The sequence below is a fragment of the Nycticebus coucang genome, chromosome X (assembly GCF_027406575.1).
Source record: "Nycticebus coucang isolate mNycCou1 chromosome X, mNycCou1.pri, whole genome shotgun sequence".
Classification (NCBI taxonomy): domain Eukaryota; kingdom Metazoa; phylum Chordata; class Mammalia; order Primates; family Lorisidae; genus Nycticebus; species Nycticebus coucang.
The window spans coordinates 46148774-46220862 of NC_069804.1; the positions used below are offsets into that span (position 1 = coordinate 46148774).

Genomic DNA, 72089 nt, shown 5'->3' on the forward strand with positions numbered 1-72089 from the left:
ACAAAGGCTAAGATGATTTATTAATGATCAGGAGTTACCTTAAACTAGTGTTTTTCACCCTTTTTTATCTCATGACACACTTGAGCCTATAGTTAAACTTCTGCAGTACACTTAAATTGTGTTGTTCCAAAAAAAAATATATACTTACTGTACTTTGAACTTTTTGAAAATAGTTTAATTAATGATCTTTAAAAATTTTCATGGCACACCACTGTGCCACAGCATACTGGTTGAAAATCACTGCCTTAAACAGGAAAGTAACATGATAGATATATACTTACTGGAAGTATTACACTAGCAGCTTTGTGAAAAAAGTATTGAAAGAGTCAAGACTTGGAATGGGGACTGGTTAAAAGATGGTTGCAGTAGTCTATGGAGAGGTGACTGAAGGAGCTACAGAAATTTCACCCCAAAATATGAGTCCCTGGCATAAAGAATATTTTCAATTGAAGGCCACTCAAGATCAAGAAACATTGGAGGAGGACTTCCCTCTATTTGTATAAAATGAACTGGCCTGATTAGAGAATCAAAGGGACAACTGACTTCCCTTCTTTTTATTCCAAAATATTTCAGGAATGAGGATTGAGAATGTAGGTGCACCTGGCCCAAATCATTTGGGTCATAAACACCTATCTGTGGTGTTTAATCTACAAGTCAATCTATTTCTCTTCCATCCATTTTTTTCTCCCTAGCAACCTCCCTAACAACCATTTATGTACTATACTTCTCAATTTCCCCCTCCCCTCTAAAATGCCTATATAAAGCTATCTGAATTCCTTTGGAAAATTTGGTCATCACTCTGTGATTTCTCCCTGTGCACACAGTCAATAAATCCTTTCTGTTAGTAATCTGCCCTAATTGTGAGTTGATCTTTCAGAGAACTTTCAGGGAAAAGGGCAAATTTCCCCTCACCTGTTCAGACCTAAACTAGAAAATGATGGTGGAGGAGAGGCGAGATGGTCAGGAGACATTAAAGAAATAGACTTATCAGGTCTTAATAATTCTAGCCATAGATTATCTTCATGCAGAGTTATGCTTCTAAAAGACAATACCCAGAAGTGTGGCACAATCCATTTAACCCTGATCTTGTGGAGAGGATTTCATCATATTTGAACCCTCTACTACCACCATGTAGGAGCTAAGGGAAAGCTTTCCCTTTACCTTCTGAAGATTCATTGAAAATCAACTGACAAAGACAGTTTAATAAGAGAAAAGGCATAAAAATATATTCACGTGCACTGGAAAGAACCACAGGGTGATTACTCCCAATACTCCAAATGGGGTACAGAAGCTTATACACCACCTTGAGGTTATAGAAAGAATGGGGGCTTGGATCTTGGTAAAATGGGTTTTGGGAACAGAGAAGCTTGGCTAGCAAAGGTGGTCTTATTATGTAGTTGAAACCTCACAGGCAGCAGCTCTCAGAGAGAATAAATGGCAAATGTTTCTATTCTCAGTTAATCTTTCCTAGATTTGGACAAGGGAATGCTCTCGAAGAAAGCCTGGCTGCATCAATGCAGATTTTCTCTACAGATGTAAACCTTTACCAAAAAAGATAGCTTTACAGAGGGGCGGCGCCTGTGGCTCAGTGAGCAGGGCGCCGGCCCCATATACCAAGGGTGGCGGGTTCAAACCCGGCCCCGGCCAAACTGCAACAAAAAAATAGCCGGGCTTTGTGGAGGGCGCCTGTAGTCCCAGCTACTCGGGAGGCTGAGGCAGGAGAATCGCCTAAGCCCAGGAGTTGGAGGTTGCTGTGAGCTGTGTGACGCCACGGCACTCTACCAAGGGGGATAAAGTGAAACTCTGTCTCTACAAAAAAAAAAAAAAAGATAGCTTTACAGAGCTACTTCTGTTTGTAAGCCCTTTGAGATGAGTCATCTCAAAATAGGCCAAAGAAGTATATTTTGAGGTGAAATATTGTGGTTTCCTTTAACTACCACATTTTTTCCCTTCAATTCCACTGATTCCTCTAGAACTGACCACAGAGTCACTTTGATACTCTTGTTTTCAGAAATCACAATTGAACAGGACTTCTTATGAGCCAAGTCAACTTATATACAATCCCCAGTGTTGACTCTGGCCTTGCTTCCTTCTCCCAGGTACCAAACTCTGTCAGCAGCCCCACTGCACATTTGACTGATACCTGGCCTCCTGGGGAACCATGTTAATACAACAAATTTTCTAGCCAAGAACTATTTGAATTATATTCTTATTAATATACAAGGTCTGACAATTAAGTTTGCAAACTCATCCTAGAAAAAGTGTTACAACTGGGTTATAGCTTTCGTATGAACGTAAGTGTCTTAGCACAATAACTAAGAAAATGCCAGGAAGGCTATGTTAACCAGAGTGATGAAAATGTGCCAAATGGTCTATGAAACTAGTATACGGTGCCCCATGATTGCATTAATGTACACAGCTACGATTTAATGATTAAAAAAATAAATAAATAAAATTTTTTTAAAAAGCCAAAAATTAGTTTCATAGTGAGGGAGGGGGGAGGATGGGCAGAGGGAGGGTGATTGGTGGGATTACACCTGCAGTGCATCTTACAAGGGTACATGTGAAACTTAGTAAATGTAGAATATAACTGTGTTAACACAATAACTAAGAAAATGCCAGGAAGGCCATATTAACCAGTGTGATGAAAATGTGTCAAACTGTTTATAAAACTAATGTATGGTGCCCCATGATCTCATTAATGTACACAGCTATGATTTAAAATTAATTTTTAAAAAAGTGCTAAATACCTCATTGCTGAATATTGCTATGGTCACCCTTGGGAAGTTACACTAATACCAGCACCTAGTCCACCCTTCAAAGCAATTTTGCAACTCTTTTTTTGGAATGACTATCACAGTTATGATCTTTTGGCACACAAAAACATAGAACAACCATAATGAACACAACTTATCAAGACACTGCCACACATTGACACAAACACAGCTGTAAGACACTGATATACCAAAGTTATTAAACCTGCTGAGTTATTTGTACACTGCTGCCAACATTAGCACACAATCATACCTCCTTTGACAACAGCTTTGATGGCCATTCCAGAAAAAGCATTCGAAAATTGCTTAGAAGAGTGGAATAGGCATTGACGTTGGTGCATAGCTTCCCAAGGGGAGTACTTCAAAGGTGACCATGGTAATATTCAGCAATGAGGAATACGTACCACTTTTGCTAGGATGTGTTCATAACTTAATTGATCAACCTCATATCTTTGCTCATCTGTGTTTTGCTAGGGCTCGCCTTCTAGTTATCCTTGCCAGTATATCATGCCTCTGTCTCAATAAAGTCATGATGTTCTTTCTGAATCAGGAATTTTGGTTGCAGGTAAATTCTCACCTTTATCTGCTTCAGCAAATTCCACCTCTAGCAATTACCTACAATCAATGTATTTCTATTTAGCTCAAGGGTTATCTCAATAGCCACTATTTGGCCATTATAACATTTGTCTCTGGTACCCTACACATATCCCCTAAGCTCATCTTGATTTCAGTCAAAGTTATGATGGACAACTCTGTGCAAAGAACCACTTCTGCCTTTATCCCACTTCAAGCCACACCTCTTTTAGCTTTAACCCCAGAACCTTCTCCAATATATGAGAGGACTTCAAAAGGTTTGTGGGAAAATGGAAATAAAAGATAAAAATAAAATACATAAACTTTATTTTTCAATGTAAGCTCTGTGAAATTCAAGACATTTTTATAATGGATAATATCGCCCACTTGGTCCATCCCTAAAAAACTTACAGTCTTGAGAATGTAACCATGTCACCTCTCCCAAGCCACCAGGTGAGAGGAAAGGCGGTCTGGACCTTCCCTGTGTGTGGATTATTGGAGTGGACAGACAGCTGGAGATGCCCAGCGAACTGGCGGTTTGCTATATATGAGGGGTAATTCAAAAATCACGGACTCTGTTGTAGAGATTCATCCCTGCTCGGCCGTGCTGGCCAGCAGGCCCCTCCCCCACGGAGGTCAGCAGCTTGTAAATGCTGACAAAATCCAATTGACAAGTAATTAATCCTGAACTGAGGGAGGCATCCGAAAGGAGAGCCACTCAAAACCACAGGGAGCTGGGCAAACTGTTGGACAATTGAAGGGAAGGGATCCTGCCCGGAAAACAGACATTTTGAACTACCCAAAAGGGCGGGCACCTTTCCCCCAGGTGTTCGAGGGGGCTGGCGGTTCAGGCTGCGCAGCGAACTGGCGGATGCCCATCCAAAACTCTGAACCATAAAACTCAGAATAAATCCCCCAGCACTCCAACCATGGGGAGGTTTGAAGCCTAGGACCCGGCTTTGGCTTCTGAAGCCGCGGACCGGCTTTGGCTGCTGAAGCCCCGGGAACCAGCTACAGGAGATACCGCGCGAACTCAGCACCACTCCTCTTATGGCCGATTGCAGTCACCAGTTCGCGGGGGAACCTGGGAGCAGAGTGGAGGGATTTAGGAAGCGTGGACACCTGCACGGAGTGGGAGGGTCAGTCGCAAGTGCTGTCCAGAGGAGAACAGCTGAGGTTGCACAATTCTTAGGCGACAAACTTTTACAGAAACTCCAAAATGGCAATAGGCCAAGGAAGATGGTTACCATGGTAACGGTATAAACTGTAAACCAGGTATAAGTCTCGAAACCACTCACAGCGCCACCTGGTGTCCATAAAGTATATTGCAGTATGAATATATTCCTACGAAAGTTGATCCCTATAGCAGACATATAGACATTTATAGGTATATTTCTACCACAAGAATATTTTTGCAGTGGTGCCTTTTGTTTTGTTTTGTTTTGTTTTGTTTTTGTTTTTGTGGGGGGTTTTTTGTTTTTTTTGCTATTGTTTTCTTTTTGTCTGATATTTCCTCACCATTTTCTTAGAGGAGATTTCGATAATTTTTTATTATTACATTTTATATAGATATATCTTTTATTTCTATGTCTTCTAATTTTAATTTCTTCTTTCTTCTCACTTAACATTCCTTCTAACACCACTTTTTTCTCTCTTTTTTTTCCTTTCTTTCAATTATTTTACGATTATCACTATTTTTATTGCAGTTGTTCTAATAATACTGTTGTCGTGGCTATTGCTTGTATGTTTATGTGTTTCCGTCAGTCTCTATCTATGGGCCCATGTGCCTGGTAACCTTTGTATCTGTTTATTTGTTCATTTGGTCTCAATGAGCTTGATGTTATGACCTGCAACCCTGAGCTCCTAACACCCCCCTCCACTCTCAATCCATGATCTGGAGACCTGCCCCCTCAGGAGTCCAGATTCTTGGGTGAATTCTCAAGAGGTGTAGACAGGACCTGGAGTGCAGCTGGCCAGTGCTGACTCTGTAGCAAAGGAGTGAGAAGACAACGGTCGGCTGAGAGGGAATTATACTGTAGCGGTAGTGCCCCGAGGTGAAGAGCAATAGCCGTCTTCAGCAATAACAAGGCCCACCCCCACATATCCCATAGCCTCTCCTCCTGTCTTCCTGGGCAACCAGATGAGGCCGAGCATCTTCTCAGATGGCAACCACCATGGAACAGACCTGGGACTGAAACACAGGCCCCATGAGTAAAGGGTTTTCCTGAGACAGTACTGACATGGGTGGAACACAGGGACTAGAAAACACACCCGCAGAGCTGGGAAACTCCTAGGGTGGGGCTGATCCAGAGAACTACTCTACTGAGCCTAAGACGCACATGGCCCTTAGGGGATCACCAGCCTATAGACAAAGGAGGCCAAGAGGCTACAGCCAACAACTGATCGTGCTGCGAATACAAACCCGTAGGACTAAAGACAGGGCCTGAGACACAGGTTCTGGGAATTCAAATCACCCTCTCCTCTGCAGAGGAGTCTGGCAAGGTCAGAAACAAACTCCCCCAGGCCTGTTCCCTTCACCCAGTAACATAACCCAAGGGTGGGGCTGGAACTGAGTGAACACCTCCAGCCTCCATCAAGTGCCCGAGGTTGACAGGCCACACCACTCCATACTGGATAAAGACAGAGAATAGCGGCATAGTTGAGCAGACTAAGACTACACTGTGACTTAGGCAGGTGCAAACCCCTGGAGTATCTGCTTACTGCAGACAACTGACTGGGTCACAGCCCTGTGGGGCGAGCAGAGACTGGGTCTGACAGAGCTACAAGGTGGGTAAGGAGGCATCAATCTTCCCAGATTGATCTATTTACTGGTGGCTCTTCCTGACTCCATGCAGCACTGGAGCAAGCCATTTTAGAGCAGTCACCAGATCCCTGTGACCCAGTTTCCAGGGACCTCTTGAACTCTCCCACCCGAGGCAGCTGCTGACTGAGACAATTGACTTGGACCTTTTGAACTGAGTCACTCACCTAGGGACTATCCAGGTGGTGCCCTGGGTGTGTGGTTGTAGGAAGATTTGATTTTCCTTTTCCATTTGTTGCCTGTGGTGGGTGGGGTGACTAAATTGCTGGTATTTCTCCACAGCTGAGACTTCAACCCAGAGTAACTGTTTCACTAGGGTCACATAGAAACCAGCAGAAAACAAGTCAGAACCACTTAGCCCCTCTACACCAAACAGGGCCCCAGTTTCTCAGGCCACAGCACTGTACGGGTCCTCGACAAAACACCAGAGGAAAATCAAAGGGAGTGAAGCAATCATGGGGTGGAATCAGCGGAAAAACTCTGGTAACATGAATAACCAGAATAGATCAACCCCCCCAAGGAAAGATACGGCAGATGTAATTGAAGATCCCATTCACAAACAACTTGCTTAGATGTCAGAAATCGAATTCAGAATTTGGATGGCAAACAAGATGAACAATATGGAATTAGGAATTCGTGGAGAAATTCAAAAGCTGTCTCAAGAATTTAATGAATTTAAAGACAAAACCACGAAAGACTTAAACACACTGAAACAAGAATTTGCAGCCCTCAAAGATAAGAAAAATACAGTGGAATCCCTTAGCAACAGAATGGACCAAGCAGAAGAAAGGATCTCCGACATCGAAGATAAAGACTTTGAACGCTCCCAAACTCTCAAAGAGGAAGAGAAATGGAGAGCAAAAATGGATCACTCACTCAGAGAGCTCTGGGATAACTCGAAGAAGGCAAATATCCGTCTCATAGGAATTCCTGAAACAGATGAAGTGGCCTCACTGGGCGCAGAGGCCCTTCCGCATGAAATTATGAAAGAGAATTTTCCAGACATGCCTAGAGAACCTGAAATTCAGATAGCAGATACCTTCAGAGCCCCATCACGATTCAACCCCAATAAGACATCCCCCAGGCAGATCATAATGAACTTCACTAAAGTTAATATGAAGGAGAAAATTCTCAAAGCAGCCAGGTGAAAGAAATGTATTACCTTCAAAGGGAAGAACATTAGAATGACTTCAGATCTCTCTGCTGAAAATTTTTAAAGCCAGAAGAGGGTGGTCATCAACGTTTAATCTCCTCAAGCAAAATAACTTTCAACCCCGGATCTTGTACCCAACTAAACTGAGTTTCATTTATGACGGAGAAATTAAATACTTTAATGACATACATATGCTAAAGAAATTTGCCATAACTAAACCAGTTCTTCAGGATATTCTCAGACCTATCCTCGATAATAACCAACCCAATCCTCTACTACAAGAGTAAACTCACTCAGAAACTTCTGATAAAACTCTAACTTCCACAATGGCAAAAGGATTAAAAATGCCCACTGGACGTTCAAAAAACTCAATACCCCAAATTTCACCAAACTTATCAATGCTCTCCATTAATGTGAATGGCTTAAACTGCCCTCTAAAGAGACATAGGTTAGCTGACTGGATACAAAAAATCAGGCCAGACATTTGTTGCATACAAGAGTCACATCTTAACTTAAAAGACAAATACAGACTCAGGGTGAAAGGATGGTCATCCATATTTCAGGCACATGGTAACCAGAAAAAAGCAGGAGTTGCAATTTTATTTGCGGATACAATAGGCTTTAAACCACCAAAAGTAAGGAAGGACAAAAATGGTCACTTCATATTTGTTAAGGGTAAGACTCAATATGATGAGATTTCAATTATTAATATCTATGCACCTAACCAGAATGCACCTCAATTTATAAGAGAAACTCTAACAGACATGAGCAACTTGATTTCCTCCAACTCTATAATAGTCAGAGATTTTAACACTCCTTTGGCAGTGCTGGATCGATCCTCCAACAAAAAGTTGAGTAAAGAAATTCTAGATTTAAATCTAACCATCCAGAATTTAGATTTAGCAGACAGCTACAGAACATTTCATCCCAACAAAACTGAATACACATACTTCTCATCAGCCCATGGAACTTACTCCAGAATCGATCACATCTTACGTCACAAGTCTAACCTCAGCAAATTTAAAGGAATAGAAATCATTAGATGCATCTTCTCAGACCAATCATGGAATAAAATTTGAGATGAGTAACAATAGGAATCTGCATACACATACAAAAATGTGGAAGTTAAATAACCTTATGCTGAATGATAGCTGAGTAAGAGATCAGATCAAGAAGGAAATTGCCAAATTTCTGGAACAAAACGACAATGAGGACATGAACTATCAGAACCTCTGGGACACTGCAAAGGCAGTTCTAAGAGGGAAATTTATAGCACTGCAAGCCTTCCTCAGGAGAACAGAAAGAGAGGAAGTAAGCAGCTTAATGGGACATCTCAAGAGACTGGAAATGGAAGAACACTCCAACCACAAATCCAGTAGAAGAAAAGAAATAACCAAAATCAGAGCACAACTAAATGAAATTGAAAACAGAAGAATAATACAACAGATCAATAATTCAAAAAGCTGGTTTTTTGAAAAGGTCAACAAAATAGATAAACCTTTGGCCAACCTAATCAGGAAACAAAGACTTAAATCTCTAATCTCATCAATCAGAAATAACAAAGACGAAATAACAATAGACTCCTCAGAAATCAAAAAAAATCCTTAATGAATATTACAAGAAACTTTACTCTCAGAAATACGAAAATCTGAAGGAAATCGACCGTTACTTGGAAGCACGTCACCTTTCAAGACTTAATCAAAAACAAGTGGAAATGTTGAACAGGCCCATATCAAGTTCAGAAATATCATCAACCATACAAAATCTCCCAAAAAGAAAAGCCTGGGACCAGATGGTTTCACGTCAGAATGCTACCAAACCTTTAAAGAGGAATTAGTACCTATACTACTCAACCTGTTCCAAAAGGTAGAAAAAGAAGGAAGACTACCCAACACGTTCTATGAAGCAAACATCACCCTGATCTCCAAACCAGGAAAAGACCCAACAAGAAAAGAAAATTATAGACGAATATCACTAATGAATATAGATGCAAAAATATTCAACAAGATTCTAACAAACAGAATCCAGCAACATATCAAACAAATCATACATCATGACCAAGTCGTTTTTATCCCAGGGTCTCAAGGCTGGTTCAATATACGTAAATCTATAAATGTAATACAGCACATAAACAAATTAAAAAACAAAGACCATATGATTCTCTCAATCGATGCAGAAAAAGATTTTGATAATATCCAGCATCCCTTCATGATCAGAACACTTAAGAAAATTGGTATAAAAGGGACATTTCTTAAACTGATAGAGGCCATCTATAGCAAACCCACAGCCAATATCATATTGAATGGAGTTAAATTGGAATCATTTCCACTTAGATCTGGAACCAGACAAGGCTGCCCATTGTCTCCATTGCTCTTTAACATTGTAATGGAAGTTTTAGCCACCGCAATTAGGGAAGAAAAGGCGATCAAGGGTATCCACATAGGGTCAGAAGAGATCAAACTTTCGCTCTTCGCAGATGATATGATTGTATATCTGGAAAATACTAGGGACTCTACTACAAAACTCTTAGAAGTGATTAAGGAATACAACAGTGTCTCAGGTTACAAAATCAACATTCATAAATCGGTAGCCTTTATATATACCAACAGTAGTCAAGTTGAAAAAACAATTAAGGACTCTATCCCATTCACAGTAGTGCCAAAGAAGATGAAATACTTGGGAGTTTATCTAACAAAGGACGTGAAAGATCTATATAAAGAGAACTATGAAACTCTAAGAAAAGAGATAGCTGAGAATGTTAACAAATGGAAAAATATACCATGCTCATGGTTGGGAGGAATCAACATTGTTAAAATGTCCATACTACCCAAAGCAATATATAATTTCAACGCAATCCCCATTAAGGTTCCACTGTCATACTTTAAAGATCTTGAAAAAACAATCCTTCGTTTTATATGGAATCAGAAAAAACCTCGAATAGCCAAGACATTACTCAAAAATAAAAACAAAGCAGGAGGAATCACGCTACCAGACCTCGGACTATACTACAAATCGATAGTGATCAAAACAGCATGGTACTGGCACAAAAACAGAGAAGTAGATGTCTGGAACAGACTAGAGAACCAAGAGATGAATCCAGCTACTTACCGTTATTTAATCTTTGACAAGCCAATTAAAAACATTCAGTGGGGAAAAGATTCCCTATTTAACAAATGGTGCTGGGTGAACTGGCTGGCAACCTGGAGAAGACTGAAACTGGACCCACACCTCTCACCATTAACCAAGATAGACTCTCACTGGATTAAAGATTTAAACCTAAGACATGAAACTATAAAAATACTAGAAGAGAGTGTAGGGAAAACCCTTGAGGAAATTGGGTTGGGCGAGTTTTTTATGAGAAGGACCCCCCAGGCAATTGAAGCTGCTTCAAAAATACACTATTGGGACTTGATCAAACTAAAAAGCTTCTGCACAGCCAAGAACACAGTAAGTAAAGCAAGCAAACAGCCCTCAGAATGGGAGAAGATATTTGCAGGTTATGTCTCTGACAAAGGTTTAATAACCAGAATCCACAGAGAACTCAAACGCATTAGCAAGAAAAGAACAAGGGATCCCATTGCAGGCTGGGCAAGGGACTTGAAGAGAAACTTCTCTGAAGAAGACAGGCGTACGGCCTTCAGACATATGAAAAAATGCTCATCATCTTTAATCATCAGAGAAATGCAAATCAAAACTACTTTGAGATATCATCTAACTCCAGTGAGACTAGCCTATATCACAAAATCTCAAGACCAGAGATGTTGGCGTGGATGTGGAGAAAAGGGAACACTTTTGCCCTGCTGGTGGGAATGCAAATTAATACATTCCTTTTGGAAAGAGATATGGAGAACACTTAGAGATCTAAAAATAGATCTGACATTCAATCCTGTAATCCCCCTACTGAGCATATATACCCAGAAGACCAAAAATCACACCATAACAAAGATATTTGTATCAGAATATTTATTGCAGCCCTATTCATAATTGCTAAGTCATGGAAAAAGCCCAAGTGCCCATCGATCCACGAATGGATCAATAAATTGTGGTATATTTACACCATGGAATATTATGCAGCCTTAAAGAAAGATGGAGACTTTACCTCTTTCATGTTTACATGGATGGAGCTGGAACATATTCTTCTTAGTAAAGTGTCTCAAGAATGGAAGAAAAAGTACCCAATGTACTCACCCTTATTATGAAACTAATGTAGGACCTTCACATGATAGCTATAACCCAGTTATAACCTAAGAATAGGAAGAAAGAGGAAAGGGAGGAGAGGGAGGGGGGAGGGAGGGGGAAGGAGGGGGATTAATGGGATTACACCTGAGGTGCATCTTACAAGGGTATATGTGAATCCTAGTAATTGTGGAATGTAAAGCTCTTAGCAAAATAACTAAGAAAATGCTACAAAAGCTATGTTAACTAATGTGATGAAAATGTGTCAAACGATCTATGAACCAAGTGTATGGTGCCCCACGATCATACTAATGTACACAGCTATGGTTTAATAAAAATAAAAAAAAAAGAATGCAACCATGTCAATGCTGTCCTTTTTACATTATTAACTGAAGAAAAATGGTTTCCTGTTTAAAAAAAATTAAAAAAGGAAACAAAAAGAACTCAGAAGGAGCCTAATCAGACTGCAAGTTGATAACGATTTCCCATTGAAATCCTCACAAAATTGCTCTTGCTTGATAAGAGGAATGAGCAGGAGCATTGTTGTGGTAGCTAGCGAAGGACTCTTTGGTGAAGCTGTCCTTGTTTTTTTGTTTGTTTTGGCTAACTTTCTCAAAACACTGTAATAATAAGGAGATGTTACTGGGTTGTTGTTTGTTTTTTGTTTTTTGTTTTGGGGGTTTTGTTTTTGTTTTTGTTTTTTGGCCCTCCAGAAAGTCAGCAAGCCAGAATGTCTTGAACATCCCCCCAAAAAGTGTTGACATCGTATTTGTTCTTGACCAGTCTGCTTTTGCTTTCAGTGGACCATTTTTACCTCTTGGTAGCCATTGTTTTGATTGTGCTTTGTCTTCAGGATCATGCTGGTAAAGCCATGTTTCAGCTCCTGTTATAATTCCTGAAAGAAATGCTTTAGGATCTTCATCCCACTTGTTTACAGTTTCTATTGAAAGTTCTGTTCTTGTCTGCAGCTGATCCGGATGCAATGGTTTTGGCACTCAGTGAGTGGAAAATTTGTTCAACTGTAATTTTTCAGTCAGAATCATGTAAGCTGGACCAACTGGTATGTGTATGGTGTTGACTATAGTCTCTACTGTAAATTTTCCATCTTCTTCAGTTAGGGCATGAACAAGATTACAAATTGATGCTGATGATCTGCCACTATGGGCTTTATCTTCATCATCTCATCCCTTCTTACAATAAGCTATCCATTTGTAAACTGCTGATATCTTTGGAACATTGTCCCCATAAACTTTTTGTAAAGCGTCAATGATTTCACCATTCTTCTACCCAACTTCACCATAAATTTGATGTTTGTTCTTATTTCGATTTTAGCAGAATTCATATTTCTCTGACAGGAACTCTTTTCAAACTCTTGTCTTCTTAGTGTCTTAAACTAGATTCTGTTCAGAAATGTTATAACAAGTTATTATTAGTTTATTTTGATGAAGAAATTTTGAAATCCATGCACAGCTTGGGTTCCCCCAAGGTATAGTCTAAAATAGACATGTAGCATGTTTTACTCTCACTCCTAAATTACCTAATTTCCAAAAAATGCCAAATAATATATAACATTTAAGAGGAAGAAAAAAGGAGTTTAGAAATCTATGAGGTGGAAGGAATAAAGTTAGTATTAAAATAGAGACATGGTAATATTAGGAACAGCAAGGAATTATTATATGCCGACAAAAACATCTAAGGCCTAAGTTGCTGATATTCTTTTGAGTTAAAGGGCCAATCCTCAGACAGACTATGTATAAAACTTAGAGTTCTTAAGCAAAGTTATACGGGGTTTGGTGCAACATCAAGCTGCTCGGATTCATAGTTGCTAGCTTAAAATATGATGGTTTCTCCAGAGTAATGTAATATGATAATTCTGACATGAAGAAGTAATTTAAGATCCATTAGTCCAATGGTTAAAAAAAATTTAACTTCTTTAAGAGTTAAAAAATAACTTTTTGAGGCTGGGCACAGTGACTCATACCTGTAATCTTAGCACTCTGCGAGGCTGAGGTAGGTGGATTGCTTGAGCTCAAGAGTTCAAGACCAGCCTGAGCAGAAGTGAGACCATGTCTCTACTAAAAATAGAAAAATTAGCTGGGTGTTATGTTGAGCACCTGTAGTCCCAGCTACGCAGGAGGCTGAGGCAAGAGGATCACCTAAGCCCAAGAGTTTGAAGTTGCAATGAGCTATAATAATGCCACTGCATTCTATCCAGAGCAACAGAGTAAGACCTTGACTCAGAAAATATATATAAAGTAAGTAATTAAGAAAAGTGTTCTTAATGCAATCAGTGTAACCTGGTTTCTTGTACCTTCAATGAATCCCCAACAATAAAATAAATAAATCAATAAATAAAATAAAACCTCTTTAAAAAAAAGAAAAGTGTTCTTTTTATAAAAGACAAAATGACCATTTTGATCATATAATAGCTTTTAGTGCAACTGTGCCTCTCACCACTATGAATTCCATGGCTGCTTCGTCTCCAGCACGATGTAGTGGAAATCTTCAGTTTGGGATGGTGACTTTGAAGAAAGCAGCTCTGAATAAATCATCCTTTAGATAAACATCTCTATCGTCCCTCATTCAAACTGGTTTGGGTCAGGATTGCCCATAACAATATTTTCTGAATTGGAATTAAAGAACTGTAGTTGCTAGCCACTCCAGGGTTCACATACATACACCTTCCCAGAATCTAATTTTTGCCTTCAGGAGAAAGCCTGAGAGAATAACGCTGAAACAAAGAGAGAAGAAGAAAAGAAAGGGGAACAGAAGGGGTCCACTGGCATTTTAAGCCATGCTACAAATTATTCCTGAATCCATTAATACCTCCAGACCTCTTATAGATTGCTTACATAAGCCGATAAATTCTTCTTTTGCATTATCTAATTTGAGTTGCAAGTGAAAGAAACCCAACATATGAATACTGATTAATAAATCTTATTTAAATAATCCTGAAATAATCAGACATTTCTCTTCTTGAACCTCCAGATCCCAAACTGGTCTTAATCAAGCTAATTGAGCTTAATTTAAAGGTCAATTTTCACCAAAAAAGAAAAAGAGGATGCGTTAAAAAAATATATGGCAGGTGCTTTACAAAGAGAATTTGTAAAACTATCACTTAACCCTCATAGGTATTTTTTTTTTTTTTACCAATATTCTTATATCATATATTAGGAAACCAAGATTCAGAGAATTTAGGAAAGACCTGTCAAATGTTACCTAACTAATAGCATTAGACCATGCAGATAGTCCCAAAGCACTGGGCTGGAAAAGGGGAAGACCCAGGACTTCAGCTTCCCCCAGGTGTCATTTATCTCAAACTCTGACCCTTAAGACTCTGTGAGGTCGTATTTGCTACCTTGTTATTTTTGTATATACACATTCCAAACAGTAACCTTAAAATGAATACATCTTGTGCTCACAAGAAGAAAACATGTAGCAACCATGGCAATTCACCACTCAGTTCCCCCTCCAAGAAAATACTTGTCATTCCCCTGTAAGAAACACAGTGAGTGAGCTGACAGTTTCTAGGTTTTAAGCCAAGGCCATGCTTCCTGGGAAGCCCCAGCTGATGACTTAGTACAGTAGAGCTCCTAAAAGCCAGTGATTTCCTGTGCACTGTGGGACTCCTTTAATGGGCTATCTTTGCTCTGGGGCTCCCCGCTGGGTTGCCTGTGACTTTGTCATATTTGCATGGCAGTCTGAAGCTCTTGTGTCTAGTCCTGCCTCTTTTGCCTTTTCTAGGTGTCAGATCAGCATCATGGTTTGAAAGCTTTGCTGGGCCAATCTTGCTTCCTCCCTGCTTTCTCTCTCACCTACAATAAACCACTTGCACTTTTGATTCCATCTCAGCTTCTGTTTCCTGCAAGACCCAACTGGCACACTAAAGAGTGAGTGAAAAAGCAAGAGAAGCAAGATTCAAGGGAAAATAGTTTTTTGTAAGACACATTTTCCTACAGCTAAGGCAGCTGTGGTAGAGCTGTGTAATTCTAGTTCAGTAAAGCAGATTGTGCTGAATATGCCAAATGGCTTCTCTTAGCTGGAGTGAGTGCCTTCCTGAGACCTGTCAGACACTAGTATTTATGGGACCACTTCTATCTTAGTGACCCACTCTCTCTTTATGAGGATGATTGCTTTGCAGCCTTGCCATAGGTATTTACCATCAAGGCCATTATAGCCCACTGAGTCATCCAGGAGAGAAATCCAAGTTGATAATTAACATCCTGAGGAAGGTAATTGTGAAACACTTAAGCATGGGGCTATAACTTCTGGCTCAGTGTCAGTAAGGACAACTTGTAGGGTACATCATACGTAATGAGTCAGTAGCTACCTAAGATGATTATAAAAGCCCAAAGAATATTATTTTTATTGCCATGTGCAGAAGCTGCAGATTATATCCTTTCAATCTATTTTGTACTTTCTTTTCCAGCGAAATAATAACCATTCAGAAGTGGAAGAAACAAATGATTTTCCACATTATTAAGAAATGTTATATGGCCACATTATGTTTTTTTTATTTTTTTATTAAATCATAGCTGTGTACATTAATGCAATCATGGGGTTCTGTTTTTCTAAATAGAAAACTTGTAAGGTAGGACTTTTCTCCTTTCCCTCATGAGTTAATTTTCTGTTTTAATTATGAAAGTGATTCTCCTTCTTACTTTGGAGTTAGTAGAAAGTAGCAGACAAATACACATCACAATCCACAGACAGGGCATGCATTGATAAACTAAAGGGGCAGAGGTTGGGTTTGACCTTGAAAAAAAAAAGCTGCTGCTGTAACCTTCAAATAAAGGGGAAACATGTTCAGGGACAAGGAAACTATTCAACCAACAGTTTTAGTGTCTCCCTCAACTACTCTGCTAGTTTCAATCACTATAAATGGTATAAAAGTAATTGTCCATTACTCCCAGATGGATGTTATTGAATCTCTACTCATTTCTTTATTTTTTTCCCTTTTTTTTATTTTTATTAAATCATAGCTGTGTACATTAATATGATCATGGGGCACCATACACTTGGTTCATAGATCGTTTGACACATTTTCATCACACTAGTTAACATAGCTTTCATAGCATTTTCTTAGTTATTTTGCTGAGACCTTTACATTCCACAATTACTAGGATTCACATATACCCTTGTAAGATGCACCACAGGTGTAATCCCATTAATCCCCCTCCTTCCCCCTCCCTTCCCCCTCCCTCCCCTCCCTTTCCCCCTTCTCCCTATTCTTAGGTTGTAACTGGGTTATAGCTTTCATGTGAAGGTCCTACATTAGTTTCATAATAAGGGTGAGTACATTGGGTACTTTTTCTTCCATTCTTGAGACACTTTACTAAGAAGAATATGTTCCAGCTCCATCCATGTAAACATGAAAGAGGTAAAGTCTCCATCTATTTTTAGGCTGCATAATATTCCATGGTGTACATATACCACGATTTATTAAACTGTTCGTGGATCGATGGGCACTTGGGCTTTTTCCATGACTTAGCAATTATGAATTGGGCTGCAATAAACATTCTGGTACAAATATCTTTGTTATGGTGTGATTTTTGGTCTTCTGGATATATGCCCAGTAGAGGGATTACAGGATTGAATGTCAGATCTATTTTTAGATCTCTAAGTGTTCTCCATATCTCTTTCCAAAAGGAATGTATTAATTTGCATTCCCACCAGCAGTGCAAAAGTGTTCCCTTTTCTCCACATCCACGCCAACATCTCTGGTCTTGAGATTTTGTGATATAGGCTAGTCTGACTGGAGTTAGATGATATCTCAAAGTAGTTTTGATTTGCATTTTTCTGATGATTAAAGATGATGAGCATTTTTTTATATGTCTGAAGGCCGTACGCCTGTCTTCTTCACAGAAATTTCTCTTCAAGTCCCTTGCCCAGCCTGCGATGGGATCCCTTGTTCTTTTCTTGCCAATGCGTTTGAGTTCTCTGTGGATTCTGGTTATTAAACCTTTGTCGGAGACATAACCTGCAAATATCTCCTCCCATTCTGAGGGCTGTTTGCTTGCTTTACTTACTGTGTTCTTGGCTGTGCAGAGGCTTTTTGTTTGATCAAATCCCAATAGTGTATTTTTGAAGCAGCTTCAATTGCCCGGGGGGTCCTTCTCATAAAAAACTCGCCCAACCCAATTTCTTCAAGGGTTTTCCCTGCACTCTCTTCTAGTATTTTTATAGTTTCATGTCTTAGGTTTAAATCTTTAATCCAGTGAGAGTCTATCTTAGTTAATGATGAGAGGTGTGGGTCCAGTTTCAGTCTTCTACAGGTTGCCAGCCAGTTCACCCAGTACCATTTGTTAAATAGGGAATCTTTTCCCCACTGAATGTTTTTAATTGGCTTGTCAAAAATTAAATAACGGTAAGTAGCTGGATTCATCTCTTGGTTCTCTACTCTGTTCCAGACATCTACTTCTCTGTTTTTGTGCCAATACCATGCTGTTTTGATCACTATTGATTTGTAGTATAGTCGGAGGTCTGGTAGCGTGATTCCTCCTGCTTTGTTTTTATTTTTGAGTAATATCTTGGCTATTCGAGGTATTTTCTGATTCCATATAAAATGAAGTATTGTTTTTTCAAGATCTTTAAAGTATGACAGTGGAGCTTTAATAGGGATTGCGTTGAAATTATATATTGCTTTGGGTAGTATGGACATTTTAACAATGTTGATTCTTCCCAAGCATGAGCATGGTATATTTTTCCTTTTGTTAACATTCTCAGCTATCTCTTTTCTTAGAGTTTCATAGTTCAATTTATAGAGATATTTCACATCCTTTGTTAGATATACTCCCAAGTATTTCATCTTCTTTGGCACTACGGTGAATGGGATAGAGTCCTTAATTGTTTTTTCAACTCAACTATTTTTGGTATATATAAAGGCTACCACTTTATGAATGTTGATTTTGTAACCTGAGACACTGCTGTATTCCTTGATCACTTCCAAGAGTTTTGTAGTAGAGTCCCTAGTATTTTTCAGATATACAATCATATCATCTGCGAAGAGCGAAAGTTTGATCTCTTCTGACCCTATGTGCATACCCTTGATCACCTTTTCTTCCCTAATTGCAGTGGCTAAAACTTCCATTACAATGTTAAAGAGCAATGGAGACAATGGGCAGCCTTGTCTGTTTCCTGATCTCAGTGGAAATGATTCCAATTTAACTCCATTCAATATGATATTGGCTGTGGGTTTGCTATAGATGGCCTCTATCAGTTTAAGAAATGTCCCTTTTATACCAATTTTCTTAAGTGTTCTGATCATGAAGGGATGTTGGATGTTATCAAAAGCTTTTTCTGCATCAATTGAGAGAATCATCTGGTCTTTGTTTTTTAATTTGCTTATGTGCTGAATTACATTTATAGATTTACGTATATTGAACCAGCCTTGAGATCCTGGGATAAAACCGACTTGGTCATGATGTATGATTTGTTTGATATGTTGCTGGATTCTGTTTGTTAGAATCTTGTGGAAGGCGCTAGGCCCCAAATGCCGAGGGTGGCGGGTTCAAACCCAGCCCCGGCCAAACTGCATCCAAAAAATAGCCGGGCGTTGTGCCAGGTGCCTGTACTCCCAGCTGCTTGGGAGGCTGAGGCAGGAGAATCGCGTAAGCCCAAGAGTTAGAGGTTGCTGTGAGCCGTGTGATGCCATGGCACTCTACCCGAGGGTGGTACAGTGAGACTCTGTCTCTACAAAAGAAAAAAAAAAGAATCTTGTTGAATATTTTTGCATCTATATTCATTAGTGATATTGGTCTATAATTTTCTTTTCTTGTTGGGTCTTTTCCTGGTTTGGGGATCAGGGTGATGTTTGCTTCATAGAACGTATTGCGTAGTCTTACTTTTTTTTCTACCTTTTGGAACAGGTTGAGTAATATAGGTACTAATTCCTCTTTAAAGGTTTGGTAGAATTCTGACGTGAAACCATCTGGTCCCGAGCTTTTCTTTTTGGGGAGATTTTGTATGGTTGATGTTATTTCCGAACTTGATATGGGCCTGTTCAACATTTCCACTTGATTTTGGTTAAGTCTTGGAAGGTGACATGCTTACAAGTAACAGTCAATTTCCTTCAAATTTTCGTATTTCTGAGAGTAAAGTTTCTTGTAATATTCATTAAGGATTTTTTGCATTTCTGAAGAGTCCGTTGTTATTTTGTCTTTGTTCTTTCTGATTGATGAGATTAGAGATTTTACTCTTTTTTTCCTGATTAGGTTGGCCAAAGATTTATCTATTTTGTTGACCTTTTAAAAAAACCAGCTTTTTGATTTATTGATCTCTTGTATTATTCTTTTGTTTTCAATTTCATTTAGTTCTGCTCTGATTTTGGTTATTTCTTTTCTTCTACTGGATTTGGGGTTGGAGTATTCTTCCATTTCCAGTCTCTTGAGATGTCCCATTAAGCTGCTTACTTCCTCTCTTTCCGTTCTCCTGAGGAAGGCTTGCAGTGCTATAAATTTCCCTCTTAGAACTGCCTTTGCGGTGTCCCAGAGGTTCTGATAGTTTGTGTCTTCATTGTTGTTTATTCCAGAAATTTTGCAATTTCCTTCTTGATCTGATCTCTGACCCAGCTATCATTCAACATAAGGTTATTTAACTTCCATATTTTTGTATGTGTATGCAGATTCCTGTTGTTACTCATCTCAAGTTTTATTCCATGATGGTCTGAGAAGATGCATGGAATAATTTCTATTCCTTTAAATTTACTGAGGTAGACTTGTGACCTAAGATGTGACCGATTCTGGAGTAAGTTCCGTGGGCTGATGAGAAGTATGTGTATTCAGTTTTGTTGGGATGAAATGTTCTGTAGATGTCCGCTAAATCTAAATGCTGGATCGTTAGATTTAAATCTGGAATTTCTTTACTCAGCTTTTTGTTGGAGGATCGATCCATCACTGCCAAAGGAGTGTTAAAATCTCTGACTATTATAGAGTTGGAGGAAATCAAGTTGCTCATGTCTGTTAGAGTTTCTCTTATAAATTGAGGTGCATTCTGGTTGGATGCATAGATATTAATAATTGAAATCTCATCATATTGAGTATTACCCTTAACAAATATGAAGTGACCATTTTTGTCCTTCCTTACTTTTGGTGGTTTAAAGCCTATTGTATCCGCAAATAAAATTGCAACACCTGCTTTTTTCTGGTTACCATTTGCCTGAAATATAGACGACCATCTTTTCACCCTGATTCTGTATTTGTCTTTTAAGTTAAGATGTGACTCTTGTATGCAACAAATGTCTGGCCTGAGTTTTTGTATCCAGTCAGCTAACTTATGTCTCTTTAGAGGGCGGTTTAAGCCATTCACATTAATGGAGAGCATTGATAAGTTTGGTGAAATTTGGGGTATTGAGTTTTTTGAAAGTCCAGTGGGCATTTTTAATCCTTTTGCCATTGTGGAAGTTAGAGTTTGATCAGAAGTTTCTGAGTGAGTTTACTTTTGTAGTAGAGGATTGGGTTGGTTATTATGGAGGATAGGTATGAGAATATCCTGAAGAGCTGGTTGGGTTATGGCAAATTTCTTTAGCATAAGTATGTCATTAAAGTATTTAATTTCTCCTTCATAAATGAAACTCAGTTTAGCTGGGTACAAGATCCGGGGTTGAAAGTTATTTTGCTTGAGGAGATTAAACGTTGATGACCACCCTCTTCTGGCTTCAAAAGTTTCAGCAGAGAGATCTTCAGTCCTTCTAATGTTCTTCCCTTTGAAGGTAATAGATTTCTTTCGCCTGGCCGCTTTGAGAATTTTGTCCTTCATATTAACTTTAGTGAAGTTCATTATGATCTGCCTGGGGGATGTCTTATTGGGGTTGAATCCTGCTGGGGCTCTGAAGCTATCTGCTATCTGAATTTCAGGTTCTCTAGGCATGTCTGAAAAATTCTCTTTCATAATTTCATTCAGAGGGGCCTCTGCACCCAGTGAGGCCACTTCATCTGTTTCAGGAATTCCTATGAGATGGATATTTGCCTTCTTCGAGTTATCCCAGAGCTCTCTGAGTGAGTGATCCATTTTTGCTCTCCTTTTCTCTTCCTCTTTGAGAGTTTGGGAGCGTTCAAAGGCTTTATGTTCGATGTTGGAAATCATTTCTTCTGCTTGATCCATTCTGTTGCTAAGGGATTCTACTGTATTTTTCATATCTTTGAGGGCTGCAAATTCTTGTTTCAGTGTGTCTAAGTCTTTCGTGGTTTTGTCTTTAAATTCGTTAAATTCTTGAGACAGCTTTTGAATTTCTCCACGAATTTCTAATTCCATTTTGTTAATCTTGTTTGCCATCCAAATTCTGCATTCGATTTCTGACATCTCAGCCACTTGTTTGTGAATGGGATCTTCAACTACATCTGCCGTATCTTTCCTTGGGGGGGTTGATCTATTCTGGTTATTCATGTTACCAGAGTTTTTCCGCTGATTCCGCCCCATGATTGTTTTACTCCCTTTGATTTTCCTCTGGTGTTTTGTCAAGGACCCGTACAGTGCTGTGGCCTGAGAAACTGGGGCCCTGTTTGGTGTAGAGGGGCTAAGTGGTTCTGACTTGTTTTCTGCTGGTTTCTATGTGACCCTAGTGAAACAGTTACTCTGGGTTGAAGTCTCAGCTGTGGAGAAATACCAGCAATTTAGTCACCCCACCCACCACAGGCAACAAATGGAAAAGGAAAATCACACCTTCCTACAACCACACACCCAGGGCACCACCTGGATAGTCCCTAGGTGAGTGACTCAGTTCAAAAGGTCCAAGTCAATTGTCTCAGTCAGCAGCTGCCTTGGGTCGGAGAGTTCAAGAGGTCCCTGGGAACTAGATCACAGGTGTCTAGTGACTGCTGTAAAATGGCTTGCTCCAGTGCTGCATGGAGTCAGGAAGAGCCACCAGTAAATAGATCAATCTGGGAAGATTGATGCCTCCTTCCCCACCTTACAGCTCTGTCACACCCAGTTGCTGCTAGCCCCACAGGTCTGTGACCCAGTCATTTGTCTGCAGTAAGCAGATACTCCAGGGGTTTGCACCTGCCTAAGTCACAGGGTAGTCTGTGTCTGCTCGACTAGGCCGATATTCTCTGTCTTTATCCAGCAAGGGGTGGTGTGGCCTGTCAACCTCAGGCAGTTGATGGAGCTGGAGGTGTTCACTCAGTTCCAGCCCTACCCTTAGTTTATGTTACTGGGTGAAGGGAACAACCCTGTGGGAGTTTGTTTCTGACCTTACCAGATTCCTCTGCAGAGGAGAGGCTGATTTGTGTTCCCAGACCCTGTGCCTCAGGCCCTGTCTTTAGTCCTGTGGGTTTGTATTTGCAGGACAATCAGTTGTTCGCTGTAGCCTCTTGGCCTCCTTTGTCTATAGGCTGGTGATCCCCTAAGGGCCAGGTGAGTCTTAGGCTCAGTAGAGCAGTCCTCTGGATCAGCCCCATCCTGGAAATTTCCCAGCTCTGCGGGTGTGTTTTCTAGTCCCTGTGTTCCACCCATGTCGGTACCGTCTCAGGAAAACCCTTTACTCATGGGGCCTGTGTTTCAGTCCCAGGTCTGTTCCATGGTGGTTGCCATCTGAGAAGATGCTCGGCCTCATCTGGTTGCCCAGGAAGACAGGAGGAGAGGCTATGGGTTATCTGGGGGTGGGCCTTGTTATTGCTGAAGACGGCTGTTGCTCTGCACCTCAGGGCACCACTGCTCCAGTGTAATTCCCTCTCAGCCGACTGTTGTCTTCTCGCTCCTTTGCTACAGAGTCAGCACTGGCTAGCTGCAGTCCAGGTCCTGTCTACACCTCTCAAGAGTTCACCCAAGAATCTGGACTCTTGCGGGGGCAGGTCTCCAGATCACGGAGTGAGAGTGGAGGGGAGTGTTAAGAGCTCAGAGTTGCAGGTCTTAACACCAAGCTCATTGAGACCAAATGAACAAATAAACAGATACAAAGGTTACCAGGCACATGGGCCCATAGATACAGAGACAGACGGAGACACATAGACATACAGGCAACAGCCACGACAACAGCAATATAATAACAACTGCAGTAAAAATAGTGATAATTGTAAAATAATTGAAAGAAAGGAAAAAAGAGAGAGAAAAGTGGTCTTAGAAGGAATGTTAAATGAGAAGAAAGAAGAAATTAAAATTAGAAGACATAGAAATAAAAGATATATCTATATAAAAAGTAATAATAAAAAATTATTGAAATCTCCTCTAAGAAAATGGTGAGGAAAAAACAGACAAAAAAAAAACAAAACAAAACAAAAAAACCACAAAACCAAAAAAAAAAAAACAAAACAGAACAAAAAAAAGACACCAACTACAAAAATATTCTTGTGTGTAGAAATATACCTATAAATATCTATATGTCTGCTGTAGGGATCAACTTTCATAGGAATATATTCATACTGCGATATACTTTCTGGACACCAGGTGGCGCTGTGAGTGGTTCCAAGACTTATACCTGGTTTACAATTTATACCGTTACCATGGTAACCACCTTCCATGGCCGATCACCATTTTGGAGTTTCCGTAAAAGACTGTCGCCTAAAAATTGTGCAACCTCGGCTGTTCTTTTCCAGACAGCACTTGCGATGGACTTTCCCACTCAGTGCAGGTGTCCACGCTTCCTAAGTCCCTCCACTCTGTTCCCAGGTTCACCTGCAAACTGGCAACTGCAATCGGCCATAATGGGAGCGGTGCTGAGTTAGCACTTTCGTTGGCGGGCTCCCGGCTCTATCTCCTGTAGCTGGTTCCCGCGGTTTCAGCAGCCAAAGCCGGTCCACGGCTTCTGTAGCTTCGCGGCTCCAGAAGCCAAAGCCGGGTCCTAGGCTTCAAGCCGGTTCCCGTGGTTGGAGCGCTCGGGGGACTTATTCTGAGTTTTATGGATCAGAGTTTCCCATTTGAATGGGCGCCCGCCAGTTCTCTGCGCAGCCTGAACCACCAGCCCCCTCCAATGCCTGGGGGAAAGGTGCCCGCCCTTTTGGGTAGTTCAAAATGTCTGTTTCCCGGGCAGGATCCCTTCCCTTCAATTGTCCAACAGTTTGCCCAGCTCCCCGTGGTTTTGAGTGGCTCTCCTTTCGGAAGCCTCCCTCAGTTCAGGATTAATTATTTGTCAATTGGATTTTGTCAGCATTTACAAGCTGCTGACCTCCATAGGGGAGGGGCCTGCTGGCCAGCATGGCAGAGCAGGGAAGAATCTCTACAATAGAGTCTGTGATTTTAAATTACTCCTCATATATAGCAAACCGCCAGTTCACTGGGTGTCTCCAGCTGTCTGTCCACTCCAATAATCCACACACATGGAAGGTCCAGACCGCCTTTCCTCTCACCTGGTGGCTTGGGAGCGGTGAGCTACATGTCCGTCCTGTCCACCATCATGCTCCGTCTCCTACTCATTTCTTATAGTTTCCTCTCCTTATCTTCTATGCCATAGTACATGTACTCTACCCATTATGTACACAAAATAGATGATATTTACCACAGCAAAATGGTAACAGTTAAAGTTCTCTGGTAAGCAGACACCAAGGACAAGTTAGGAGTACAAGACATGGATTGGGCCGTAACATCTGCAAAAGATAAATGAGGAGAAAGCAGGATTCAGCATGAAAGACTTCACTCCACAATGCTAATCAGATTCCTGTGAAAGGAAAGGAGGAAGGAAGCAGAATCCAGAAGGCAGAGCCTCAGAATGCAATGCAGATGTGACAAGTCTGAACAACACAATGGAGAGCCTGAAAGATAAGGGTGCCCATTAGCAGAGTCACATATTGGGCAGAAAGAGCCATGATCTAGTATATCCCCATCATGCTCAGTCTCATTCATTGTATGAGGACTACCCAAGAAAAGCATGACCTTTACTCAAATATCACAGTGAGTCCCAAAGGTGCTATAACTGGAGACTGTCAGCTAGCTGTCCTTCTCACCTCGGAACTGATTGGCAAGTGCTTTATTGAAAGGAGTCTCAAGCAATACACTTCCATGGTCATCATGATAATATAACTGTGATACTAACAGCAAAGGCTTATTTCTCAGCAACATGACTTGTCCTTTGTGGGCTAACTGTGGTTTAATTCTATTTTATCCTCAAGTTCAAGATCCAAGCTAAGATAGCCACCACTGAATCATTGCCAGTAGCTGTGGTAGAGCAAGAGCGCTAGTAGATTTCACATTACTAGGAGCTCACAATTAATTGGCTAAAATGGGTCACATGGTCCCATCCAACCACAGACGGGCAAGAAGTTCAATCTTACCATATACTTGGAAAGTGAAAAGCTTGAAATAAGCAATACCAACAACAGTGAACAAATTGGTTAACTCCCCAAAGTCTCCTTTACATTCTACTCAATGAAAGAATTTGTGGGCATTCAATAAGGCCAAACATTTGTATTTGTTTTTTCCCTGATAACTTATAATTTCTCTCAGAACCCTTTCTATTTACAGCACCTGGAACTGCTTTAAAGATTATTAAATCTTTTTGTTCTGTAAGGAATAAATCCAGTGCTTCCTTTTGGTTGTTTGGAAGCAAAACAAATAGGAACTCACCAGTTGGGTCAGAAGCATTGGAGTTCCAGCTCTTTTGATAAATAGGGCAAAATCAACCAGCATCCCTGACCCCTCCCCACTTTCACTAATAGTAAAACTCTAAGTTTTCTGAGAAAGTAGTGAGAAATTTTGCTAAGAACCAACTGTGAGGGAAGAAGTTGAGGCCACTAATTATTTCCCGAGATTCAAAGTTATTGAAACCAAATTTGGTGGTAGGAGATGTTCCTGGCTAAGGTCAGGTATTAGATAAAATGGAGACACTTTGAAAAAGAAATCTTCCTGAAAATAGAAAGAGACTAGACCAGAATGCTGGCTTCTGCCCCAGGACTTACATTGCTAATGGGGAACGTTGCTAATGGCTCCAGGTTTGTGAAAAGGTCAAACTGAAGATTCTCCACCAAAGTTCCTGTTGCTTATAGGATTTAACCGCAGAGAAGTATCTGTGAGTGGCAATACTAATACTGACAAAGCCTTGTAAGGTAAAGAATTGTAATTCAGAGACCCAGGCAAATCTAGGATAACCTATAAGTATAGGTAACACAGAGATCCTAACACCAGATCAAATACAGCACCTCGACCAGGACAGGTCATTTAATAGAGACAGTATTGAATTATTATAAGACAAGTGCAACCCCTTGGAGTTCCAAATAAGTTCTCTATTGTTTTCCTCTTCAAGGTACAGCCAGGTGAACCTTTAAGGCTAGCTAAACCACTGTTCTCGTGCTTGTTACAAAGAGAGGAGCCAGGAAAGACTGTTATAATAATATAAATATAGGAAGACAAGAGTAGCTTGAGGCATTGTACTTTGGGACATTATTTTTCCCTGAATCTAATGTAATTCAGAAAATATTAATATAGAAGACTATGTTATAATATCCCCCAGTAAGAACCCCTGAAGGCAAATTACTCTAATTTGTTTTTAGATGACCTGCCCTGATTTATGGAGATCCCATTTGAATCTGGAATTGTACACATCACAATCATCAGTAATATTTCTCTCACTCTTTTCCCCACACCTGCTTAAGCAAGATCTTCAGGCTGGGGGCAGAGGGAGAGGAAAGGAGGGAAGCACTATTTTTGATAGTCTCTAGGGGACACTTTGCCTGAGCTCACAGGAATATTTTTCTTTGCCCCTCCAAGACATCAGCCATTTCTCTCTTCTCCTGCTGTGCTTCCCTGTAGCTGAGCTGTCAGCCCATTCATGCCCTTGATAGCCAATGTCCTTCAGTTTATAACAAGCTGTCATCATAAGTGAGGGCCTTGGCACTGCCACCCCTTGAGAGACCTTAACACGGCAACTCACTGGGTTATTCAGAGCCTTCACCCCACCTTAGCTATGCTACAGTTTCTCCTGCTGCAGGAATAATTACTCTCCCCTTATCTTGGCATTTTAAAAGTTACTCTGAAAATAAAGTTGTTCTGTTTTAGATTTGGAGTCCAGGCATTTCAATAAAATCATTTTGTCCAGTTTTCCTGCATTGTCTCACCACAGGACTTGGTCAAGGGTAACTGAACCAGAGGATTAGCTAAGAAGTAAGCAAGCTGTGTTAATAGATGCTCAAAATCAGGGCAGCACCTGTGGCTCAGTGGGCAGGGTGCCAGTCCCATATACCAAGTGTGGCAGGTTCGAACCTGGCCCTGGCCAAACTGCAAAAAAAAAAAAAAAAAGCTGGGCATTGTGGCAGGCACCTGTAGCCCCAGCTACTTGGGAGGCTGAGGCAAGAAAATCGCCTAAGCCCAGGAGTTAGAGGTTGCTGTGAGCTGTGAAGTCATGGCATTCTACTGAGGGTAATAAAGTAAGACTCTGTCTCTAAAAAACAAACAAAAAAAATGCTCAAAATCACCCCAACCTCAATCAACATGGGCATCATTACTAGGCAGGATAGTTGAGACAATCCAATTTGTTCTGAGAAATTTCCCAAGACAGTCTTGGTCTCTAATTGAAAAAGAAACTTAGTGACCCCTAGCTCCACCAAGCAGAGGCAAGAGGCTCACAGGAGATGGTCACTACACATACAGAGATTATATTGCCCCATGTTTAGTGAAACATGGTGGCTGGACAATGTGAGTGAGGAGCAAGCATCCCACTATTCAAGGGGGCAGGGATCAGATGTCTCCCTAGCATTTAGACTATATTGTTTCATATCTGTTATCTGAATAAGACAAAGTTAGTGTGTGACTACAAAAGGCAAGAGGTAGAGAGACAAGGCAATACCTTCTTTCCAGGTGATAGTATATTGTGAGCACAGGTACTAATGGGAAGGTAGCAACTATGCTGGAAAATATGCTGACACATGCAGCATTAGTAAACAGGTATTTTCTTGTTGGAGACTATAAAATTCAGAGAAAGTTTACAAAGAGGCAGAGTGAAAGAAAATCTGGGTTATTATTTTAGAAACTGATTTTGAAAGGAGGAAGATTTTTTTCTTTAAAAACAAAAAAGCTTGTTACTAGAAGATACAGCTGACCTCAGAAATAAGCAGATACATTTTCACCACCAGGAGACAGTTTTATAAAGGATTCTCCCTTGTTAGCTCAAGTTTATTCTTATCCCTAAACACAAACTGCCTAAGAGATTTGGACAAGGGCTGATTGCAGAATTGCATATGTTGAGAGTCAGAGTAGCATAATAGTAAGGAATACAGACTTTGGAACCAGTCTCCCTGTGTTGAAAGACCATGGCTATGTTATTTAGTTAGCTGTGTGCTAGTGAGCAATTGACTTAACCTCTCTAGGTCTCAGTTATCTGTATTTGATAGAAGAGGTAAGGATGTCTACCTCACACAACTGTGTTAGGAATTACATAGCCATATGTTGAAACTGTTTAGCACAGTTCTTGGTGCATACTCATTCAAAGATGTTCTAACATTTTGTTACCACTTAATTTTAAGATTGGCACAATAAAAATCAGAAATCTAATATTTCCTCAGATACTTAGAGCTTATCTGGGATTTGAGATTTTGTTTTAAAGAATAGCATTATTTACGTAAGCACATGTTAATTTTTATAATTGTCTACACAAATGTGTCAAAATCCCTAGTTACGTTACCACCATCTTGAATCTTATGGAAAACAAGTTCCCAGAAAAACAGTATTCTAACATTATAGTACAGTGCTGACATCTTGTGGCATTTTGTGGCAATAGTCCTGAATTTCTGTTCTCCCACATAACACTTACAGGTCAACACCCATCGCATGCCTGCATTGGTTGGCTATGTTTTGCAGCCCCTTTAAGTTCTAAAATATCAATCAGTGTTAGGCTTTTTATGGAAAAGAAACTCCAAATGACTAGTAAATATATGAAGAGATACTTAATTCCCCTAAAACCAAAGAAATGAAAACTAAAACAAAGAGATAACATTGTACTATTTTATACCTGACAGATTATCAAATAGTAAAAAGTCTGCTAACATCAGTTGGTGATGTGAACGTGGGAAAAATGAGGATTCCCAAACATTTCTGTCCAAATTTGAAGTGCTATATTTTGCTGCATCAGTAGAAATTTATCAATACTAGTAAAAGTAAAGATGAGGATAGCCTGAGGCTCAGCAATTCTAATTCTAAATTGCACACTATTTTAAATTGCACATGAAATTTATGGCCATCCTGTATTCACAGACTTCAGGAAATGTCTGTGGTCAAGGAGATAGATTATAAGTATATAAACAATACATGGAAGTATTATTTGCAATAGCAAAAACAATGGGAAATACCCTAAATGCTCAGTAATAGGAGGATGGCTAATTTACCATGCATGTGCTTAAAAGCATAAATCAGGGCAGCGCCTGTGGCTCAGTGGCCCATATACTGAGGGTGGTGGTTTCAAACCCGGCCCTGGCCAAACTACAACAAAAAAAAATAGCCAGGCGTTGTGGCAGGCACCTGTAGTCCCAGCTACTTGGGAGGCTGAGGCAAGAGAATCACCTAAGCTCAAGAGCTGGAGGTTGCTGTGAGCTGTGACACCACAGAACTCTACCAAAGGCGACAAAATGAGACTCTGTCTCTTAAAAAAAACAAACAAAGCATAAATCAGTAAAACTGAATGAACTAGACCTATATATATATATATTTTTTTTTTTGAGACAGTCTCATACAGTAGTTGCCCTGAGGTTGAGTACCGTGACATCATAGATGACAGCAACCTCAAACTCTTGGGCTCAAGAGATCCTCTTGCCTCAGCCTCATGAGTAACTGGGATTACAGGTGCCCACCACAACACCAGGCTAGTTTTTCTATTTTTAGTAAAGACAAGGTCTCACTTTGCTCAGGCTGGTCTTGAACTCATTAGCTCAGGTGATCCACTAGCTTTGGCCTCCCAGAGTGCTAGGATTACAAGTATGAGCCACCACACCCAGCCTACAACTACATATATTAACATGGATAAATCTTGAAAACAACTGAGTGAAAGACACAAACTTCAGAATGTTTCTTATTTATGTGAACACGTGAACACAAGAACACAAAAGAACAAGGTATTGTTTTTTAAAAACCAAGCATATAGTATGAAAATACACAATGGAAGGAAACCCACCAACTTTAAGATAGTGCTTACTTTTGGGGAGGGAGGAAAAACAATAGGACTGGGAAGGGGAATAAAGAGAGATTAGCTGTATCTACCATTTCATTTCTTAAAACTGCCTGTTCTCTTTGGCATTGTTATACAAATTGATGTTAACCGTATTCTTCAATAATTTTCTATATATTTATATACATGTAATGGGATATGTGTATATACAAGAAATTAAATTCTGACACATGCTACAGCATAAATGAACCTTGAGGACACTGTGCTAAGTGAAGCAAACTAGTCACAAAAAGGAGAAATATTGTGATTCCAGTCACACTTAGTACCTCAAATAGGAAAATTCAGAGACAGAAAGTAGACTAGAGGTTACAGGTGGCATGGGAGGGAGAGGGTAGGAAGATGGGGAATTATCATTCAATAGGTACAGTTTCTGTCTGGGATGATTAAAAGTTCTAGAGATGGATGGTGTGATGGTTGCACAAGAATGTGAATGTACTTAAAGTCATTGAATTGTATACTTAAAATGATTACAATGGTTTTATGTTATATATATCTTTTATCACACACAAAAAAAACTTTTTAAAAATTTATGAGCAGACCCCTGTATTTTGGGCAACCACTCAAGTATGATATGAGAAGTGTGATATATCCATATATGTGTTTGTAGTTATAATACAGAAGTCAATAGAAAGGGAAGCAGATGGCTGTAGTTGATATTTGTTTCACAAGAGGTGTAATAATGAGATAAAACCAAACTTTAGGATTTGGTAATTATAAACCAGAACAATTTTATTTCTTCTTGAAATACTATTTTTTTTTTCCTGCACTCTGACCAATAGAAGACCGGAGCCAGCTGGACCTGCTTATTTTTTTTTTCCTTTTTTTTTTATTGTTAAATCATAGCTGTGTACATTAGTGCAATCGCCTGTACCCATTCTAAGATGCACCATAGATGTGGCCCCCCCCATTACCCTCCCTCCACCAAAACCTCCCCCCTACCTTCTCCTTCCTTGGCCCTTTCCCCATAGTCTTGTGCTATAGTTGGGTTATAGTCTTCATGTGAAAGCTATAATTTAGCTTCATAGTAGGGCTGAGTACATTGGATACTTTTTCTTCCATTCCTGAGATACTTTGCTAAGAAGAATGTGTTCTAGCTCCATCCATGTAAACATGAAAGAGGTAAAGTCTTCATCTTTCTTTAAGGCTGCATAGTATTCCATGGTATACATGTACCACAGTTTGCTAGTCCATTCGTGGGTCGATGGGCACTTGGGCTTCTTCCATGACTTAGCAATTATGAATTGGTCTGCAATAAACATTCTGGTACAGATGTCTTTGTTATATTGTGACTTTTGGTCTTCTGGGTATAAACCTAGTAAAGGAATTATAGGATCGAATGGCAGGTCTATTTTTAGGTCTCTAAGTATTCTCCAAACATCCTTCCAGAAGGAACGTGTTAGTGGGCATTTCCACCAGCAGTGTAGAAGTGTGCCCTTTCCTCCACATCCACGCCAACATTTCTGGTTTTGGGATTTTGTTATGTGGGCTACTCTTACTGGGGTTAAGTGATATCTCAGAGCAGTTTTGATTTGCATTTCTCTGATGATTAAGGATGATGAGCTTTTTTTCATGTGTTTGTAGATTTTGCATCGGTCTTCTTTAGAGAAGTTTCTCTTCAAGTCCCTTGCCCACCCTGAAATGGGGTCACATGTTCTTTTCTTCCTAATAAATTTGAGTTCTCTGTGGATTCTGGTTATTAGACCTTTATTGGAGGTATAACCCGCAAATATTTGCTCCCATTCTGAGGGCTGTCTGCTTGCTTTACTCACTAGGTTCTTGGTTGTGCAGAAGCTTTTTAGTTTGATCAGGTCCCAGTAGTGTATTTTTGATACTGCTTCAATTGCCTGGGGAGTCCTCCTCATAAAATATTCACCCAGGCTGATTCCTTCAAGAGTTTTCCCTGCACTTTCTTCAAGTATTTTTATAGTTTCATGTCTTAAGTTTAAATCTTTTATCTAGTGAGAGTCTTTCTTAGTTAATGGTGAAAGATGTGGGTCCAGTTTCAATCTTCTACAGGTTGCCAACCAGTTTACCTAGCACCATTTGTTAAATAGGGAGTCTTTTCCCCACTGAATGTTTTTAATTGGCTTGTCAAAGATCAAATAATGGTAAGTAGCTGGATCCATCTCTTGGTTCTCTATTCTGTTCCAGACATCTACTTCTCTGCTTTTGTGCCAGTACCATGCTGTTTTGATCACCATGGATTTATAGTACAGTCTCAGGTCTGGTAGCATGATTCCTCCTGCTTTGTTTTTATTGCTCAGTAATGTTTTGGCTATTCGAGGTTTTTTCTGATTCCATATAAAACGAAGTATTATTTTTTCAAGATCTTTAAAGTATGACAATGTAGCTTTAGTAGGAATTGCATTAAAGTTATATATTGCTTTGGGCAGTATGGACATTTGAACAATGTTGATTCTTCCCAGCCATGAGCATGGTATGTTTTTCCATCTGTTAACATCTTTGGCTATTTCTTTTCTTAGAGTTTCATATTTCTCTTTGTAGAGATCTTTCACGTCCTTTGTTAGGTATACTCCCAAATATTTCATCTTCTTTGGCACAACTGTGAAAGGAATAGAGTCCTTGACTGTTTGTTCGGCTTGGTTATTGTTGGTATATATAAAGGCAACAGATTTATGGGTGTTGATTTTGTACCCTGAGACATTGCTATATTCCTTGATCACTTCTAAAAGTTTTGTAGTAGAATCACTAGTGTTTTCCAGATATACGATCATATCATCTGCGAAGAGTGAAAGTTTGATCTCTTCTGACCCTATGTGGATACCCTTGATCGCCTTTTCTTCCCTAATTGCAATGGCTAAAACTTCCATTACAATGTTAAAGAGCAATGGAGACAATGGGCAACCTTGCCTGGTTCCTGATCTAAGAGGAAATGATTTCAATTTAACTCCATTCAATACGATATTGGCTGTGGGTTTGCTGTAGATGGCCTCTATTAGTTGAAGAAATGTCCCTTCTATACCAATTTTCTTAAGTGTTCTGATCATGAAGGGATGCTGGATATTATCAAAAGCTTTTTCTGCATCAATTGAAAGAATCATATGGTCCTTATTTTTAAGTTTGTTTATGTGTTGAATTACATTTATAGATTTACGTGTATTGAACCAGCCTTGAGACCCTGGGATAAATCCTACTTGGTCATGGTGTATAATTTTTTTGATGTGTTGTTGGATTCTGTTTGTTAGGATCTTATTGAGTATTTTAGCATCTATATTCATTAGTGATATTGGTCTATAATTTTCTTTTCTTGTTGGGTCTTTCCCTGGTTTGGGGATCAAGGTGATGTTTGCTTCGTAGAATGTGTTGGGTAATATTCCTTCTTTTTCTATATTTTGGAAGAGATTTAGTAGTATAGGTACTAGTTCTTCTTTAACTGTTTGGTAGAATTCTGACATAAAGCCATCAGGTCCTGGGCTTTTCTTTTTAGGGAGATTTTGTGTAGTTGATGCTATTTCAGAACTTGATATAGGCCTGTTCAACATTTCCACTTCGTTCTGGCTAAGTCTTGGTAGGTGGCGTGCTTCCAGGTATTGATCGATTTCTTTCAGATTTTCATATTTGTGAGAGTAGAGTTTCTTGTAGTATTTGTTAAGGATTTTTTGAATTTCTGAGGGGTCTGTTGTTATTTCATCATTACCATTTCTGATTGATGAAGTTAGAGATTTTACTCTTTTTTTCCTGGTTAGGTTGGCCAAAGGTTTATCTATTTTATTGATCTTTTCAAAAAACCAGCTTTTGGATTTATTGATCTATTGTATAATTCTTTTTTTTCAATTTCATTTAATTCTGCTCTGATTTTGGTTATTTCTTTTCTTCTGCTGCGTTTGGGGTTGAAGTGTTCTTCTTTCTCCAGTTGCTTGAGATGTTCCATTAAGTTATTGACTTCCTCTCTTTCTGTTTTCTTGAGGAAGGCTTGCAGTGCTATAAATTTCCCTCTTAGGACTGCCTTTGCAGTATCCCAGAGGTTCTTGTAATTCATGTCTTGATTGTTGTTTTATTCCAAAAATATGGTGATTTCTTTCTTAATCTCGTCTATAACCCATGTATCCTCCAGCATAAGGTTGTTTAGCTTCCATGTTTTTGTATGGGTATGCAGGTTCCCGTTGTTATTTAGTTCAAATTTTATTCCATGATGGTCTGAGAAGATGCAAGGAATAATTTCTATTTTTTTAAATTCTCTGAGGTTAAATTTGTGGCCTAGGATGTGGTTGATTTTGGAGTATGTTCCGTGGGCTGATGAGAAGAATGTGTATTCAGGTTTTGGGGGATGAAATGTTCTGTAGATGTCTGTTAAGTCCAGATGTTCAATGGTTGAGTTTAAATCTAAAATTTCTTTGCTTAGCTTCTTTTTAGAGGATCTATCCAGGACTGCTAAAGGGGTTTTAAAATCTCCAAGTACTATGGAAGTGGAGGAAATCGAGTTGCTCATGTCTGTTAGAGTTTCTCTTATAAATTGAGGTGCGTTGTGGTTAGGTGCATAAATATTAATAATTGAGATCTCATCGAGTATTACCTTTAACAAATATGAAGTGTCCATCCTTATCCTTAATTAAACCAATTTTGGTTGGTTTAAAGCCTATTGCATCTGCAAACAGGATTGCAATGCCTGCTTTTTTCTGCTTTCCATTTGCCTGGAATATAGATGACCATCACTTCACCTTGAGTCTATATCTGTCTTTTAATGTAAGATGCGATTATTGGATGCAGCAGATATCTGGCTTGAGTTTTTGTATCCAGTCTGCCAACCTATGCCTCTTTAGAGGACAATTTAAACCATTCACATTAATTGAGAGTATTGATAAGTCTTTCAAGAGACCGGTGGACATTTTTAATTCTTTTGTGACTGTGGAAGTTGGAATTTGATTAAAAATTTTTGGGGTGGGTTTACTTTTGTGGTGGAGAATTACGCTGGTCTTTATGGAGGATAGGTCTAAGAATATCCTGGAGAGCTGGTTTAGTTGTGGCAAATTTCTTCAACATGTAATGTCATTGAAGTATTTAAATTCTCCGTCATAAATGAAGCTCAGTTTAGCTGGGTACAGGATCCTGGGTTGAAAGTTATTTTGTTTTAGGGGATTAAAAGTTGATGACCATCCTCTTCTAGCTTGAAAGGTTTCAGCAGAGAGATCTGCAGTTATTCTGATATTCTTCCCCTTGTAGGTAATGGTTTTCTTTCATCTGGCAGCTTTCAGAATTTTCTCCTTCATATTAACTTTAGTGAAATTGATTTATGATGTGTCTGGGGGATGTCTTATTTGGGTTGAGTCATGCTAGAGTTCTGAAACTGTCTGCTATCTGAATTTCAGAATCTCTTGGCATGTCTGGAAAGTTCTCCTTCATAATCTCATGGAGAAGAGACTCTGTGCCTTGTGAAGCCACTTTGTCACTTTCGGGGATCCCTATAAGACAAATATTGGTTTTCCTCAAATTATCCAAGAGCTCTCTGAGAGAGTGGTCTGTTTTTTCTCTCCATTTCTCTTCTTCTTTGAGGGTTTGGGAGCGTTTGAAAGCTTTGTCTTCAATGTCAGAAATCCTTTCTTCTGCTTGATCCATTCTGTTACTGAGGGATTCTACTGTGTTTCTCAGATCTTTGAGGGATGCAACTTCTTGTCTCAATGTGTCAAAATCTTTGGTCATTTGGTCTTTGAATCTGTTGAATTCTTGAGATAACTTTTGGAATTCTAATTCGATCTTATTTGCTATCCAGATCCTGAATTCAATTTCCGACATCTCAGCTATTTGTTTGTGCATGGGGTCTTGTGCTGTTTCTGCCCCATTGATCCTTGGGGGAGTTGATCTACTCTGATTATTCATATTGCCAGAGTTTTTCTGTTGATTTCGCCTCATGATTGTTTTTCACCATTGCCTCTGGCTGTCCTCAGAGTTGGGGAGGTGTCTCTCCAAGATTAGACCCCAGCGGGATCACTCTATTGTTGCTGGATCTTTGTAGGGAGTGACCCTGTGTAGTTCCTCTGGGGCTGCTCTAGCTAGGGAGTTCTGGTTGTGGAAGCAGCTCCGGTTTGTGACACACCCGGATCCAGCAACAGGGTTGGGGGTGCTGCACACAGTTCTGGGACTTTGACACAGAGAGCCCAAGGCTCCAGCAGTCCCTGGCCAGGAGAAGAGCTCTGCACAGAGGCAGGGAGGGCTCCAAAGGGCACGCAGCTACCAGAGTCCCTGTCCAGATGAACGGGCTAGTGTGGAAGCTTGGAGGACACAGGAGGGAGGACGCAGGGTTGCGTGGCTCCCGCAGTTCCTGGTCAGGGAATGTGGAGGCCCGAGGGGTGCAGGTCACCGGTACGGGGTCGCTGCACAGCTCTTATGGAGGTCTGGGTGGCGCCAAGCCGGGAGTTTGAGGTTGCTATGAGCTGTGACATCACAGCACTCTACCCAGGGCAATAGCCCGAGGCTCCAGTGTGCCAAAACCGTCTCACTCTGCCCCTAAGGATTAAGGCTGTAAGGCAGCTCAGTCCCTGCCTTTAGGTTGCTCAGTCAGTAGGTTACTTTGGCCCGCCCAATCCTTGCTCTGAGACCCTGAGGGCGGAGCTTCCCGGGGCAGTTCTTTCACAATGGCTTCCTGCGCCCAGCTCAGTGGCTCAGTCTGGGGCCCCAGACAATGCCCAAAGTTCTCCACACTCCTGCTCAAGCTCTCCCCAAGGCAGTTCAACTGAGTGCCAAGTCCAAGAACACCGAAACAGTTCACAAGTAAGGCCTTTGCGGTATGCAATCTCACTGTTGCTTGTACTTACAGTTGCCGGCGTGATTAGGTCGATCGAACACACGCAACCACTTGCCAGTTTTCCACTGTTTTTGTCCTCCTCTTGGGGTCCAGAAGTCCCTTGCTGGCTCCCTGTATCCTCAAAGGGATGGTTATAGGCAGATCCCACCGGCCAGAGATGCCTGGAGTCTTGTCTCCCCAGACTCGCTGTTCCCAGTTGTAGGGAAGCTGTTACTTGGCCGCCATCTTTAATCTCCCCCCGGACCTGCTTATTTTTGAGCAAAATCTGCTTTTCCATTCTCCCTGGACCCACCTGCCTAGGGAATGTGCAACTTCATTTTCCTGAGGAATCTGGGTTGTGTTGACAGGATTCCAGAAGGTGGCAGCAAAAGATCATCTAGTGGGAAATCATTGCCACATGCCCAGGAGAGCAGAGAGAGAAGGTGACATAAGTTGACTTTGATTGCTACCTCAATTCAGGACTGAGCCTAGTGTCACCATGCCTGGGGCCAAGAGAAACACACCAGGCACAAGGTAGTCAAAATTCAATAATTAAAAAAAGAGTATTTCCAAAGAGAGGGGAAGAAGGAAGATAGAGGCAAACATGGACAATTAAATTCACAGAACACTTCCTATGTTCTAGGCTTCATGGACCCAAAGCTGGGGAAAGCAATCTATTCCCTCAAGACATAGTCTAGGAGGAGAGATAAGACCTATGTGCTTATATGAAAAAAGGAAGACCAAATCTCAAGGTTTATGGAATAATGCCTGTGCTGGGTATTTTCCTTTGCCCTCTAGATCCATTTTCTACCCTTTTTCTCATTGTTACCTGTTTGAAGAGGATGCTTTATGTAGATTAAAAGCCAGAGGACAAAGGCACCTGTGAGTGTGGTAGGGAGATCAGAAGGATATAGACACATGCACTTAAGCTTTTATTCCCATGACACCCTTCTTTTGAGGTTGCCTTGGCCTGGTTCTCTCATAGAAGGCTCCCATTCTTTTCAAGGATCCCACTCCACAGGATTCTCTCTCCTTCTAGTTTCCAGTCAACACTCCTTCCCCTTCATCTCTTCTAGTTATAGTAGCAGCTGCCTCTAGTCTTGGGTTCCTACACTATCTCTTGCAGCCTTCTCCATCCCACCTATTATTTAACTAAACCCTTTGTAAAAAAAAAAAAAAATCTTCCTTAAGTGACCCTAATTTGTGTGTGCCATCTGTTCCTTGCCTGATACAAAACCTAACTAAATCATGTTCATTCTCTACAACTAAGCTCAAGTAGAGATGAAGAATAACAGGAGTTGTTTACTTGAAGGCTGTTCACATATTTTCATGGAGGACTATGAGTAATTCAGTACCACCAGAAAATGTTATAAGACAAGACATGGCAGTTCAATTGAAGCTGAAAGAGAGTTAATATGAGACAAAATTCTCTTGATCCAGCACTCAGCATTTTAAACTCTCGTCTGAGGGAAAAAGGCAGTTTTTGAAAGGCATTGATTAGAGTAGTAGAATTGTATTTATTTGTTTGTTTGTTTGTTTGTTTGCTTTGAGACAAAGTCTCATTCTGTTGCCTAGGCTAGAATGCCTTGATGTCATAGTTCACAGCAACCACAAACTCCTGGGCTCAAGTGATCCTCTTGCCTCAGCCTCCTGAGTATCACCTGGGACTATAGGTACCTACCACAATGCCTTGCTAGTTTTTCTATTTTTAGTAGAGATGAGGTCTTGCTCTTTCTCAGGCTGGTCTTGAACCCCTGAGCTCAAATGATCCACCCATCTCAGCCTCCCAGAGTGCTAGATTATAGGTATGAGTCACCATTAGAATTTTTTTTTCAATGAGTATTTGATCATTTTATTCACAAAATATAAGATAGACTTACATTCTTTTCTGGTGAAACTGTTCACTTCAAATAATTTTATAGGAAGAGCCTTGAGATGTATCAGTTATAAAACAAGTTATAAAGAAAACATTTTAAAATTTACAAATACAAATCAGTCCTTTATACAAGAATTCTGTACAAAGTTCACTGATCAATGTAAAAAGTAATCTGTTTCAACCCAATATAAGGCATGCCCAGCTTATGTCATTTTGCAGAATTGTTTTTGTTTTGTGGGAGACTTTTCTCTTCACCAATCCTGATTTTTCCATGATTCTCTAGAATGTTCAGCGTTATCTGCTAGATTTTTCCCAATGCCTCTCTGTACCATTCTGATATCTATCTTCATCACTTCTAGAGCCTGCATGCTTTCTGTTTCTCTTGATTTTGATCTATCTCTTCTTCTAAAATTTTCACTGTCCTTATTTCAATGTGTATGCTTTTCATTTTCAGAATAAGAATTTCTTCTCTGTCTTTTCTTTTTGTGATCACCACGTTGATTCTCCAAATCTCTGTGCATTTCTTGATCTCTGTCAGTCACAACTCCACTGTCATTATTTCGTTCAGGGGGAACACTTCCGTCCGACATGCACTTTGTTATGGGATCTCTCCCATTTAAATTGAATTTCCGTCTCTGTGTTTTTCTGCCCATCTGTCTCTCTCAGTTCTTGTTTCCCGGTGCCTGTGTTGTAGTCTTCTTTCTTCATGTTTTCTATTATTTGTTTGTTGGCTCCTGATCAATTTATCTACTTCTTTACTTCTGGTGTCCTTTTGTCTCTTCTTATATCTTTAGCTGAGGCAGAGCCGTGACTGCTGGTAGATGAAGAATCGTTCTCTTCACTGGAAGGCTCTGAGCTGCTATTGCTGCTGGTCAGAATCAGAGTCGGAGGAGTCAGACTCTAAAGAGGAGGACGCTGAAAGAGGAAGAGGATGGGGAGGTTTTATTTTTCTCAACATCTGGTTTGTGTGCACGATGACCTTTGGCTTATTTTTGAGATGCTCACGCAATTCATTTGTTAACCCCCCAAGACCTATCAAAGTAAAGAAGTTCATGGCAAAACCAGTGTTTCTTGGATTATCTCAGGGTAATAATCCTTCAAAGAATGGCTGTAGAGTTTCATCTTTTAATCTTGCATGAAGTTTAGGGAGACCCATGTATTCACCTAGTTCCTGAAAAAATATTTTTACAAAAATTCTACTGGAGGATGTGGTGTTTTCTTCACTCAGTTTTATACATTCAACAACACTCCGTGGAAGTGAATCAGTGTACAAAAGGTGAGCAAACATTTTAGCAACATTTCTCAATTGGTTTGTTTCCAAGCAATGGATGGTATCATATTGTTCTTTGAATATACTTTCAAAAGATTTCATGTACTCTTTTTTAGCATACAAAATCTCCAGCTAATAAGCCAAAAGAATTCTCATATGTCCTTTGCTGAGCACAGCAATCAAGTATCATGTTGCAGAGTTCTTTGGTTTGACTTTCAGGGAATTCCATGTTCAGCAATTTGTGAGCACATTCTTCAACATCTAGACCTAATAGCAAGATATATTGTACAATGAAATGAGACCAGACTAATTTCTCTTTTGTCATGAATGGTCACTTTTGGTCCTTCTTCATCTTCTTCTCCCTCTCCCTCCTCTTCCTCCTCTTCTTCCTCACTACTTCCAACATCTTGGTCTGTGTTTGAATCACTGTCTCCTTCATCAAGAATTTCCTTCTTGATAGTTTTGTACTTCTCTTCATTCTCCATAAAGCTAGGATCCATCTGGAACACATTAAGAACATCTTCGGGATTGTAGTCATCCTCCAAAGGGAGCATTTGGGTGAACTGATCATCTTCCTCCACTAAGTCAAGTCCTTCTAGGATAACGGGGTGGACCTTGAATCCATCATTCTGTAGAGCAAATGTCACTTCAATCATATATTGAACTCTTTTATCGATTTCAGACTCATGCAGAATGTTTCGAAGGTGTTCAAATATAGCATTGATTCCTCTTGGTGACACTTGTGTTAATTTCAGGCCACATTCCTTGAGAAAACCAATAGCTACTTCAACACTATTATCTGTTGGTCTTTCCAAGAGCAAAGTGAGCATCTCTAAGCATAACACCTTGTATGCCATATTTTGGTTAATAAGATGTGCCACAAATTTTGAAGCAGTCAGGCAAAGTTGCTTCTCATTTCTTCAATATCCTTTTCGAAAATTAAGAATTAACCTTCTGAGGATTAATTTGCCAATCTGTGGAAATTTTGAATTGATAATTGCCACTACTGCTGCATAAACATGGGTGAATATTGGAGATGCAGTCTGTGCTTGTAAAATAGATATGGACAGCATACCTCTTCCTCAAACTATATTTTCTTGAAGAAGCTCTTGAATAATAAAACTTAGATTGGAAATGTTGACTTTGTTGATAAGACCATTGATCAACTTCTTTAGGGCCTCCCAGCTCATCCTCTTGTATGCTGAGCTGCTTTTATCTGTAATCTGTTCTTGCATCATCCTGAGCTTTGCAAGGGGAATGTATGCTCCACCAATGCGAGTCAGGAGAGGATCCGGCTCATCTTTTCTCTTCTTTGCAGGAGGTTCATCCTGAGCAGAGGAACTCTGGATTACTAATGGTTCTGGGCTTCTTCTCCCAGGAGATGGAGATTTCTGCAACCTTTTCCGATCCGCATTTCTTTCTCTTTCTCTGTGTATTTCTCGGTCTCTATTTCGTGACTCCATGCTACCATGATGAGGATGTCCTCTTCTCAAATGGTCTGACCTGCTATAATCAAAGTAATCTCTATCCCATGGGGATCTTTCTTGTTCTACATATCTGTCTTCTGGAGAGGAGGTCCCCTGATATGAATTATGGTTTTCCCTTCTGTCATGACCAGAAGAATGTTTTATGTGTGCCACGGTACTTTTCATTTTCTGCTGCAGTTGGTAAATAAAGCAAATATTCCTTAAACTTGTCCACATACTCAAAGGCCTGATTCCTTGACGGTTGACTTCTGTCTGCAAATATCACCCGAAGCTTCACCGTGTCACTTGGCTTTGATGGTTCTTTTCCAAATTCTAGAGGATATCTGCATGTTGTGGAGCCTGTCTGCATTATAGCAATAAAATCCCTCCAGCTGATGATTGAGTCGTTTTCCCACCATTAGAATTTTAGATATAGCTTCCCCTCAACCTAGAGAATTTTTAACAGTGGTTACAGTAGAATGGTAGCAATATTGAAACCAGTTAGGAAAAATTTACCACAACCTAAAAAGATGAGAATTTGAACCAGGTTAATGGCATTTGGGATCCATTTGATAAATAGTTAGGATGTAAAAATAAATAAATAAATAAATAGAACCAGATACTCAAATGTTAGGGGTGTCAAAGAATAAAACCATCAGAGTTTAAAAAATTACAAACGTGAGTGCTATGGCTCAAATGTCCCCTCCAAAACTCATGTTGAAATTTAATTGTGATTGTGATGATGGTATTAAGAGGAGGGACTTTTAAGAGGCAACTTAGATCACAGGACTTTGCTTTCATGAATGGATTAATGTCAACATCACAGAAGTGGGTTAGCTATTCTCAGATTTCAGCCCCTTTTTTCTCTTATCTAGTGTACTCTTATCCTCTTCTTGCCATGTGATGCCTTTCACCATAGGATGATGCAGCAAGGTGGCCTTCACTAGATGTGGTCCCTTGATCTTGAACTTCCCGGCCTCCAGAATCATGAGAGAAATAAATTTTTATAGTTTATAAATTATAGGGTCTTAGGTATTCTGTTATAGCAACACAAGATAGACTAAGTTGTTGAGCCTATTAACTCCCTGGGCAAAGAAAAACATACCAGTGAAGAAATGTACCGATTTATTCACTGAGGGAAAAAGTATAGAGGTTTTTAAATGCCAGAAAGGGGACTTCATAGTGGTTATGCTAATTGAGGACTGAAAACTAGCACTCTAGATAACATAGAATGGATCCATAGGTTTGACTAGATCAGTTGGCTGAATGCATTAGTAAAGAAAACATCGTCAGTTAAGTCCAGTGAATGTTTGGCTTACCAAGGTCACTCAAAAAGAGCATTAAAAAAAAATCAGCTTCAGCTGATTATAGCTAGTTGTGTAATGGCATACAACAGTTATGATAGTTGCTAGGCAAGTGTTGCTATAAGGGGAACATTTTCCTTTGGTGGCAGGGGCAGTGGGAAGGGGAGGGGAGGTGATGAAAGAGTTGAAGATCTTCTCAAGTTACTTGCTTGCATGATGAGCTGGATAAGAATACCACTGATTATAATCCCAAATACAGAAAATTGTTATGGGAGGCAGGTAAAGAGAAAGTAAGTCAGACCTCTCATTTAGTAATTGGTCCTGGGTAGGGACCAAGAATTTGCATTTATAGGAAGCACCCAAGTGATACCTATGTTATCAGTTCATGGATCCCAGTTTAGTACCAAGGTCCTATGGGGCAGGTGGTTACCAATGCCTAACCAACTTCTGTATGAAAATCATGGGACCCTTCTGAAGAGTTAGGCAAAAGCTTTCACATGATCTAATGGAAGCCTCTGAGTAATAGCTTCCTTGTGAGTTATCTTCTGTGCACACATTTTGGAGTACCTGGCAAGTAAAAATAGTCATTTGAACTAGACGCTTATTCATCTGGAGGAAGAAAGTAAGATAGGGTATAATATATCGGCAACTCCCTATGTGTCTTGTCTGCCTGCATTGTTACACCTTTAAAACCATGTACACATGTGTGAACATAATAAGGCCATTATGTGCTTGGCCTCATTCTTTGACCTGCACTATAAACTGTCCTCAATCAGGGACTCTGCAGGTCTAAAGCAAACTTAGGGCAGAAAGTTACAATTTGCAGGTACCATTTGTGAATTCCCCTCCCCAGGCTCAACATCTAAATGTAAAGATACCTTTATTCCTCTCCATCAGTATGGTAGCTGAGAGTAAAAGAGGTATCCCCAAGCCCATTATCCAGTTACACTTATCTTCTTAATCAGTTTGCACAACCAACAACAATCTACCACGATCCAGCTTATTATGATCCAACTTATCAGATACAACTTCATTATGTGTGAAGTCACCTTTCCAAAATATAACCTTGTTTACTACTTTGATAGGAGCCTGGGAGACTTTTAAACTCACCTCCAGAGAAATGTGCTATCAGGATGGATATAATTTGATGCACTATGAAATGTGCCACAGGAGAAAGAACAGCACTTCTGAAATTCCACATTTATAAGGAAGGCTAGAGGGGACAGGGAATACCCAACCAGTCTATGTTAATTGAAAGTCCTTGAACTCACAGGCAGAAAATGACTTTTCTGGTAAGAGGAGCATCCCACTTCGAAATTTCAGGCAGGCAGGGAAAAGTTTCAGGCACTCAGAAAAGTTTACACACCCATTCTGGGCTTACTAGAAATACCAAAGCACTTGCTATTAAATCAGCTCATGGCTAGGGCTGTAGCAGGGCTGCCCAATAGACAAATGGGCTGATGTCTCCTCTGAAAATTAGGGTGCCAGCCCCATATGCCGAAGGTGGCGGGCTCAAACCCCGCCCCGGCCAAACAAAAACAAAAACAAAAAAATAGCCGGGCGTTGTGGCAGGCGCCTGTAGTCCCAGCTGCTCGGGAGGCTCAGGCAAGAGAATCGCGGAAGCCCAAGAGCTGAGGTTGCTGTGAGCCATGTGACGCCACGGCACTCTACCAAGGGCAGTAAAGTGAGACTCTGTCTCTACCAAAAAAAAAAAAAAAAAGCTTCATAGTGTAGTCCCAATCTTTGTGAAATAGTATCATTAATCCGTAAGTAGTTAAAGAGCATGAGCCTAAGGAAGGTAGTTTCTTAGACCAAAACATGGGGGAGGGGGAAATCAAATGAAAAAAATCAAATCAAAAGAAAAAAAGGGACACTCTGAGAGAAGCTAACACCTCTTGTGTCCTGCCTTTAGGAATCAGACATAAGTGAGCAGAGAATCTTAGCTCTGTTCATTCAAAACCAATTCAGCAGCAAATTATGGTTTATAAGTAGCATAAAAACACCTAAAGAAAATCAGAATCTAACAGAACATGGATCAACTCAGGAAAACACAAACTATTAAGAGTCCAAGCTAATCTTATATAAAAAGGAACAAGCACAAGTAGAAAGAATGGTACACCCAGCCTTGCCCCACCTTGGGAGAAGGCAGGCTAACTGGTTCTGTTTTAAAATGTAGGAGTGGCAAAGCACAGTGGCTCATACCTGTAATCCTAGCACTCTGGGAAGCCAAGGCAGTTGGATTGCCTGAGCTCAGGAGTTCCAGACCAGCCTGAGCAAGAGCGAGAAGCCATCTCTAAAAATAGTTGGGTTTTGTGGTGGAAGCCTGTAGTCTCAATTACTCAGGAGACTGAAGCAAGTGGATTGCTCAAGCTCAAGAGTTTGAGGTTGCTGTGAGCTATGACACTACGGCACTCTACCTAAGGTAACAAAGTGAGACTTTCTCTCCAAAAAAGTAAGAACATAAAAAATAAATAAAACACAGGAGTGAATATTTGATAGACTTGGAAATAAGCACTGGAGGTAAAGTCAAGTCACCTACCACCCCTCAAGCTTGTTAATTTATATTAGGTTTCCTCTTGTATTTTAAATTGAGATAATACGACAGTATCATGCATGTATATTTGAATTCTAAAACTGTTTTATGAAGTATTGCACATGATTAAAACTCAACATAGGCTGCAAGACTTATAGTAAAAATAGGTTTTCCTCTGTATTTCTAAACCTTAATATTTCATAAGTTTATTATAGAAGATGAGCATTTCCCTCCCCTCTAATATTAGTTTCTGGATAAACTAGTACTTTTTTTTTTTTTGAGACAGAGTCTCACTGTGTCACCCTGGGAAAAGTGCCATCATGTCATAGCTCACAGTAACCTCAAACTCTTGCACTTAAGCAATCCTCCTGCTTCAGCCTCCCAACTAGCTGGGACTACTGGCACCCACCATCATGCCTGGCTAGTTTCTTTTCTCTCTCTCTCTCTCTCTCTCTCTATTTTTAGTAGAGACAGGGTCTCACTCTTGGTCAGACTGGTTTTGAACTTCTGAGCTCAAGCAATCCACCTGCCTCAGCTTCCCAGAGTGATAGGATTATAGCTGTGAGCCACCACACCCACCCATAAACTAGTACTAAATATTTACCTTACTAAGATTACTATGAGTCTGTTAAGCCAAGTACATATGATTATGATTCCTTATTGGTACTCTTCTATCCTATTCCTGGAATTTGTTGTTTTTTTCATCATCAGTTAAATATTTGCTCAAGTTCAAAGGAAATAACTTTTTGAAATCCAATATTTTATGAGAAATACTTTTTTTTTTTTTTTGAGACACCAGCTCATGGGTAGAGTGCTGTGGAGTCACAGCTCACAGCAACCTCAAACTCTTGGGCTTAAGTGATTCTCTTGCCTCAGCCTCCCAAGTAGCTGGGACTACAGGCTCCTGCCACAATGCCCCGCTTTTTTTTTTTTTTTTTGCAGTTGTCATTGTTGTTTAGCTGGCCTGGGCCAGGTTCTAACCCACCAGCCTGGGTATATGTGACTGGCGCCTTAACCACTGTGCTATGGGCACTGAACCCAGATATACTATTTAGTTATTAGTCATTAGAGGGGGAAATTTTTTGAATTAAAACACTATTATATTGTTTCAGCTTTATCTTGAGACATATTCCTATACATTCTCAGTTCTTTCCAGAATTATCAAGTCCCCTGAAATTCTCTTTGATGTATCAATCACACTTCAAAGTCATTTCTTTTATGATTAATGTCCAACACTACACATTTTCAGGAGAAATTTATGGTGCATTAATCATCAACAAGGAGGAGGAACAGAAGGAAGAAAGAAAAAGCCTTCTGTTGCTGGCATTTGTCACTTTCAACACCTCTTTATTTTCTGAGACAATTCTTATATTTGCTTTTTCATCAAGACAAATATAGACTTTCTGATCAACAGTCCTAAGTGCCCCAGTAGAAATGCCAGTTTCCCTGGCTCTCCATATCTAAATATTTGCCATAACTGCTCATAACTGAGTATTGAGTCAGTGTCACTTCCTTGGGTATACCAGTATTTTCTGGATTTTTCCCTATTAACAGGCTCGAAATCCAAGCACCAAAATATTAAGGGAATCTCAAGTCTTTTTGTACATCTTTTTGTGCACATAACTCAAGTGCACCATCAAGTTTTGAACCACAATAGCAATTGCTAGATTCACTCTTTGCTTTAATTCCAGCACAGTCATTTCTCCGTTTGTGATCTTTCCACAGCTTTGTATCTTTGCTGTTTGAAAATATCTTCACAGCTTCTTCTTCTTGCCGTACTGTGGCATCAGTACTGCTCCTTTTACTTTTGAGATTGGTTTAAGTTTTATGGTTTACTTCTCCTTCCCTTCATTTTATAATCACTTAGGCTGATCTTCAAGCAGAAACATGCATAGTTTTTCAATGGAACAAAATAACCTTTTCATGTACACTAAAATGATAATCAACCTCAGGGGGCGGCGCCTGTGGCTCAGTGAGTAGGGCGCCGGCCCCATATGCCGAGGGTGGCGGGTTCAAACCCAGCCCCGGCCAAACTGCAACAAAAAAATAGCCGGGCGTTGTGGCGGGTGCCTGTAGTCCCAGCTCCTCGGGAGGCTGAGGCAAGAGAATTGCGTAGGCCCAAGAGTTAGAGGTTGCTGTGAGCTGTGACGCCACGGCACTCTACCCGAGGGTGGTACAGTGAGACTCTGTCTCTACAAAAAAAAAAAAAAAAGATAATCAACCTCAGGATATTTTGCATGTTCAAATGATTTGCCATACTTCTCTTAATTCTTTATTTTATTTTTTTTTTAATTTCAGGTTAATGTGAGGGTACACCCAGGTCAAAATAATTCAATTTATTAGGTAGAGTCCCTCTTGTAGTTATGACCTGCACTCAAAAGATGTGCCAAATACCCACACCATGCCCATTCAGTGGGAGCCTCTACCTGCTTCCGTTCTCCCCCTCCCTTGTTACCTCACCGCCCAACTTGAATTGAAATGAGTTTTTCTCCTATGTTGACATTCATTAAATTGTCTACTAGTTTCATATTAGTATTGAGTACATTGCGTAATTGTTTTTCCATTCTTGTGATACTTTACTAAGAAAACTATGTTTCAACCCCATCCAGGTTAATAAAAAAGATGAGAAGTCACCATCTTTTTATCGCTGAATTGCATTCCATGGTATGCATATACCACAATTTGTTAATCCATTCCTGAGTTGATGGGTATTTAAGTTGTTTCCATATTTTGGTGATTGTAAATTGAGCTGTGATAAATCTAGTGCAAGTTTCCTTATGATAACATGATTTTTTATCTTCTGTGTAGATGCCTAGTGGTGGGATTGTGGGGTCAAAAGGAGATAAAATTTGAGTTCTTTGAGGATGCTTCATACTTCCAATGAGGCTGTATTAATTTGTAGTCCCACCAACAGTGTAAAAGTGTTCCCCCTCTCTCCACATCTACCTCTGCAACTTTAGGACTTTGTGATGTGGCCTAATATTATTAAGGTTAGGTGATATTTTGGGGTGGTTTTGATTTGCATTTCTCTAATGATTAGAGATGATGAGCATTTCTTCATGTTTGGTAGCCATCCATCTGTCTTCCTTAGAGAAGATTCCCAATAATAGATGGGATTGTTAGCTCTTTTTTTGTTGATTGAGTTCTCTGCAGATCCTAGTTATCAAGACTTTGTCAGATGCATAATATGCAAATATTTTTTCTCATTCCGAAGGTTGTCTATTTTCTTTGATTGTCATGTCCTTAACTGTGCAGAAACTTTTCAGTTTAATTAAGTCCCATTTGTTTATTTTTGTTGTTCTTGCGATGGCCACAGAAGTCTTTTTCCCAAAATCTTTCCCTAGGCCAACATCTTCCAGAGTTTTTACAACACTTTCTTCTAGGATTTTTATCGTTTAATGCCTTTAGATTTAAATCTTTTATCCACCTTGAATCAATTTTTGTAAGTGGTGAAAGGTGCGAGTCTAGTTTCAGTCTTTTATGTGTGGTTGTCTCCCAGCACCATTTTTTGAATAGGGATTCTTTACCCCAGTGTACACTCTGATTTATCAGTGATCAAGTGGCTATGAGATGTTAGTTTCATCTCATGGTTTTCTATTTGGTTCCAAATGTCTACATCTCTATTTTTGTGCCAATACCATGCTGTTTTGATCCCTATGGACTTATAATATAGCCTAAAGTATAGGAGGTTGATGCCCCTGGATTTTTATTACTAAGAATTGCAGTGGCTATATGGGTTTTTATCTGGTCCCATGCAATATGAAGAACTCTTTTTTCCATATCTTGAAAGTATAATGTTGGTATTTTAATGGGTATTGCATTGAATCTGTAGATTGCTTTGGGAAGTATAGACATTTTAACAATGTTGATTCTTCTCAGCCAGGAGCATGGTATGCTCTTCCATTGGTTAATGTCTTCTATTTCTTGTCTTAGGGTTTTATAGTTCTCTTTGTAGATGTCTTTCACCTCTTTTTTTAGGTATATTCCTTTCTTCAAAGCTACTGTGAAGGGAATTGTGTTTGTGATTAGCTTCTAAACTTGGCTGATGTTGGCATAATACTGATTTGTATACGAATGTATATTCAGAGACGTTACTATACTTTTCTTTTTTTTGGAGACAGAGTCTCACTTTGTCACCCTAGGTAGAGTGCTGTGACATCATGGCTCACAGAAACCTCAAACTCTTGGGCTCAACCAATCCTCTTGCCTCAGCCTCCCAAGTAGCTGGAACTATAGGCACCTGCCACAATGCCTGGCTATTTTTAGAGATGGGTCTCACTCTAGCTCAGGCTGGTCTTGAACTTGTGAGCTCAGTCAATTCACCCACCTTGGCCTCCCAAAGTGCTAGGACTACAGACATGAGCCACTGCACCCAGCCTGTGACTGTATTTCTTGATCACTTACAGGAGTCTTATGGTTGAGTCTTTGGGGTTCTCTAAGTATAAGATCATATCATCAGGAAAGAGGCATAAAAATACACTTAAACAGAAGGAATAAGTTCTAGTATTTGATAGTATGGTAGGAATATTATAGTTAACAGTAACTTGTACATTTCAAAATAGCTAGAAGAGAAGAATTATAATGTCCCGATACAAAAGAGATATAAGGTCGAGAAAAGATGGCGGACTGAAGCCAGCTTTCAACAAAGGCTCCCATCCAGAAGGAGAGTTAAGGGACAGGAATTTAGTAAGTATCCTGGTGGACTTGAGCCTCACCAAGAGAGAAGGCTGAAGAACGCACATCAACACCGCTGAGGCAAGTTGTGATCACAAGGACGCAAACAAAAGGTACAAAATCCACCACCAAGCGGACGGGAGTCCCCCTCCCCCATGAGACCGGCTCTAGAGCCCCACAATTGAACAAGCGGGCAGAAATTAAAGGCCCTCCCACTACACTCCACGGGAGAGACCTTCTAAAAACTGGACCTACCTCCCCTACTGGGGTGCCGTGGCGTTCTCCTGCCGGACATAGGGCTGAATAAAACTTTGGGAATCCTTTGCCGGCAACCCTGAATCCCCGGTGCTCCCCTCCCGCCCACTGAGGTCTGGAGGCCTGTCCCCCAGGACTTCGGATCCTTGGGTGATTTCTCAAGGGGAGTGGACAGTCCCCGAGTTGCGACTGGTCAGCATTGACTCTGAGGCGCGCCGAGTGAGGAGAGGCACCGGGCTGAGGGGGAGTCACGCCTCGCGGCACTTCCCTGCGGTGCAGTACACCAACCCTCCCCGGGCATACGGGGCCCAAGACTGAATAAGACTCTGGCCTCCCTGCTGAGAGCTGAGAACCCCTACTCTCACTTGGGGTCTGAGGACCTATCCCCCAGCAGTTCGGCTCCTTGGGTGATTTCTCGAGGGGAGTGCACAGTGCCTGAGCTGCGTCCACGTGAGCGAGGAGAGGGCACTCTGCTGAGGGGAAATCAAGCCTTGGCGGCACTTCCCTGCGGTGCAGTGCAGGAGCCCTCCCCGGACCGTAGTATTGCGTGAAACTGAATGAAACTCTAGCTTCCCCCCCCCGACTCTCAATCGGGGTCTGGGGGCCCATCCCCCAAGAGTTCTGATTCTTGGGGGATCTCTTAAGGGGTGTGGACCCAGCACAAACTGCGGCCGCTCAGTGCTGACTCTGGGGCGCGGGACAGAGGAGAAAAGGGTCGCCTGAGTGCCCACACCAGAGCAGCAGTTCCCTGGAGGTAGATCAACAGCCGTTTTTTCTTTAACGGCAGAACGCTCACTTCTGGATATTCTGAGGCCACACCCCCTGTCTCCCTGGGCAACCAGAGGAGGCCACTGGTGACACGGCTCACAAACGCAGAAGCTTCCAGGGCGGGGCCGACCCAGAGAGGTGTTCAGACGCAATTCTCCAGCAGCAAAGACGTTTGAACTCAAAACAGCCCGTCTTCTGTAGGCGACGACAGGAACAGAGACAGAACCTCACAAAGTTGTCTGTTCTGTTCTGTTCTGTTAGCAGCATCCATCAGGGACGGGGCTAAGCCTGAGTGAACACCTCCTTCCCATCACCTGCATCAAACACTCAAAGATGTCAGGCCCCATCTCCTCCTGCTAGATAGCGGCAGTCTGCGGGGGCCTGGCAGACTTCCTTGCGATTCAGGAAGGTGCAAACCCCTGGAGTGTCTGTTCACTGCAGGCAACTGGGTTAGCCATCTGCAGAGATAACAGTGACTGGGTCCGATGGAGGGGCAAAGTGGGGAAGGAGACGTCAACCTTCCCAGACTGCTCTGTTTGCTGGGTGGCTCCTCCTGACTCCACGCTGCACTGGGGTGAGCTGTGTCAGAGGAGTCACCAGGCCCCTGTGATCCAGTTCCCAGAGACCTCTTGAACCCTTCCACCCGAGACAAGTGCCGATTGAGACAGTTGATTCGGACCTTTTGAACTGGGCTAATGGACTGAGGACTTTTCAGGCGGTGTCCTGGGTGTGCGATTGTAGGAAGGTTTGATTCTCCTTTTCCAACTGGGGCCAGAGGTGGGCAGGCGGGGTGACTTAATTGCTGATTTTTCCACACAGCTGAGACTTCAAGCCAGAGTAGAAGTTGCAATAGGATCGAACAGAAACCAGCTGAAAACAAGACAGAACCACTTTGCTCCACCACACCAGACAGGGCCCCAGTCTCTCAGGCCACAACACTGTACGGGCCCTCGATAAAACCCCAGGGGAAAAACCAAAGGGAGTAAACCATGGGGCGGAATCAGCGGAAAAACTCTGGTAACATGAATAACCAGAATAGATCAAGCCCCCCAAGAAAAGATACAGCAGATGTGATTGAAGATCCCATTCATAAACAACTGGCTGAGATGTCAGAAGTCGAATTCAGAATTTGGTTTGCAGACAAGATTAATAAAATGGAATTAGGAATTCGAGGAGAAATTCAAAAACTGTCTCAAGAATTTAACGAATTTAAAGACAAAACCACCAAAGACTTAGACACACTGAAACAAGAACTTACAGCCCTCAAAGATATGAAAAATACAGTAGAATCCCTCAGTAACAGAATGGAGCAAGCAGAAGAAAGGATTTCTGACATTGAAGATAAAGTCTTCGAACGCTCCCAATCTCTCAAAGAGGAAGAGAAATGGAGAGCAAAAACGGATCACTCACTCAGAGAGCTCTCAGATAATTCGAAAAAAAACAACATAAGGGTTATAGGAATTTCGGAGAATGATGAAGTGGCTGCCAAGGGCACAGAGGCCCTTCTACATGAAATTATGAAAGAAAATTTTCCAGACATGCCTAGAGAATCTGAAATTCAGATAGCAGACAGCTTCAGAACCCCAGCACGATTCAACCCCAATAAGCCATCTCACAGACATATCATAATTAGCTTCACTAAAGTTAACATGAAAGAGAAGATTCTCAAAGCAGCCTGGCGAAAGAAAACTATAATGTACAAAGGTAAGAATATTAGAATAACTGCAGATCTCTCTGCTGAAACTTTTCAAGCAAGAAGAGGCTGGTCATCAACTTTTAATCTCCTAAAGCAAAAAAACTTTCAACCCAGGATCTTGTATCCAGCTAAACTGAGTTTCATCTATGATGGAGAAATTAAATACTTCAATGACATTCATATGCTGAAAAAATTTGCCATAAGTAAACCAGCTCTTCAGGATATTCTCAGACCTATCCTCCACAATGACCAACCCAATCCTATACCACAAAAGTAAACTCACTCAGAAACTTCGGATCAAACTCCAACTTCCACACTGGTAAAAGGATTGAAAATGTCCACTGCACCGTTGAAAAACTCGATACCCAAAATTCCACCAGACTTATCAATACTCTCCATCAATGTGAATGGCTTAAACTGTCCTCTAAAGAGGCATAGGTTAGCTGACTGGATACAAAAACTCAAGCCAGATATTTGTTGCATACAAGAGTCACATCTCAACTTAAAAGACAAATACAGACTCAGGGTGAAAGGATGGTCATCCATATTTCAGGCAAATGGTAATCAGAAAAAAGCAGGTGTTGCAATTTTATTTGCAGATACAGTAGGCTTTAAACCATCAAAAGTAAGGAAGGACAAGAATGGTCACTTCATATTTGTTAAGGGTAATACTCAATATGACGAGATCTCAATTATTAATATCTATGCACCCAACCAGAATGCACCTCAATTTATAAGAGAAACTCTAACAGACATGAGTAACTTGATTTCCTCCAGCTCCATAATCGTTGGAGATTTCAACACTCCCTTGGCAGTGTTGGATCGATCCTCCAGAAAGAAGCTGAGCAAAGAAATCTTAGATTTAAACCTAACCATCCAATATTTAGATTTAGCAGACATCTACAGAACATTTCATCCCAACAAAACTGAATACACATACTTCTCATCAGCCCACAGAACTTACTCCAAAATTGATCACATTTTAGGTCACAAGTCTAACCTCAGTAGATTTAAAGGAATAGAAATTATTCCATGCATCTTCTCGGACCATCATGGAATAAAACTTGAATTGAGTAACAACAGGAATCTGCATACCAATACAAAACCATGGAAGTTAAATAACCTTATGCTGAATGATAGCTGGGTCAGAGATGAGATTAAGAAAGAAATCGCCAATTTTTAGGAACAAAATGACAATGAAGACACAAACTATCAGAACCTCTGGGACACTGCAAAGGCAGTTCTAAGAGGGAAATTTATAGCACTGCAAGCCTTCCTCAAGAGAACGGAAAGAGAGGAAGTTAACAACTTAATGGGACATCTCACGCAACTGGAAAAGGAAGAACATTCCAACCCCAAACCCAGTAGAAGAAAAGAAATAACCAAAATTAGAGCAGAATTAAATGAAATTGAAAACAAAAGAATAATACAACAGATCAATAAATCAAAAAGCTGGTTTTTTGAAAAGGTCAATAAAATAGGTAAACCTCTGGCCAACCTAATCAGGAAAAAAAGAGTAAAATCTCTAATATCATCAATCAGAAACAACAAAGACAAAATAACCACAGACTCATCAGAAATCCAAAAAATCCTTAATGAATATTACAAGAAACTTTATTCTCAGAAATATGAAAATCTGAAGGAAATAGACCGATACTTGGAAGCACACCACCTTCCAAGACTTAACTGGAATCAAGTGGAAATGTTGAACAGACCCATATCAAGTTCAGAAATAGCATCAACTATACAAAACCTCCCTAAAAAGAAAAGCCCGGGACCAGATGGTTTCACGTCAGAATTCTACCAAACCTTTAAAGAGGAATTAGTACCTATATTACTCAACCTGTTCCAAAATGTAGAAAAAGAAGGAAGACTACCCAACACGTTCTATGAAGCAAATATCACCCTGATCCCCAAACCAGGAAAAGACCCAACAAGAAAAGAAAATTATAGACCAATATCACTAATGAATATAGATGCAAAAATATTCAACAAGATCCTAACAAACAGAATCCAGCAACACATCAAACAAATTATACATCATGACCAAGTTGGTTTTATCCCAGGGTGTCAAGGCTGGTTCAATATACGTAAATCTATAAATGTAATTCAGCACATAAACAAATTAAAAAACAAAGACCACATGATTCTGTCAATTGATGCAGAAAAAGCTTTTGATAATATCCAGCATCCCTTCATGATCAGAACACTCAAGAAAATTGGTCTAGAAGGGACTTTTCTTAAACTGATAGAGGCTATCTACAGCAAACCCACAGCCAATATCATATTGAATGGAGTTAAATTGGAATCATTTCCACTCAGATCAGGAACCAGACAAGGCTGCCCATTGTCTCCATTGCTTTTCAACATTGTAATGGAAGTTTTAGCCACCGCAATTAGGGAAGAAAAGGCGATCAAGGGTATCCATATAGGGTCAGAAGAGATCAAACTCTCGCTCTTCGCAGATGATATGATTGTGTATCTGGAAAACACTAGGGACTCTACTACAAAACTCCCAGAAGTGATCAAGGAATACAGCAGCATCTCAGGTTACAAAATCAACATTCATAAATCGGTAGCCTTTATATACACCAACAACAGTCAAATTGAAAAAACAGTTAAGGACTCTATCCCATTCACAGTAGTGCCAAAGAAGATGAAATATTTGGGAATTTACCTAACAAAAGACGTGAAAGATCTCTATAAGGAGAACTATGAAACTCTAAGAAAAGAAATAGCTGAAAATGTTAACAAATGGAAAAACATACCATGCTCATGGCTAGGAAGAATCAACATTATTAAAATGTCCATACTACCCAAAGCAATATATAATTTCAACGCACTCCCTATTAAAGCTCCACTGTCATATTTTAAAGATCTTGAAAAAACATTACTTCGTTTTATATGGAATCAGAAAAAACCTCGAATAGCCAAGACATTACTCAGAAATAAAAACAAAACAGGAGGAATCACACTACCAGACCTCAGACTTTACTACAAATCGATAGTGATCAAAACAGCATGGTATTGGCACAAAAACAGAGAAGTAGATATCTGGAACAGAATAGAGAACCAAGAGATGAATCCAGCTACTTACCGCTATTTAATTTTTGACAAGCCAATTAAAAACATTCAGTGGGGAAAAGATTCCCTATTTAACAAATGGTGCTGGGTGAACTGGCTGGCAACCTGTAGAAGACTGAAATTGGACCCACACCTTTCACCATTAACTAAGATAGACTCTCATTGGATTAAAGATTGAAACTTAAGACATGAAACTATAAAAATACTAGAGGAGAATGCAGGGAAAACCCTTGAAGAAATTGGTCTGGGTGAGTATTTCATGAGGAGAACCCCCCGGGCAATTGAAGCAGCTTCAAAAATACACTACTGGGACTTGATCAAACTAAAAAGCTTCTGCACAGCTAAGAACACAGTAAGCAGAGCAAGCAGACAGCCCGCAGAATGGGAGAAGATATTTGCAGGGTATAACTCTGAGAAAGGTTTAATAACCAGAATCCACAGAGAACTCAAACGCATCAGCAAGAAAAAGCAAGGGATCCCATCGCAGGCTGGGCAAGGGATTTGAAGAGAAACTTCTCTGAAGAAGACAGGCGCACGGCCTTCAGACATATGAAAAAATGCTCATCATCTTTAATCATCAGAGAAATGCAAATCAAAACTACTTTGAGATATCATCTAACTCCAATGAGACTAGCCTATATCACAAAATCTCAAGACCAGAGATGTTGGCGTGGATGTGGAGAAAAGGGAACACTTCTGCACTGCTGGTGGGAATGCAAATTAATACATTCCTTTTGGAAAGATATATGGAGAACACTCAGAGATCTAAAAATAGATCTGCCATTCAATCCTGTAATTCCTCTGCTGGGCATATACCCAGAAGACCAAAAATCACAACATAACAAAGATATTTGTACCAGAATGTTTATTGCAGCCCAATTCATAATAGCTGAGTCATGGAAAAAGCCCAAGTGCCCATCGATCCACGAATGGATTAATAAATTGTGGTATATGTATACCATGGAATACTATGCAGCCTTAAAGAAAGATGGAGACTTTACCTCTTTCATGTTTACATGGATGGAGCTGGAACATATTCTTCTTAGTAAAGTATCCCAAGAATGGAAGAAAAAATACCCAATGTACACAGCCCTACTATGAAACTAATTTGGGACTCTCACATGAAAGCTATAACCCAGCTACAACTTAACAATAGGGGGAAGTGGGAAAGGGGGGGGTGGGTAGAGGGAGGGGGATCGGTGGGATCACACCTGTGGTGCATATTACAGGAGTATTTGCGAAACTTGGTAAATGTAGAATGTAAATGTTTTGGCACAGTAACTGAGATAACGCCGGAAAGGCTATGTTAACCACTGTGATAAAAATGTGTCAAATGGTTTATGAAGTGAGTGTATGATGCCTCATAATCATATCATTGTATACAGTTACGATTTAATAAAAAAATTAAAAAAAAGAGATATAAATGCTTGACGTGATAGATATACCAATTACCCCAATTTGATCATTACAGATTATATGTAGGTATCAAAATATCATTTGTGTCCCCCAAACATGTACAACTATCAATTTTAGAAGTGATGGAGCGGCACCTGTGGCTCAGTTAGTAGGGTGCCGGCCCCATATGCCGAGGGTGGCGGGTTCAAACCCAGCCCGGGCCAAACTGCAACCAAAAAATAGCCGGGCGTTGTGGCGGGCGCCTGTAGTCCCAGCTGCTCGGGAGGCTGAGGCAAGAGAATCGCGTAAGCCCAAGAGTCAGAGGTTGCTGTGAGCCGTGTGACTCCATGGCACTCTACCCGAGGGCGGTACAGTGAGACTCTGTCTCTACAAAAAAAAAAAAAAAAATTAGAAGTGATGTTTAAAGTAATTTATGCATATCTTGTTAAAATTTTAAAGGCTGAAAACACTGTTCAATGTTAAACCCAAGTGATCTTTTTTTCAATTCAATTCCAGAAAGCCATAGGTGTCTACTATGTATAAAGAAATGTGCTCATACAACAGAGGATACAAAGATAAGTAAGTCAGAGTCCTGGCCTAAGACGGGACTAAATGACATCTTTCATGTCATTTTCAACAAGCAAGGGAGTAATCTATCAATAAAGATCTATAATAATCATAATGTATTCTGAAAAATGATTATCAAAAATGCTTTTCATGATTTAGAGGAGGAGGAAGTTGTTTTTACAAAAAGCTGTTAGGAAGTACACAATATTTAGAAAGATGCTATAACATAAACACCCTCAACTTATCACAGCCCTCTATAGAATAATAGAGGTTCTGGGAAGAAGGATAGGCATGCAAGTCTGAAAACCAATAAATACCAGAATTAAAATTATCTTTTTAAATAAAGCAGTGGGTGGATTAAAGCAATTTACCTTACACCAAAAATTAGCTTTGTTTAATCACTCCACAGTGCTTATATACATCACATTATACCCCATTTATACAATTTGCAAATTTATTTTTTTTTAAATGGCAGAAAACATTTTGTGGTGTGTTATCTCGAAGCCTTCTCTCCTGGAGCCCTCTTTTTCTTCTCCAGCTCATGAGACATTTATCTGGTAAGGTCCCACAAACTTGTTTGAGTCCTACCAAGTGTCATATCAATAGGTTTCTTTAGAAATGTTGTCTTTGGAGACATTGAACCAGTTAAATCTCCAGTGTGAGATAAAAAGGTAGAGAAATGAGCCCAATGACCAGCATTGTTAGGGTAAGCACAAGAAGGGATTTTGAGAATCCCCATTCAGTTTTGGAAGACCTTCGCTTCATCATTCTTCTCAATATGGCAGTTTCCCTCAACTTGTGCTGTTTGATAACCTGGAATTTAGAGCCTCTCTTGCTATTATATTAATAGTTTACATTTAATAAAGTACAACATATCCTCACAAGACTAGTTTCCAGTGTCATTCTGGGATAATTGGCCTCTAGAATTCATAGAGGAGAAAATGGGGCTGGGGCTTAGTAGTTCATTGTACAAGGCTTTTTAAACAATTCCTTTAAACACTATTCAGTACCTCCACTCAGCATATCTGAGCTACCTGAAGTCCTGAGCCTTTTGTCAGCAATTCAAGTCAGAATGCTTTTCATGGCATCCTTCTGCCAGCACTTGCTATTAGAAAAGAGACAAGAACTATATTTGTTTCCTAGATTCTGAAGATGTGCTGATATTTTTCCACTGTTGTCTCATCTCCCACCTTCTTTCTCCCTGTTTCTCTAATGAACCAAATTAAAATGAGAAGAATTCCTTAAAAATTATTAACCTTCAAAGATGAACACTTACAACCCACTGTAATTAAGCATTTATGTATCTTCCTTTTTCCCAGGTTTTGTAAGCTTTTATTCAGTAATATTCACTCAATTTCGATTTCTATTTTGAAATACAAATGGTTTGACATTTTACTTCTCAGATCAATAGTTTTACTGTTCTCTTCCCCTCCCTGTTTTCCAGCAACCTGATTTTTATCAATTATCTGGTTCTTAGCTTTAACAGTATAAAATTTAATGTAAACTATTAATACAATAGCAAGTAGGGCTGAACATGGTGGTTCACGCCTGTAATCCTATCACTCTGGGAGGCTAAGGTGGATTACTCAAGCTCAGGAGTTCAAGACCAGCCTTAGCAACAGCAAGACCCCATCTCTATTAAAAATAGAAAAGTTAGCCAAGGCACCTGTAGATCCAGCTACTCAGGCAGCTGAGGCAGGAGGATCACTTGAACCCAGGAGTTTCAGGTTGCTGTGAGCTAGGCTCATGCCATGGCACGCTAGCCTAGGGCAACAGAGTAAGACTCTGTCCAAATATTAATAATAATAATAATACAATAGTGAGTAATGTGATCTCTCAGGTATAAAAGATGAGGAGCACAATTATAAACTCTAACAATATAGAAATGATATTACTTCCAGTATCTTTCTCCTTTTCCTTCTATATTTAGTTATAAAACAGAATGTGAATGCCCAAATGTATTAGTCAATACAAATCCTGAGGTTTTTTTCTTTACTATAGCCTTTTTTCCAGTCATTTTATCTGACTGAATTTAATGATTAATAGTTTTTTTTTTCTTTTTTTTTTTTTGTTGAAGTTTGGCCAAGGCTGGGTTTGAAACTGCCACCCTCGGTATATGGGGCTGGTGGCCTACTCACTGAGCCACAGGTGCCGCCCAATTATTGATAGTTTTTAAGGAAAGGGCTCATTCCCTGAGATCTAGAATGTTCACTTAAAAATACTTGTAGGTATTTCTCCAAACTTTTATTCAAAAAGGGAAGGAAAGTACTCAAGGAAATAAAGTATGACTCAAGAATTTTATATGCATCAACCACTCTTCAAGAAGTAGTGAATTTGAAGAATGAAGGCAGTCTTTTTTCTAGAAAGCTTTCAAGTTAGAAGGCCACACCATGACCTAGGAAGAAAGACAATCAGTAAAGTTATTAGATTTCAGTGATGACCATTCTGTGTCCAAGAGACAAAATAAATCTTTAGACAGCCAGGCAAAATATTGTCATTCACAACCAAAAGAAAAATAAAACTTGAGGCTATAAATTAATGCTTAATTTGAAACCATTAAAAGTACTGCATAATGGCCCAGAACAAATAAAGGGATAAAAAGAATTTAAGATAATGAGAAGAGATAAACTAGGGAGTTCCAATGTATGCGCAATTGTATCTTTTTTCATTTTTTCCTATCACTTGCTGTAATTTTAGCAGCACCTACCTTCTTTAAAATTTCCTTTTAATTTGGGGGTGGGTGGGTTTCTTCCATTTAAAAATGTGAGCTGGTAGGGCTTAGAAAGCATCTTTCCTGTGTCAATATATTTTCTATGAACTCTTATATGTCTACTCTGCACTATTGTTTTAGGGAGACAATTGCTTTAAGTCTTCTTGTTTAAGGCAAAACATTTGCTTTTATTTCTTTGTAGTAATATCTTTTGCATTAGTCTGCCACATGGTATTCCCATTCCTTTCTTCAAAAAAGCTCTCTTCTATTTGGGTGCTCTGTATATGTGTTTCTTCTTTTATAAGTATCTATTTATAAAATTGTTTTTAAAAAAATACAAAAAAGAAAGCTCTCTTCCAACAGCCAAAATCATTTGCACATTTGCGGTGAATGGGTTAGACCTTACTCAAGACAAGGAAAATTTTTACCCAGTTGATATAGATTTTGTATAAGGAAATTCCATGGCTACCTGTTCTCCCAGCAGCCACATGGACAAAATGTGGGTTCAGCTTTACCAATGTCCCCTGAAAGAACCAGGGAAACTTTTACAGACAGGCTGTGCTTTCCATTATTACAAATTAATCAAGGAATTATAGGTTTAGGGTGTGTTTCTTACCTTAGAGAAGTGAATTTTGCCAGCCCTTATTGATCTATAATCACAAGAGACCTCTCTTCATTTCCTCCCACATGTATCCCAGTTTGATTATCACTTCTGGTACTCACTCCACCCATTTGTGGTTAATGTTTTTAGGGAGAGAAGAAGTCCACTAAGATGGGTCACACATTTTTCTTCACTTTTCTGGCTGTGTTTGGATGATTTCAAGGAGGACAGAGAAATGCCACCTTTACATCTACTTTTTCAGACCCAAATAGTTCCAGAATGAGAATTCTTGGTAATCTTTCAGAAAGCTGAAGTAGTATAAGGTTCAGAGACCTCCTTCCCCTCTTGTACATTTTCAAATGTTACCCAGATCTGTAGTAAAGCAGAAACAAGACAACAGAAAAATCTGCATAATCCAGCCAAGCTTTTGAATAAAGTTTCTTTGGTATATTTCTTTTAAACAGTCAATTTGAGGCAGGGCATACATGAACATCTCTCTACATTTAACACACTTAACATCCTTCCAAATTCTGTATATCTTTTATAACTATGAATCTTACATCTCCAAAATATGATAGAATTGTATTCTCAAGAAATTTTTCCTATCCATAGAAGGAGTGGGAAGAGCAGAGAATGATCACTTTACTATTGACAGCAAGAGCTCAGCATTCAGTGATAGTGTAGGCTGTTATGGGGACTGTACCCTATTATAATAGAGACAACTGGCCCCAAGAGGGAAACCATGTTGGAAATTATAAGAAATTGGGTTCTTGGCTCAGTGCCTGTGGCTCAAGCGGCTAAGACGCCAGCCACATACACCTGAGCTTGTGGGTTCCAATCCAGCCTGAGCTCACCACAACAATGATGGCTGCAACCAAAAAATAACCGGGTGTTGTGGCAGGCATCTGTGGTCCCAGCTACTTGGGTGACAGAGGCAGGAAAATTGCTTAAGCCCAGGAGTTAGAAGTTGCTGTGAGCTGTGATGCCATGGCACTCTACCCAGGGTGACAGCTTGAGGCTCTGTCTCAAAAGAAAAAAAGGAAAAAGAAAAGAAAAGAAATTGGCTTATCGAGGGTTTCTAAACTAAATTCCATCGCCATTTAGACCTTCACCCTTTACACCAGATTTGAAGAAGAGAAAATTATCTTGTCTATTTAAGTTGAACAAGCCCAATAATATCACTTCCCCAAAATAAAGTGTTTCTGAAGAGCCTTCAAGAGGTTGGAGTGAATAGGAAAAAAAAAAAGGGAAAGATGATATTCTAAAGTTTATTAGTTTTCTTTCTGAGAAACTCAAACTAAGAGAGGTCCATTTAAAAAAAAAAAAAAAACTTAAGGAAAAGGCTTATAGGAGGGCAGTGCCTGTGGCTCAGTGGGTAGGGTGCCGGCCCCATATACTGAGGGTGGCAGGTTCGAACCCGGCCCTGGACAGCTAAAAACAGCAATGAGAATAGCAACAAAAAATAGTCAAGCATTGTGGCGGGCACCTGTAGTCCCAGCTACTTGGGAGGCTGAGGCAAGAGAATTGCTTAAGCCCATGAGTTGGAGGTTGCTGTGAGCTATGACGCCACAACACACTACCAAGGGTGACAAAGTGAGATTCTGTCTCAAAAAAAAAAAAAAAAAGAAAGAAAAGAAAAAGGCTTATATGATACTTAAAGAAAGTATCATACTGATACCTGAATTTCGTCTTCAGTAGGTTCTCGGTCTCGGTAATTCGAAGAATGAATCCACAGACCACAGATCAGTGGTAGACAGGATTTATTTACAGAAAATAATACAAAAACACCAAAGCTCCTGGCAGAGAGAAACAACCCAAGTTGAGGGAAAAAAGCTCTCTCTCTGGACTCTTTGTCCAGGATTATATATAGTCGCATGGGTTCCTTGTAGTTATATGAGGCCAGGAAATGAATGGACACAATCCTTTCTGCCGGGGCAAGGTGAATAAGTACATTAATGAATGAATGCAGGCCGTTCTGCTGGGGCAAGGTGAATGAATGTAATAATGAATGGACGCAGTCCATTCATGGAATTGAGGCCTAGAAACTTACATGAAATTGACCTAGGCATAGGACATGGGGTTCCCTGTTCAGTCATAAGTGCAAGGGGAAGGAGACACCAAAGCACTAGGACTGAGGCGGCAGGTCCTCCAGCTCAGCTCGGCTGAGCTCGCTGGGGCGCAACCTGTCCCGTATCAATTCTCTCTCTCTGAGTAGAAACTCTAACTCTAAAAGGGTGAAGACTCAATGTAACTGCTTCCTGCTGAATAAGGCGATGATAGAAGGGGGCAGTTAGAATTTCTCCAGAGGGAGAGCCATCCAGGGGTTTGCAATGGAATCAGGTCTTGGACTGGAACCATCTTTACTGTGTGTGGCTTGATGACATCATTTCTGGAAAACACAAATCTGATTAGCACATTAAAAGGCAAGGGTAAAACGGTGAGAGGAGGGGCTTAATTACAGTGTTAGGTTAGAAGAACAAAGTCAATGATGTTAAAAGAAAACTATACTAACACCTTCCTTGCTGTCTTCTAAACACTAACTTTAAGCTCACAAGTGTAGGTAGACTGTGGTTGATTCTCTTCATGGTCTGTTTCTGTAGGAGGTGGTGGGGTTCCAGGATTTTACTCGTGAATGGTATATCCAGGAATCTATTCCCATAACTTTAACAGCTATAGAGGAAGACAAGATAACAGAAAAGGGACCTTCCCAAGTTGGGGTTAGGGAAGGTGAATTGAAGGTAAGAGTTTTGATCATGACTAGATCTCCAGGAGAGAAAAGCTCTTTTTGTGTTTAATGTGAAAATATAGTTGGGAGGTTTTTAAAGATTTGTTGAAATTTAGCTAAAGAACTAATATGTTTTACTAATTCTGTAGTTTCTTGATCTAATAATAAATCATTAGTTTAAAAGGCTCTTCCATATAATAATTCAAATGGGCTACAACTGAGTTTCTGCTCTAATAAGGGAAGGCATAGAATAGGTTCTTGTCCCATATTTATACAAATGGTTGTTCTCGCTTTAGTTAGTATGTCCCACCCCCAAAGGAGAGCAGGACTTTCAGGTATGATTAGGAAGGCATGAGAGAACAGCCAGTCACTCCAATTGTAGCTTAAAGGTTGAGAGAAAAATTTGGTAACCGGCTTTCCAGACACCCCCTATATAGTTACAAATTTGGGGAGTAAAAGACTAGGGTTAGAGAGGAGTACAGAAAAGGTTGCTCCAGTGTCCAGATGAAATTCTGTCTCCTGGCCCTCCACTATGAGGCAGACCCGGGGCTCTTGAGGGGTGATGACACATGCTGGAGCCATGAGAATCTGCCCCAGGCACTCTCAGTCCAGTTTGGGCACTGATGGGATCACTGCCCCAAGAGGCCTTCACCTCTGAGGACAGGCCACCATCCAGTGGTCACTCTTGCATTTTGGACATGGGCCCGGTGGCTTGCCCAGCTGGTGGTGCTGCTAGGGGCAATCTCTCCTGAAGTGGCCAGTCTGACAACATTGGCAGCACTTGTTCTTAGCTCCTCTGGCTACCCTCTGCCTCTGAATGGTGCTCATTTGTTAGAGTGCCATTAGTAGAGCTGCCATTCTTTTTTTTTTTTTACTCCTTCTTTTTCCTCCTCTTTCTTCTGATCTCAGTTATAAAAGATCATAGAGGCTGTTTTAAGAAGATTCTCCAGGTTATGATCTGGGCCTAGAGCCAAATTCTGCAGTTTTCTTTGAATGTCTAGGGTTGCCTGAGTGATAAATTTGTTTTTTCAAATAACTTAGCCCTCTAAGGAGTCAGGTGTTAACTGATTATGTTTTCTCATCACCTCCCTAAGCCACTCAAGAAAGGCTGAGGGACTCTCATTTTGCCTCTGGTAAATAGTAGACAACTTAGAATAGTTCATAGGCTTTTTCTTGGATTGACGTAAACCTTCCAGGATACATGTTAGAAATACATGTTTACACCACCAGTCACCTTGTTTCTAAGGGTCCCATTCAGGATCCTCAAAGGGAACTGCCTGTCTTCCCGTGGGGTATCTGTCCCTTTCCTCAGGAGACATCCTGCCATCAGTATTGTACATGAACCACAAATTATCCCACTTTCTAACTTCCTCCAAGGCTTCATTTTTCTCATTAAAAGTTAAAGTTTGATCTAGTAGTAACATTACATCTCTTCAAGAAAGGTCAGAGCTTTGTCCTAACCCTTGGAGAACATCCGTGTATCTATCAGGGTCATCAGAAATTTTTCCTAAATCAACCTTAATTTGTTTTAAATCTCCCAGAGAAAACAAAGTATATACTCTCACACTTCCCCTTTCACTACCCACAGTCTCAACCAAGGGACATAACGAAGGATATGGTTGCCTTCTGGGGGTCCCAGTTGGACCAGAAAAAAACTCTTGGGACAGCCTCCCTCCTGGGGTTTTCTGAATGCACAAAAGAAGGTGCAGGAGAAATAAATGGTGGGTTTGAACTAGGTGGTAAGAGCATCTGTCTTGGGAATCCCTGACCATTTGGGGAAGTTACTACAGCCAGAAGAGCTGAATCTATCTGACAGGTCTTACACAGTTGGGGGTTGTTCCTGAGGGAAAAAAAAGTTTGCACATATGTAATTCAGACCATTTCCTTTCTTGTTTACCATAATTTGGAGTACCTTCTGGTAGCTATCATTCACCATTGGAGAGCCAATACCAAGGTCAGGCCTGGGTGCAGAAGAAAAGCATACATTCTTTATTCAGTGTCTGGGGATCAAACATGTCCCAACATAGCCCAGCAGAGTGTTCTGGCAGCACAGGCCAAAATTTCAGGTATCTGGGAACCTGTTCCCACCTGATGACAGTTCTCTTGGCAAGAGAATGTTACCTGGGTGTTCTCTTAAAGAGAGAATGTTACCCATCTGTGGGAAAGAACAAATGTCCAGCATCTTAATCAATCCCACCCTGTATTCTCGGGTTGTCAAAGCATGCTCTGACCAACCCAAGAAGCCTTCCGGCCAAACAAAAGGAAGCATCCTTCCAGTGCTTGGGGAAGAATCCCTGAGGAGAGTGGCCTCCTCAGCCCCTGCGCTTGTCTAGATTTAGCCACTCTTACCAGTGTAGCACTTAGTTCTACACTTCTGGTTCTCCTGTGCTTATTACTTGCCAGCAGCACAGCCCAAGAAATCAGATATCAGGGAGCTTGGTCCCACCTGATACAAGTTCTGCCCCTTTCTGCACCTGCCCCACGATATCAATCAAAGTGGGGGTGAGCCCCACCCTGGAGAAAATGGCTGTGTGGTGCTTGCACACTTAACCTTTTATAATTTCTACAAGCTTTTTCCAAATTCCCAGTAACAAAGGAAAATAAGCTTTCTGTCATGAGCAGGTCTTAAATGCTAGGTTTTCCAACCTCCCTTTCCTTCCCAAAGTTAGCAAGGCAACAATAATTAAACTCAATGACAAATCAGGGTTGAGAGACACTTTGAAACTTTTGTATCACAATTAGTTACAATTAGCCAAAGTCTTAAAGAAACCTGGAATTATTTTAAACTTTCCCATTTACACCAATAAACTAGAAGCAATCAAATACCCAGGGTATTTGTTGCCTTTCTTCATTTTCAAGATACTGAACTATAGCTGAGGGTTTAGGGCCATTCTTGCCTTGGGGAGTTGCCCAGGCCTCTGGTTGCCCAGAGAAGCAATACAGAGGAGTCATCTTGCCCTTTGTTTGGAGCTGACTTCTAGTTAACAAAGTTTAGCCTTTTTTCTCAGACACATAAAAACACCAATTGAATTTAATTTTGCAATGAAAAGCAATAAAAAGGACCTTACAGCACACCTAAAACATTAGAAGCACACTTAAAACATCTGAAAAGTACCAGAATAAACCAGTACAAAATTAACTAAACATATTAAGTAATCCTTTACCAACATTCAAACAAAGCATGTAAACTACAAGGAGAGAGAGAAAAGCAAAAGAGGACTATAGAGATAAATAGGAAAAGTTTGGGACCATGGAAGAGAAGAGAAGATAGGAAAAGCTGGGAGAGCACGATTTTCAGAAGGCCCTTCTGTATCCTGGGGTCAGAACCATTGCTGGGGACCCCAGGACTTCTGGGTGCTACTTCTTTGCTCAGCTCTCAACCAGAGAAAAGGAGTAAATATAGAACAATTTCAAAAGCTTTCTAACATTCCCTTCAGCTCCTTTCTGGAGCCAAGAGGAATTAGAAAGTTCGTTCCCCAACAGCCTCTTGCCTGAAGGTCAGCAGCACACTATGCACATTTACCTGCTGACAGGCATCAAAATTATTAGTCTCCATTATTATAACTATAGAGAAAGCAGGATAGAAGTAATTGGTCCCATTGCTTACCACAGGTCGTCTTCTATCCTGGATGGGCCCCCAAAATATGATACCAGAATTTTGTCTTACGCAGGTTCTTGGTTTTGGTGATTCAAAGAATGAATCCATGGACCATAGATCAGTGGTAAGATTTATTTTACAGAAAAGAATACAAAAACAAAAGCTCCTGGCAGAGAGAAACAACGCAAGTTGGAGGAAAAAAGCTCTCTCTCTCTGAGCTCTTTGTCCAGGGGTATTTATAGTCACATGGGTTCCTTGTAGTTACAAGAGGCCAGGAAATGAATGGATACAGCCCTTTACACCAGGGAAAGGTGAATTAGTGCATTAATGAATGAATACAGGCCCTTCCTCTGGGGCAAGGTGAATGAATGTAATAACGAAAGGACACAGTCCATTCATGGAATTGAAGCCTAGGAAACTTACATGAAATTGACCTAGGCATAGGAAATGGGGGTTCCCTGTTCAGTCATAAGTGCAAGAGGAAGGAAACACCAAGGCACTATTATGAGGAGGACCCCCCGGGCAATTGAAGCAGCCTCAAAAATACACTACTGGGACCTGATCAAACTAAAAACTTCTGCACTGCCAAAAACACAGCAAGTAGAGCAAGTAGACAGCCCTCAGAATGGGAGAAAATATTTGCAGGTTATGTCTCCAACAAAGGTTTAATAACCAGAATCCACAGAGAACTCAAACATATAAGCAAGGAAAGAACAAGTGATCCCATCGCAGGCTGGGCAAGGGATTTGAAGAGAAACTTCTCTGAAGAAGACAGGCGCACAGCCTACAGACATATGAAAAAATGCTCATCATCCTTAATCATCAGAGAAATGCAAATGAAAACTACCTTGAGATACCATCTAACTCCAGTAAGATTAGCCCATATCACAAAATCCCAAGAAAAGAGATGTTGGCGTGGATGTGGAGAAAAGGGAACACTTCTACACTGCTGGTGGGAATGCAAATTAATACATTCCTTTTGGAAAGATGTTTGGAGAAAACTTAGTGATCTAAAAATAGATCTGCCATTCAATCCTATAATTCCTCTACCAGGTATATACCCAGAAGACCAAAAATCACATTATAACAAAGATATTTGTACCCAAATGTTCATTGCAGCCCAATTCATAATTGCTAAGTCATGGAAAAAGCCTAAGTGCCCATCGATCCAAGAATGGATTAATAAATTGTGGTATACACCCTGATCCCCAAACCAGGAAAAGACCCAACAAGAAAAGAAAATTATAGACCAATATCACTAATGAATATAGATGCAAAAATATTCAACAAGATCCTAACAAACAGAATCCAGCAACACATCAAACAAATTATACATCATGACCAAGTTGGTTTTATCCCAGGGTCTCAAGGCTGGTTCAATATACGTAAATCTATAAATGTAATTCAGCACATAAACAAATTAAAAAACAAAGACCATATGATTCTCTCAATTGATGCAGAAAAAGCTTTTGATAATATCCAGCATCCCTTCATGATCAGAACACTCAAGAAAATTGGTCTAGAATGGACTTTTCTTAAACTGATAGAGGCTATCTACAGCAAACCCACAGCCAATATCATATTGAATGGAGTTAAATTGGAATCATTTCCACTCAGATCAGGAACCAGACAAGGCTGCCCATTGTCTCCATTGCTTTTCAACATTGTAATGGAAGTTTTAGCCACCGCAATTAGGGAAGAAAAGGCGATCAAGGGTATCCATATAGGGTCAGAAGAGATCAAACTCTCGCTCTTCGCAGATGATATGATTGTGTATCTGGAAAACACTAGGGACTCTACTACAAAACTCCTAGAAGTGATCAAGGAATACAGCAGCGTCTCAGGTTACAAAATCAACATTCATAAATCGGTAGCCTTTATATACACCAACAACAGTCAAATTGAAAAAGCAGTTAAGGACTCTATCCCATTCACAGTAGTGCCAAAGAAGATGAAATATTTGGGAATTTACCTAACAAAAGACGTGAAAGATCTCTATAAAGAGAACTATGAAACTCTAAGAAAAGAAATAGCTGAAAATGTTAACAAATGGAAAAACATACCATGCTCATGGCTGGGAAGAATCAACATTATCAAAATGTCCATACTACCCAAAGCAATATATAATTTCAACGCACTCCCTATTAAAGCTCCACTGTCATATTTTAAAGATCTTGAAAAAACATTACTTCGTTTTATATGGAATCAGAAAAAACCTCGAATAGCCAAGACATTACTCAGAAATAAAAACAAAACAGGAGGAATCACACTACCAGACCTCAGACTTTACTACAAATCGATAGTGATCAAAACAGCATGGTATTGGCACAAAAACAGAGAAGTAGATATCTGGAATAGAATAGAGAACCAAGAGATGAATCCAGCTACTTACCGCTATTTGATTTTTGACAAGCCAATTAAAAACATTCAGTGGGGAAAAGATTCCCTATTTAACAAATGGTGCTGGGTGAACTGGCTGGCAACCTGCAGAAGACTGAAATTGGACCCACATCTTTCACCATTAACTAAGATAGACTCTCATTGGATTAAAGATTGAAACTTAAGACATGAAACTATAAAAATACTAGAGGAGAATGCAGGGAAAACCCTTGAAGAAATTGGTCTGGGTGAGTATTTCATGAGGAGAACCCCCCGGGCAATTGAAGCAGCTTCAAAAATACACTACCGGGACTTGATCAAACTAAAAAGCTTCTGCACAGCTAAGAACACAGTAAGCAGAGCAAGCAGACAGCCCTCAGAATGGGAGAAGATATTTGCAGGGTATAACTCTGACAAAGGTTTAATAACCAGAATCCACAGAGAACTCAAACGCATCAGCAAGAAAAAAACAAGGGATCCCATCGCAGGCTGGGCAAGGGATTTGAAGAGAAACTTCTCTGAAGAAGACAGGCGCACGGCCTTCAGACATATGAAAAAATGCTCATCATCTTTAATCATCAGAGAAATGCAAATCAAAACTACTTTGAGATATCATCTAACTCCAATGAGACTAGCCTATATCACAAAATCTCAAGACCAGAGATGTTGGCGTGGATGTGGAGAAAAGGGAACACTTCTGCACTGCTGGTGGGAATGCAAATTAATACATTCCTTTTGGAAAGATATATGGAGAACACTCAGAGATCTAAAAATAGATCTGCCATTCAATCCTGTAATTCCTCTGCTGGGCATATACCCAGAAGACCAAAAATCACAACATAACAAAGATATTTGTACCAGAATGTTTATTGCAGCCCAATTCATAATTGCTAAGTCATGGAAAAAGCCCAAGTGCCCATCGATCCACGAATGGATTAATAAATTGTGGTATATGTATACCATGGAATACTATGCAGCCTTAAAGAAAGATGGAGACTTTACCTCTTTCATGTTTACATGGATGGAGCTGGAACATATTCTTCTTAGTAAAGTATCCCAAGAATGGAAGAAAAAATACCCAATGTACACAGCCCTACTATGAAACTAATTTGGGACTCTCACATGAAAGCTATAACCCAGCTACAACTTAACAATAGGGGGAAGTGGGAAAGGGGGGGGTGGGTAGAGGGAGGGGAATCGGTGGGATCACACCTGTGGTGCATATTACAGGGGTATTTGCGAAACTTGGTAAATGTAGAATATAAATGTTTTGGCACAGTAACTGAGATAACGCCGGAAAGGCTATGTTAACCACTGTGATAAAAATGTGTCAAATGGTTTATGAAGTGAGTGTATGATGCCCCATAATCATATCATTGTATACAGTTATGATTTAATAAAAAAATTTAAAAAAAAATAAATTGTGGTATATGTACACCATGGAATATTATGCAGCCTTAAAGAAAGATGGAGACTTTACCTCTTTTGTGTTTACATGGATGGAGCTGGAACATATTCTTCTTAGTAACATATCTCAAGAATGGAAGAAAAAGTATCCAATGTACTCAGCCCTACTATGAAACTAATTTCATATGAAAGCTATAACCCAGTTATAACCTAAGAATATGGGGAAGGGGGAGAAGGAGGGGAGTGAGGGGGGAGGGTGATTGGTGAGATTACAGTGTGTCTTACAAGGGTACATGTGAAACTTAGCAAATGTCTTAACACAAAAACTAAGAAAATGCCAGGAAGGCTATGTTAACCAGTGTGATGAAAATATGTCAAATGGTCTATAAAACCAGTGTATGGTGCCCCATGATGGCCTTAATGTACACAGCTATGATTTAATAATAAAAAAAAGAAAATTTAGAATA

At 40.2% G+C, this 72089-nt stretch overlaps 1 pseudogene; it reads right to left on the reverse strand.

The window, feature by feature from the left end:
* Positions 1-40420: 40420 nt before the first annotated feature.
* Positions 40421-42112, reverse strand: LOC128578112 (pre-mRNA-splicing factor CWC22 homolog; annotated as a pseudogene).
* Between the last annotated feature and the right edge of the window lie 29977 nt (positions 42113-72089).